Source organism: Diadema antillarum, unplaced genomic scaffold (genome assembly GCF_040938485.1).
Source record: "Diadema antillarum isolate AM-2024a unplaced genomic scaffold, OU_Dant_1.0 seq00000015_RagTag, whole genome shotgun sequence".
Classification (NCBI taxonomy): domain Eukaryota; kingdom Metazoa; phylum Echinodermata; class Echinoidea; order Diadematoida; family Diadematidae; genus Diadema; species Diadema antillarum.
The window spans coordinates 619,151-680,098 of NW_027271135.1; the positions used below are offsets into that span (position 1 = coordinate 619,151).

Consider the following 60,948-nt stretch of genomic DNA (forward strand, 5'->3'; position numbering starts at 1 on the left):
AAAAATGACACCACATGGTGTTGATTTGATATTTGTTGGTGTTAGTATCAATGGTTTAACACCCGTCCAGCTTCAATAAGGGACCACACCATCTGGTGTTACTTTGGTGTAAATTCATTTTCACATTTTTTCAAAAATCTAGTATTTTAATGTAAAATTCTTGATCGTCTTGTTTAAATAAAAAATCAACAAGAAGTGCAGTTACTAAGAAACTCTTCAAAAAACAGTTTAAAATTTGGAAATGACACCCGGAGGTGTTAATTAATTTAACACCATAAATGAGCACCGAAAATTTAACACCAGCTCGGTGTTCACTATTTAACACCGGACTTTTTGCAGTGTACATTCACTGAATCCACATATTTGAGTTTCATTCATTTTTATTCAGTTTGCTTTTGAGAGTAGTTCCAATCATATCTTATGTTCTATGTTAGTAATATTGTATTTAGTATGCATCCAAGTTCGGTATTAGATACCATTCCTTTCTGTAATCTTGTATGTTTTTTAAGAGAAATATAAGAGAAAGAGAAAGATTGAATTCAACTGCATTAGAAACAGTTGATCAAGTGCAAGTTGGGACAAGGAAATCTATAATGTGGTGGGAATACGTAGGCCCCTAGTATTAACATGAACTTGTGGGGGGGGGGGGGGTAAATGACGTCTTCAATGCCTACAACGTGTTTGCCTTGTGGGAAGCAACTTGATAATTAATCAGGTTTATTCTTTTCTCCTCAGATGAAGCCCCGTCCCCGAAATATAGTGGTGCTTGGACCGAACCAAGACACGCCATCAAGATTTCCGCCAGCATGGCAAGGGTATTATTTACTTCCTTTCCTATGCGTATAGCTTTTGTGTGTGGTTCGGATACATTCGCGACATCTTCTTTTCTTACCGAGTGGTTGATTGACACAGTGCGGTACCCATCACTCGTTTGCGCGGAGAATAACGGTCGAAAGAGCCAACGGCGGCCGCTTCAAAGATGCGATTTCACCATCGCCATAGAGCACTAAGTAACTTTTCAAACGTAATTTGGATATCAAAACGTCTACATGCCCGAATGATATCATCTATTCATATTTTTGGCCATTTCTGAGCCATTTTGCCCCCCAAAAACGTCAGCCATGTATAAAATCAATCATTCAACACCAATATGCAGAGCGTATCAAAAAATTTAATCCAACTTTGGAGGGCTACCATTTCATGATTGTAAGACATGGAGAGTGCAATGTTAGTTGTGAGGAAAGAGGCACTCTTCCTCTTTCCATTGATACCTAATCATGCTGAAAAATGTAATGCACGACAGAGCACATGAACTTTAAAGACAACAATGACAAATTACACTTTTTCCAAGTTTGAGTGTCACATGAAGGAACAATGCATGTCTCAGTGAATGGATGGTATCTCTCAATGAAAGTGGTAACATTAACAGGCCAGCCTGGACGACTGCAGGTATGTGTTTAGGGTTAGTGTTTAGAGTTTCTTTTAACATTTTATGGTTCATAACCTTTAACATGGCCACCTGTCTGATAACTTGGTCACTCCTACTGAGGCTAACCCACACAGTCCATTTTCCCTGTCCATATCAACACAGTGTTGAATGTGAAGAGAGAAAATGAATAATGGTTCAGCCTTTGTGGGAGTGCCCAAGTTATCAACAACGGTGGCCATATTGAAGATTACGGACCATAAAAGGTTAGAAGAAGCCCTAAACACAAACCGACAGTCATCCAGGCTGGCCTGTTAATGTTACCACTTTCACTGAGAGATCCCATCCATTTAGTGAGACAAGCATTGTTCCTTTTAATACGATAACACTCACACTTGGAAAAAGTGTAATTTGTCATTGTTGTATTCAAAGTTCATGTGCTCGGTCATGCATAACATTTGTCAACATAATTAGGTACCAATGGAAAGAGCAAGAATTCCTCTTTCCTCACAACCAAAATTGCACTCTCCAAAGCTGACAATCATGAAATGGTAGCCCTTCAAGGTTGGATTACCATTTTTTGATACGCCCTGTATATCGTTATTTTCATTCTAGCTCGCAAACTAGTGAAATGTCCTGCCATATCTCCCCCACTACTGTACACCCGCTTTAATTGTGCCATGGCTCACGGAGTTGCTGCTGGAGCCCAAGAAAGTCCACCGGCGAGCAGCGGTCGTACGATGGCTCGCTGCCCAAGTGTCCTCATGAATAAATCTATTATGTTTATACAATCAGAGCCGAATTTGAACATTTCCTTTACCATACATGTTTTTTTTTGTGTGTGTGTGTCCATCTTTGCTCGATTCTGGGACGGTGTTAATTGACTACAGTGTTATTTTCTCAGCTGTCGTAGAGATAGATAAAGTAAAATTGAAAAAAAAAAAACATAATTGTGGAACCTTGGGGTAACAAATAATGTTGTAATGAAAATAGACTTAAGTGATATAGACGATATAACATTACACAAAATATCGAAAAATGGATAAGGCAATGCTTGTAGAATGTGGGCCCGTCAGGTACAGAATGTCAATAGAAAATGAACGATGCAAAAAGGGGGGATTGGGAATAAAGTCAGATAAAAAAAAGATCTAGAAGCCCAATAAGAAAACAGAGTAACAGACAGACACACATACACAGGCGAATGAACATTAAACGAGACTGGGACGACAAAACTTATGAAAGGGGACTTAAATACCAGACAGAACGAGACAAGACTGTCATAATAGGAAGACAATACAACGGACAGAAAGGAAAAACAGATCCAGCGATCCTCGACAGAACTATATCGAAAAATGATGGGATGCGTGGATGGTAAAATAGAGAGAAATAGATGCCAGGGGCGTCACCAGCTTTTTTTCAAGGGGGGTGCGTTTTGACACTAAAATGTAACGAGATTTTTTGGACAGACATTTGGAATATGATAGGAAGCTCTCAATCCCTAGACTTTTACTGTTTTTTGAGGGAAACCAAGCGGGGAAAGGGCACCGGCGTAACTAGGATTTTATCCTTTTTTTTGGGGGGGGGGGGGGGGAGGAGGATGTAGAAGTACCTGTTGTCCCCCCCCCCCCTCCTCCCACTCTTAGAACTGAAATTGCATTTTGATGTTGTAAATGGTGCAATTTGATGCATGTTTTGCTTGTTTTATCGACTTGAAACAGTCCCACTTGTTTAAGGTAGCAGTAAATTTTGATGTAGATTATTAATGAACAATTTGCCCGTAAAATAGTATCATCCAAATAAACTTCCTGTTTTAATATTTACACTGAATATCATGAACGCGGCCAAGCAAGAGCGATAAGAGTGAGCGAGTGGGAGGATGTGGGTGTCCCCCTCCCACGGTGAGCACTTTTTGCATTTTGATGTCGTAAATAGTAAATAATTTGATGCAAGTTTTTTGCATGTTTTATCGACTTGAAACAGTCATTTTTTTTTTTTTTTTTTTTTGCTTTGGAAATTAAGGGGGGGGGGGGGCGCACCGGGTGCAACTGCTGGTAATTACTGGCAGCAACATCGGGTGAATGGCATAACAATAAGCGAGCGAGCGAAGAGAGCGAGCTTGAAAAGTTTGACATTTTAGAGTCCCAAAACTGCCATTTGGAGACATATTTTTTTCGCTTTGGAAATAAAGGGGGGCGCACCGGGCGCAACTGCCGGCAATAACTGGCAGCAACATCAGGAGAATGGCATAACAATTAAATGCGAGCGAGCGTAGCGAGCGAGCTGGAAAATTTTGACACATCACAGTAAAAAAAAACTGCCGTTTTTAGCTATATATTTTCGCTTTGGAATTTAAGGGGGGGGGGGGGGGCGCATCGACCGCAACTGCTGGCAATTACTGGCAGCAATATCAGGAGAGCATAACGATTATTATTAATGCGAGCGAGCGAGCTTGAAAATCTTACATTTCACAGTCCAAAAACTGCCGTTCTTAGCCATATCTTTTCGCTTTGGAAATTAAGGGGGGGGGGGGGCGCACCGGGCGGAACTGCTGGCAATTACTGGCAGCTACATCAGGTGAATTGCATAACGATTAAATGCGAGCGAGCGAAGAGAGCGAGCTTGAAAATTTTGACATTTTACAGTTTAAAAAAAAATGCCGTTTGTAGCTATATTTTTTCGCTTTGGAAATTAAGGGGGGGGGGGGGCGCACCGGGCGCAACTGCTGACATTTACTGCCAGTAACATCAGAAGAATTGCATAAAGATTTTAAATGCGAGCGAGCTCGAAAATTTTGACATTTTACAGTCCAAAAACTGCCGTTTGAAGCTATGTCTTTTTTTGCTTTCGAAATTAAGGGGGGGGGGGCGCACCGGGCGCAACTGCTGGCAATTATACTGGCAGCAATATCAGGAGAATTTAAATGCGAGAGCGGTAGCGAGCGAGCTTGAAAATTGTGTTATTTTACAGTCCCCAAACTGCCGTTTGTAGTTATATTTTTTTGCTTTGGAAATTGAGGGGGGGGGGGGGGCGCACCGGGTGCAACTGCCGGCAATTACTGGCAGCAACTTCAATGGCATTATACGACTAAATGCGAGCGAGCGGACAAAAACTGCCATTTGAAGCTATATTTTTTCGCTTTGGAAATTGTGAGGGAGGGGGGGGGGGGGACGCCCGGTGCACCCCCCCCCCCCCTGGATCCGCCACTGGTAGTCAAGGGTGTCGGTTTATGTTCATGACTGGGGGAGGTATAACCAGCGAGGTGGCGTCGAAGTGACCAAGCGGGGGAAGGATGTCCAAAATCTGCACTTTAGAGCATCCCCTAATTGTGATGTGTTTGTTTGTGTGTGTGTATTATATACATGGAAAAGTTAGGAATTAGCCCATAATAGTCCGGGAGCCAGCGGGGGTCAGCCTAGCTGAAAAGGTTACCAATTTTTATGTGTATAGCAATTTAGTACATATGCCCCTGAGTATGGAAATGCACGTCTGGCTGGTCATCGGTGGTGGGTGTGGCCAGGAGGGCCACAAAAAGGACCCCCCAAAATTAGGCTAGCCTAGCTGGAAAAGTAACCCCATGAAAACAACTGGAACTTGTTCGTTACACTTACAGGATAAATGAATAACCATTGCCAGACGTTTTAAGTGGTGGGGGGTAGCCGCCAGACGCTCTTAAAGGCCCAACTCCAGCTAGGCTAGCCTAGCTGAAAAAGTAACCTCATGAAAACCACTGGAACTTGTTCGTTACACTTACAGGATAAATGAATGACCATTGCCAGACGTTTTAAGTGGTGGGGGGTAGCCGCCAGACGCCCTAAAAGACCCAAAAATTTCCAGCTAGGCTAGCCTAGCTGAAAAAGTAACCTCATGAAACCTACTGGAACTTGTTCGTTACACTTACAGGATAAATGAATGACCATTGCCAGACGTTTTAAGTGGTGGGGGGTAGCCGCCAGACGCCCTTAAAGACCCAAATTTTTCCAGCTAGGCTAGCCTAGCTGAAAAAGTAACCTAATGTAACCCACTGGAACTTGTTCGTTACACTTACAGGATAAATGAATGACCATTGCCAGACGTTTGAAGTGGTGGGGGGTAGCCGCCAGACGCCCTTAAAGACCCAAAAATTTCCAGCTAGGCTAGCCTAGCTGAAAAAGTAACCTCATGAAACCTACTGGAACTTGTTCGTTACACTTACAGGATAAATGAATGACCATTGCCAGACGTTTTAAGTGGTGGGGGGTAGCCGCCAGACGCTCTTAAAGGCCCAACTCCAGCTAGGCTAGCCTAGCTGAAAAAGTAACCTCATGAAAACCACTGGAACTTGTTCGTTACACTTACAGGATAAATGAATGACCATTGCCAGACGTTTTAAGTGGTGGGGGGTAGCCGCCAGACGCCCTAAAAGACCCAAAAATTTCCAGCTAGGCTAGCCTAGCTGAAAAAGTAACCTAATGTAACCCACTGGAACTTGTTCGTTACACTTACAGGATAAATGAATGACCATTGCCAGACGTTTGAAGTGGTGGGGGGTAGCCGCCAGACGCCCTTAAAGACCCAACTTTTTCCAGCTAGGCTTGCCTAGCTGAACAAGTAACCTTGTGAAACCCATTGGAACTTGTTCTTTACACTTGTAAACAGGATATATGCATGACCGTTGCCAGACGTTTTAAATGGTGGTGGTGGGGGGGGGGGGGCAGATGCCCTCAAAGACCCAATTTTTCCAGCTAGACTAGCCTATATAATTATAGCTGGAAAAATAACCTCCTGAAACCCACTGGAACTTGTTCTTATGATACACTCAAAGGATAATTGAATGATTGTTGCCAGACAATAGCCGCCAGACGCCCCAAATTTTACCAGCTATAAGGTTCACATATTTCAGAAATGATAGCAGTGTAATTCCATAACAATACCGCTTGCTTGCGAGTTCACCTGTCTAGAATCTATGCATGCCTTATTCTTTTGTTCTGCTTCCTTGAGCCCCAACTCATGCATTCTTATGGTGACTCTCCCATGTCATCATCCTTGTTCATTGCAATTTGTTCTATTTTTTGAAAATATTCTTATTCTTCATCCCAATTATCACAAATTCTGAAACTCTGTCCTGAGTATAACTAATTCATAGTTGTACAACTAATGTAAAAATCTGAGAATCACCCGGAGGTCTCCTTTAATGGGGGAGTTTCTTGAGCGCACAGGGAAACATGCTTTGAAATATCAATAGGGCAAGTGTTGAGACGAAATACTGTAGAAATATGAGAACATACAGTGCTGTGGTTTTGGTAGAAGAAATAGGGTATCTGTATTTGTCCTCAGTGATAACCAAAAAACTTATTAGGAAAAAATAATAGACATCAAAAAAGAATTGCCCAATCAAACATGTCGGGATTTTTCTCAAACATCAGTGTTCTCATTTTCTTTGCAGTGTAAAACAAAAAAAACAAAAAACAAAAAAAACAAAAAAAAAAAACAGGGCCGGGTACAGTATCCGGATGGAAATTGGTGGGATGGGCGTAAACCCGCGGGTATTACAACATACTGACGTGAAAAAAAAAAGACCAAAAACTACTTTCTTTCTGTGCCCTGGGGAGAAATATTCATCAATTGCATTTTGGAAATGTTGAAAATCACAACTTTTGATGAAATTGTCAGTATCTCTTCTTATATGAAGGCTTTTTTATAATTAAGTTTCTTTCCTCTATGACCATGATAAAACAAATCCCTGATGATTAAAACAAAAGACCATCAAAACTTGGAAAATGAACTCTTTGAACATTAGCAAAAGGGAATACATTAACAGTTTTTGCAAACACTTTATACAATTGTCTAATACTCCATCAAGCTCATAAAAAATACAATTCTACTGCAACAAGAAATCCATTCTGTAAGACTCGTCCTCGGTGTACATAGCTTAAAATGCGAACTTTTTAAAAATAATTCCCCACCTCTTAAATTTACTTTAAAAAGGGGAAGTAAAGCTCAACACCTTTGACCTATGACTTTTTAGGTACCGTATCACCTTACGGTTGAGGAGATGGGTAAAGAAAAATTATTAACGAAACAAAACTTATAGGAACATGCTTCACATGACCTCACCGTTTTCTTCTCTTAAGAAAGAAACGAAATCTGAAAATTGTTCAAGAGTGTTTTTGAACATAGTACATTGCAAAAGCAGAAAAAATCAGTGTTTTTAAGAAACATAACTCACAACAACAAGGAATTCCTGTCGTGTCTAGTATTGCACGTTTTTGGTTTGGAGGGTTTTGGATGCTAATATTTCAAGACAAGTTTATGCTCCGGCACTTCAATGAACTTAAATGTAAAGTAATGATCAACCTCTCTTGCCAATAAACTAAACATTTGCTGTTCTTCAGTAAAGCATATGACAGAAACATATGAGAAACATGTCTAAAATTCATATGAATAAGCTCACAGCAACAACAAAAATATTATGTTATCTATAAACTTATACTGCATGTTTTAGTTTCGAGGGATTAAGATGCAAAATGTTATGACAAAAGCCCCTACGTGGCTACCAGCAATTAAACATCCTTCAACGTCTTTAGCAAATGAGCTCATGTGTATCATCTTCTTGTTGAGAAGACGAAGATGAGTAATGATAAAATAACCAAACTATCAACTTTCCTTAACATGTTTTACATGAAATCATTATTGCCTTCTCGTAACGAAATTGAAAAAACCAGAACATCTGAAATTGTTCAAAATCGCTTCTTGATAACGGTGAAAGCAAAGGAAACTTAGTGTTTGTAACCACTATGACACGTGTCTACAGATCTGTCATGCTCATAAGAAACGTAACTCTCAGGAATATAATTTTATACAGTAAGTACTTGGTTTGGAGGACATTTAGATGCCAACTTTTCAAGAATAATACACCAGCACTGACATTAACTGATGAAAAAAAGGAATGCTCAGCTTCTTTATCCAATTAGCTCATAGGTAATTCCTTGTAGTTGAAAAAAAAAAACGAGTACACATAAAAATATAGACTTTCCGTAACATATTGTATCACAGGTCATGATCTCCACATTTGCTCCTCTTAACTTAAAAGAAATAAATATATATTTAAATTTGTTTTAAATGACCTTTAAACAATATGAAGAAAAAAATTCTGTGTCTGCAAAGGCTTGACACGTGTCTAATGCTGGGTCACGCTCATATTAACCGTAGCTCACAGGAACAAGGAATTCACGTGTGTATAAAATAATACTGCAGAGAGGGTGCAAAGTTGAACCCTTTATTGAGGGTGCGAAAATGTTCCCTTGGGTACATCTTTCCACCCACACTAAGTGGTGCTAGATTGCACCTCTTCTTGAGGGTGCATCTTTCCACCCACACTAAGTGGTGCTAAGTTGCACCTTTCTTGAGGGTGCGATCTTGCACCCTTTACCTTTCGGCGCACCTTTGCACCCCGTGTAGCCTTTACATCTTGGTGCAACTTTACATCTTTTCGTGAGGGTGCAAGGAAACACCCAAAGTTCCAAGATTGTGCCTTGTTTTGAGGGTGCAATCTTGGAACTTTGGGTGCTACTTTGTACCCGTAAGAAAGGGTGAAAGTTACACCCTCGGGAGCAACTTTGCCCCCTTGAAAAAGGCGCAACCTCGTACCTTTAGGTGCAACTTTACGCCCGAAGGATGCAAGAATGTACCCTCTCTTGAGGGTGCATTCTTGTGCCTTATTGGTATGATGTTGCACCTATGTGGTGCTTATTTGCTCCATGACTGCTGCAAAATTGCTCCTTTAAAGGAGCAAGTCAGTGTCACTGCCTGCTCCTTTATAGGGACAATATTGCCCATCATCTCAAGGTGCAACTTAGCATCACATAATCGGGTACGATTTAGTTCCTTAACTACTCTAAACCTTGAATAGTGCGAACTGATGTAAGCCTCTTTGCTCAGTATATAACTTATGTTGTTGTTGCACTCTGCAAAGTAAATAGGATTAGTGTAACCTGAATCTTGAGAATCATGAAATGTGTGTGTGTGTGGAATTTGTGAGTTGTGAAAATGTTAATGTAAAAGTTAACTTAGTTGTGTTTGAATATTATACTGAAACCAAAAATTTACCCAATTACCTTTTCAATAAGGTGAGCACTATATCTATCAAACAGTTAACCTTCTCGGCAAGAGTATACATCTGCATGAAGGAAGAGGTGAAAATATGATATGCAGTAGTCTGGATACGTTTTATTCAAAACGTTCTTGAATGCGTACTTATTCACATAATATATTAGAATAACATATGCTTCTTACCAGTAGTCAAAGCCTCTAAAACAAGAGCATGCTTCTTACACTTCTAAAGTATACACCATTATCTTAAAAACAAAATGTAAGAGGATTTAAGAAGCTGTTTGTATACATTCAAACGAATCCATATTTCTATCTAAAATCTAAAACGTGTCTTGTAAAATGGGAATTCGTTTTATAATGACGATGCCAACTGTCTTAAAGTCCTCATCACGACATGTCTTGGAGTTCACGCTTATTGAAAACATGAGATTCTTGGCACGTAGATTACAACTATGGTTTAAAGAGTTAACTGAGATACGCATACCGTATACGGGCATTTCGATGAAAACATTTAAATACAAGGTACTGTAAATAATATGAAAATCAAACTTGATACCAGCCCTTATCGGCAACCAATACAGACTATGGAGGACTGCAGTTATAATTGTGTTATTGTTTTGGGTGATACACGCATGCCGACTGATTTGGGATCAATTCGAGTCCCTCGAGCTGAGATTCCGGAACTGCAATGAGCAAACCATCATTATGCATAACAAAGTGACTGAGAATAATGCATGCACCAGTTTCTGTTTCGTTGTTCTATACACAGAAAGTTGTTTCGTTTTCCAATCCTGTGCAGGCACACAGAGATTTACAGAATTCAATCATCTTTGGCTATAACGCCATGGTCGCGTGCAAAATGAATGCAGCTTATCTCCTGTAGTTACTGAATAGGGGACTACTGTATATTCAATTTATACACTATTAATCGGATGATATAACCTGTCAAAGAGTAAATTGCGGATATCATATACCATTGTCAAATTCACTTTCTGTTCTATACATAGTATCAATGGAATGTTATGAACCACTTTAGCATTACCAATCATCATAATTATTTCCCTGAAACGGCTGCATTTGTATGAGCGGGAAGAGTTTGGCATCATACATAGCAAGAGTCGTGACTACAAAACTAAATAGGGCCTACATGTATTATACAAGGTTTTAGGACACTTTGAATCATGCCCCCCCCCCCAAAAAAAAAAAACAACAACAACAACAACAAACAAACAAACAAACAAACAACTTAGTGAAATGTTGTACAATGTATGCCCTACTTCCATTAACCTATGATCTTTGACCTTTGAATACATGGCCCGCATTTTTTCAACGAATAGGCATTTGGATGCAACGTAGGTATTATATAAAAGAAAACATGTTTTAGGAAAATACATTTAACCACTTCAGAAATAATTATGGAACAAACAGCAAAATATTGACACGTTCACTTCTTCCGTAATGACATGACAAAAAAGTTTCCTCACCGAATCGTTCTGCCGTAATTCATGAGCAAGTCATGGATATAATTATACTTAGTTCGATTAAAAGTATACATTGAGTCATTGCAAAAGCATTTAATGAAAAGTATGCTTCAGAACTACATCATTGTCATTTATTCTATAACACTAATAATATAGAGCTATTGGTCCGCCATATTGCCTAACAGGTCGTTGTCCTCCTACCACATTTGTTTAGCAAATAAGGCACAGAATTTAATTTTGCACTTGTTGCCAAAGACTCTAATCTTCTTTACCGCTATTCTCAGACATGTATGCTGGTGCTGTATGAATTAGAAACGGAAGCTTACAAATATTCACCATCTAACTAGGCAAAAGCGAAGTGATGTCTCGTCCACGTATATCGACTTTGTGATTACAGAGATTTTCAAATGGAATAGGCCTAGTTCATTGACTTTTTGACTGATGTCGTAGTCGGACTTCACCAATATTAACACTTGACAGCAATCATTAGATGATCTGAGGAGTGAATTTGGTGGTCTAGCTCAAAAGTGTGGAAGTTATTGAAAGGACACCAGAATACTATGTCGACAGTGTTTATCAGGTGAGATACAAACATAGAACAAGTTCCAGTGGGTTTCAGGAGGTTACTTTTCCAGCTAGGGCTATATAGTCTATATAGCTGGTAAAATTGGGTCTTTGAGGGCATCTGGTGGCTACCCCCCCCCCCCCCCCACTTCTTAAAACGTCTGGCAACGGCCATGCATAATATCCTGTAAGTGTATAAATAACAAGTTCCAGTGGGTTTCATTACACTGTAAAAACATCGGTGTTAGATTTAACACCACGGGTGTTAAATCTAACACCGATCAAACTTCAATAAAGGACCACACCCACAGGTGTTAAAAATGCACTGTGATGGTGTTGAAAAGTGTTCGCCTGACACTTCGTGGTGTTAATTTGACACTGTACCTGGTGTTATTTTGACACTGTACTGGTGTTAATTCAAAAATGACACCACATGGTGTTGATTTGATATTTGCTGGTGTTAATATCAATGGTTTAACACCCGTCCAGCTTCAATAAGGGACCACACCAGCTGGTGTTACTTTGGTGTAAATTTATTTTCAAATTTTTTCAAAAATTTAGTATTTTAATGTAAAATTCTTGATCGTCTTGTTTAAATTAAAAATCAACAAGAACTGCAGTTACTAAGAAACTCTTCAAAAAACAGTTTAAAATTTGGAAATGACACCCGTAGGTGTTAATTTAACACCATAAATGAGCACCGAAAATTTAACACCAGCTCGGTGTTCACTATTTAACACCGGACTTTTTGCAGTGTAGGTTATATTTTCATCTATATAGGCTAGCCTAGCTGGAAAAAGTTGGGTCTTTAAGGGCGTCTGGCGGCTACCCCCCACCACTTAAAACGTCTGGCAATGGTCATTCATTTATCCTGTAAGTGTAACGAACAAGTTCCAGTGGGTTTCATTAGGTTACTTTTTCAGCTAGGCTAGCCTAGCTGGAAAAAGTTGGGTCTTTGGGGGCGTCTGGCGGCTACCCCCCACCACTTAAAACGTCTGGCAATGGTCATTCATTTATCCTGTAAGTGTAACGAACAAGTTCCAGTTGGTTTCATGAGGTTACTTTTTCAGCTAGGCTAGCCTAGCTGGAAAAATTTGGGTCTTTAAGGGCGTCTGGCGGCTACCCCCCACCACTTAAAACGTCTGGCAATGGTCATTCATTTATCCTGTAAGTGTAACGAACAAGTTCCAGTGGTTTTCATGAGGTTACTTTTTCAGCTAGGCTAGCCTAGCTGGAGTTGGGCCTTTAAGAGCGTCTGGCGGCTACCCCCCACCACTTAAAACGTCTGGCAATGGTCATTCATTTATCCTGTAAGTGTAACGAACAAGTTCCAGTTGTTTTCATGGGGTTACTTTTCCAGCTAGGCTAGCCTAATTTTGAGGGGTCCTTTTTTGGCCCTCCTGGCCACACCCACCACCGATGACCAGCCAGACGTGCATTTCCATACTTAGGGGCATATGTACTAAATTGCTATATACATAAAAATTGGTAACCTTTTCAGCTAGGCTGACCCCCGCTGGCTCCCGGACTATAAAGGTCAAGTCTTTTTATTGGCAATGCAAGACATTTTTATATAGACTATAAATATGTAAAGCAACACTGCAAAATCAATGATCTAGCTTTGATATAACGAAGCGTAAGGTACAAAGGTGTAAATTCTACATCACCTTGTGCAACATTGTAGCGACTCTTTTTGCCGTTCGGATATTCTGAGTACACACTGCGCACATACTGCTTTCATGCAGGATGCCAACCAGGGTCCCATTGCATAAAACTTTTTTAGCAACCTTAGAAAATTCAGGTTGGGATTTGCCCAACCTGAATTTTTTAAGGTTGCTAACCTAAGAATGAAAATCCGTTGCATAAAAACTCTGGTTGGGAGCTTCCAACCGGAATTTTGTGATTTCAACCGGAAAAAAAAATCTGGTTGGAGTTTTATGCAACGGGCCCCAGGAATCACGCTGAATCACAATCTTTTGTCGGCTCCGGGCTTTTTGAACAATGTTTCACACTATACACCTATTTCATGGTTAAAAGAAATCATAGAAGATTTTCTTACCTTATATGATTTTCTTACCCCCCCCCTCCCCCCTCCCCCTCCCCCTCCCCCCTCCCCTCCCCCCCCCCCCCCGAAGTTACGCCACTGCATTTGGGTGAAATAATTGGACAGATTTCTAACAAAAAAGCAAGAAAATCTTTTCATCGCGGGAATTATGAGCATGTGGGGTGGGGCAAATGGTGCAATTGCCTTCCAATATTTCTAATGGGGGCAACATTTTTTTTCTTTCAAAAGCAAGAAAATCTTCTCATTTCGGGAATTATTAATTATGGGGGGGGCGAAATTATAATAATTATGCTTGCCCCTCCAATATTTTTATGGGGGCAACTTTTTTTTTCTGTCAAATTAAAGGTAAGAAAATCTTCTCGTCTCTGGAATTATGGAGGGGGGGGGGGGGGGCAAAATGATATGCTTGCCCCTCCATTCTTTTTTTTTATGAGGCTAATTTAGGGCTCGCTCTTGGGCTGGCAATATGGATTGGTCAGAAGTAACCTACATAGACCCTACATACTTGTAAGTAGCACACGTACATGCAAACGTGTACGTGTTCCGTACCGTACGGATGTACAGTACGGTCGATACATAGTAAACACTGTATAGAATACTAGTAGATAATTATGTATGAAATCAGTGCTGCCAGAACTAGGGGTGCGAATTGTTTTTGCCCACGATTTTTTTTTTTAATGTCCCTGGTGCAAAATTAAAAACAAAATAGAAAAGAATAATCATTTAGCGTCCGGCGTTGAGGTCGCTTGCAGACTGAAGCTTTTTTTTTTTTTTTTTTTTTTTTTTTAAGGATCTGAAGGGGGGTGCGTTCGCACCCAACGCACCCCCCCTGGTGACGCCCATGGATGCGGAGGTAATACAAGTAGAATCGAATCTACTCTGTAAGTGTCTCAGGACAACAGGGACGAGAAAATGTGTGACAGTATATTATTGGTAATCAAAATTCTTCGAAAAGAAATTAAAATGAGCCAACAGGCTGATTCAATTCTGTAGGAGCATAACATTGTAATAAAAAAAACTTTAATCTCCTTTTAAATGAAAATATAGAGGGTGCATTTTTTATGTCATTATTCAGAAAATTCCAATAAGTTGGGCCAGTATAGATAAGTGTGTTCTTAGCAAGAATTGTTCGTAAAAGAGGTAAGTGACATTAATTGGAACGTCGAGTGGGATAGTCACGAAATGATTGATTTCTTTGAAACATAGAATCGAAAATAGAGGCGAGTGAGTTGTTGCTGTACGTATACATAAATTGCCCCAAATTGAATAAATACAAATCTTTAATTTTTAGCAGCTTATTAGCGGCAAATAACATATTTGAGTGTGAAGGAATGAAAGGATAACTGATGACACGGAGAGCTTTCTTTTGTAGAAGGAACACTCTATCCAGTAGGTTCTGATGAGTGTTGCCCCAAACTAAAACACCATAATTAAGATATGGCAATATCAATGACGAATATAACATAAGTAATGATTTTTGTGGGATATACAATTTCGTTCTATTTATAACACCTATATTACGTGAGATTATGTTGGACATATAATCATTATGTAACTTTCAGGAAAGTTTGTCGTCAACAATAATTCCAAGGAATTTAAAATGTGAAACTCGTTCTAAGTGAAAATCATTCAAAACTATAGCTGTACTCAAAGTGTCAACAGTATGACTAAAAATCATTTATTTCGTTTTTTTGTGGGTATTCAATGATAATTTATCGGCTCTTACCCAATTATTCACTTTTTGTAATTCAGTATTGACTTTTTGAACAAGAAAATTAACATCATTGTGGGCAAAAAATACACTGGTATCGTCAGCAAAATGGATAAAGGACAGTACATCGGATGCCTGACAAAAATCATTGATATAAACAATAAATAATAGTGGCCCTAATAAACTTCCTTGTGGAACGCCAAAATTCACTTCTCTTATTACTGAAAGACTGTCTTTAATTGTAACAATTTTTCTTCTATTTTCTAAATAACTCTTGAACCACTCCAAGGCCTTCCCACATGTTCCGTAATGTGATAACTTGTGGAGTAGAATATTATGATCAACTGTGTCGAAGGCCTCGGAGAAGTCCAAGAAAATAATAATTAAATGAGAGTGATTATCAATTGCGTGAGCCACTTGATCAACAAAATATAAAAGAGCATGAGTTGTATTATGCTTCTCTCGAAAACCAAATTGAGAATTAGTCAAAATATTATGCAACTTCAAAAAATTAATAATTCTCTGATAAATGAGTTTCTCTAAAACTTTGGACAACGATGATGATAATGTAATTGGACGATAATTACTGACTTCAGATTTGTCACCCTTCTTAAATAATGGAATTACTTCGACCCTATTCAAGCTTCCAAAAGATGTATAGACTTTCTGTCACCTGCTTACCAACCTGCTAAGTTTACGTTCAATTAGAAGGCTTGCCTGCAAGAGCTTCTCTTAACACTGATGTGTCTAATTTTTTTCTCCCATTTGTGCTTTGTCTCTGTGTTATAATCTTATTTTTGTTATGCTGAATCAAATGTGTTTTGTGTTTATCCATATACATGTGCAATGTCTGAAATGCCGAATGAAATAATAATAATAGTAATAATGATAATAATAATAATAATACTGATAATAATAATAATGTGCAAACTGCTACATCTCACATTTTGCATTTTTCAGCCTCGTGTATTTTGTGTTGAAGTGAAATACATTTCCATGTCGCTTTGATAATTTTCTTTTACCTGTTTTATAGAACCTTCCCGTTCGCCCCATATTTGTATAATGTTGATATTTTTTATCTATATTTTATGCAAGTTCACTGTACAATAACATAACGCAATTCTGATGTACACAATTATGAAAGCAGTACTCCGTAGGATCTCGTGCATTTTCATGCAAGAAAGACGACACTTTAAACTTCAAATGTACCATTGTCAGGGGATATAATGTAGCCTGCTAGAGATAACCTACGACACTCATCCTCACATTGAGATTAAGCTATTTCATTCCTGCAGTATACTTAAACAATTAGTTTCATGAGAAGGTAGTACTGTTGTTTTCTTATCAGTTCAGGTCGATGACATTGTTCACTTCCTACACTTTTTCAAAATAACGGAATGATGTTCCACTTCTGTCCGGCAAAATCATATCTTTCAGGAAACCTCACCCACGATGAGTGGTAGAGACACACAGGCAGCTCGTCAGGAGACCTTGCGGCGTGAGTGTCAGCGGAAAAACATCACGGCTTCTTCGCGCCTGGCCAAGACCTGCAAGACCTTTAAGGTCCTCCCGAATCAGCGAACGCTACTTCTCACCGTCCCCAAGAGTGGCGGCGTGGCCTGGGCTAGACTTTACCTCAGCATTAACGGCTATATACCCATCGACGCCAATGTGAGCGCGATGGAATGTGTCGCGTTACGAAAAAAACATATTCAGTTTTTGTCTCATATTAGAAACGATAGCAAAAAGGAATTCTACGTTTCCAACTTTCTGAAGGTTATATTCGTGCGTAATCCTTTCACTCGTCTTTTGTCTGCGTTTAGGGAGCGACTGGAGACTTTTCCAAATATAAATCTTCATCAGCGCCGTGCTCACAGTAAGAAAATCTACATGAAATACGGAAATCACTCTAAAGACGAAATGCCCAATAAGTCGGTAAAAAGTGAAATGTTCAATGTGACATTTAAGGAGTTTATCGACTATATCTTGGACGGGAATGACGATATTCACTGGCGGAACGCGTACAAGATTTGTAATCCTTGTCTCGGTCACGATTTCATTGGAAAAACTGAGACGTATAATGAAGATGTCACGGAGGTGTTGAAGCTCATGGGTGTGGATTCTAGATTCCACCCATATCATAAGAAACTTCACGCTTTGAATAGCAGCGATGACGCCGTAATGAAGAAATATTATGACACGCTTTCTGATGAGCAGTTTGAAAAAGTCAGAGAGAGGCTTTCAACCGACATGGCGTATTTTGGCTACAATATTCCCGAAAGCATACGAAGGCATCATGCCTGAGAATTTATCTGTTTCCATCATATAAAGTCAGCTCTCATTCACTTTTATTCGTTGCTTTCATAATATCTTTTTAAGTAAAAAGTTTCTTTCAACATGGTGATAAGAGTAGGCCAATTCAACGCTAACATGCACAAATAGGGTCTGTACTCTTACTCCCGCAGCCTGCCCTTATGACCCTTTTTCGCCTTAATATGGGGTTTGATTGACGCTAATGACAGAAAGACATATTCTAAAGGTTGTCGGTTACAAACCATTAAGAGCATTGATAAACCATCCATGCGAGTGTAATTTTTTGGTTTTTTTTAAGGATAAATGAGAAGATGTATGTTTTTGTTTTGTTTGTTTGTTTTTATTGTTCCATATTCCTATATAAAGATAACAATACAAAAGCATGGATGTCGATTGTCAAGTACATACGATTGTCAAGTACAAATAACATTGATATAAAAGTCAGGCATGACTTACATATCGAGGGTACGGAAGATATTTTTGTTGAAATTGTGAACAGTAAAGCAACAAATATAATAATAGGTAATATATATAGGTCCCCAAGAAATAAAATTGATTGTTTTTTAGAAAGTTTTGATCAAGGTTAATTCTGAGTATTATTTCTCAGGAAAAGAAAGACACTTTTATAATGGGAGATTTTGATATTGATCTTTTAAATAATTCTGATAATCATACAATGCAGTTGCTAAGTTTATTGGCAACTTACTTATTTCAACCACATATCAACAACCCAACAAGAATTTCTAGTACATCAAAAACTCTTATTGATAACATATTTTCAACTGTAATAAACAAAGAATTCACAAATGGAATATTTTATTATGATATATCCGATCATTTACCTGTTTTTACCATCAACAATAGTTCTTTGCAAACAAAACAATATTTTGAAAATAAAAAATCTCAAATGTATTATAAGGAAACAGAAAGTAACATAAATTCTTTGATATTTGATTTAGCGCAGGAAGAATGGGGCGATGTATTTGATGAAAGCAATGCTGATACTGCTTATTAAAAAATTATCAGCAGATTATTGTATTATTGTCAGAAAAATATTCCTTTGGTTAAACGGAAACCTTTAAAGAAAAATAGACAACCCTGGATTACCAAAGGTATTATGCGGTCTATATCAAATAATTTTTTACATTGCAAGCCCCCTAACTCACGTATTTAATATGTTTCTTTCAACAGGCATTTTTCCGAACTCATTCAAACTTGCAAAAGTTATTCCCATTCATAAAAGAGATGACTTCAAATTAATGAATAATTATAGACCAATTTCATTATTACCAAGTATATCCAAAGTTCCTGAAAAAATTGTGTATAAAAGGTTATATCAGTTTTTACAAACCAATAATTTATTGATACCCAATCAATTTGGATTTAGAAGTGGATATTCTACTGACTATGCAATCGCTCACATGTGTGATAAAATAATTGAAGCTTTTACCGATAAGAAGCATGTTATAGGTATATACATGGATTTGTCGGAAGCATTCGATACCATCGACCATGAAGTATTGATACATAAACTTAATACGTATGGAGTACGAGGTCACGCTCTGCTCTGGTTTATAAATTATTTGCAAAACCGTCGACAGTGTGTTAGTTTTCAGTCTTATGAATCACACAAACTTGATATTAAATGTGGGGTACCTCAAGGCTCCATTTTAGGGAGTCTGTTGTTTAACATTTATATAAATGATATCATAAGTTCTTCTCCATCTTCGAATTTTATACTTTTTGCTGATGATACATCCATTATTACATCAGATTATGATATAGGGACCCTTGTTAATCGTTTGAATACTGAATTATTGAATATATTGAATTGGTTTAAATCAAACAAGTTATCTTTGAATGTTAATAAGACAATCTTTTTTTATTTTAGAAAACCCTACTCACAGGATCTTAATGTCAACATATCAGTTGATGGGTTTTCTCTTTGCGAGAAACAGGTTATTAGATTTTTAGGCATTACAATAGATTCTCATTTGACATGGAACGAACATATATCCTGTTTACAAAGGACCCTATCAAGAAATATTGGTGTACTCTGGAAGTTGAAAGATCTCTTATCAGAACGATCCCTGATTATTTTATATAATTCTTTAATTTTGCCTCATATATTGTATTCAAATATTGTATGGGGAAATTGTAGTATTACTAAACTGAATTCATTGTATTTACTCCAAAAGCGTGCTATTCGTATTATTACTAATTCCACATATTTATCTCATACAGATCCTTTATTTCATCGTTTGCATACTTTGAAGCTTCAGGACATCCACATTTTACAAACAGGTATATTTATGTACAAGTATGCAGCGAATCAACTTCCCTCTTTATTTCATAATATTTTTCACTTAAATTCGAATGTACACACATATCCAACTCGCCGTTCGACAGATTTTCACCTTGTAAACCCCAAAACTGTTTTAGCTCAGAAATCAATTAGACATTACGGTCCCGATGTCTGGAATAACCTACCTGATCAATTAAAGCAGTGTACTTCACTTTTTTTCCTTTAAAGCTCATTTAAAAAAGTATTTATTATTGAAATGTGTTTCCAGTTAGTAGTCTTTGATCAATGTACGTTTTCTTTCTTTTTTTTCTGTAGTCTCAGTAAGCCCTGATCCATGCAAATTGGTTTTTTTTTAATATTTTTTTTCATTCCCTCCCGTTTCTTTCTTTGATAATGATATTGCATACATTCAGTAAAGCGTATACCTTACCCCCAAAATAGGCATGCTACAGCCTTTATTCTCTCTTGCACTGTCGCCTGCACACACGACCCACTGTCACTCGCACACACCTACACTTTTATTGTCTACTATACCATGCAGTAGTCAATGGTGCTGCGTGCTGTTTTTTTCCTTGTTTTAAAGCGCCAAGTCACTATTTTTTTCTGTTTTTTTTTCTGTAGCAAAATGTGTTTTGTGTATTAAGATTAAGAGTTTTATGAGTACATATATAATTGGTGTTGTATTACATTGGTATCACATATTTAGATAGGGCCTCATCCACGTCAAGCTCTGCTTATGATGACGGTCTCCTGTATTGATTTCTCCTTTGTTAATAGATACAGTATGCCTTAATATGTTATTTTGATTCATAATTATGCCACTTCAGACTGAATGTTGTTACGCAAATGATTTTTCTTTTTATTGATTTGTATGTATCTGTATCATTTTGTTTTCATTTGCAATTGTATTCGGAGAAAGAAAATACATAAATAAACCAAACAAACAAACAAACAAACAAACAATTTTAAATGTGAAATATGAGGAATCTATATAGAAACATTGCTTGTAGGGTGTAGATTCCCAAATGCGGATGTGAGAATAATTCTTACTTATAGGGATCATGCTTGAGATTTCACCTGTTAGCATCATATAAAGTCAGCTCTCATTCCATTCTATTCATTCCATATTATCTTTATAATGTCTTTCAAAACGTTGGTAAGTGTAAGCCGGTTCGACGCCAACATGCACCGCTGAGCTCCGCCAACTGTCACAGCAACTAACCGACCATTAGAGTCGCGCCATCTAACTGGCAGCCAAAGAATTAGATGTGGCTATACCGAGTGTCCCCAAAAAAGCGGAACGGTGGATTTTCAGTACCTTGCGTTCCAAAAGTGATATATACTTTGACATCATTAGAAAGAACATTTTCCGCAGAAGACCATGATACCAAAATCATTAAATTTTGTTCAGTACATGTACTTTTTATGCTACGGCAATTTCTGTAATTTCGTAGTCATTTTCAAATTTTTGCGACTTATGAGATAATAATTTGGGTGCGACACGCGTTCCATACGGTGAATTGTGTGAGCTCGTTGATCCATGTCAACAAAAGATACAGCGGAAACACACACACACACACACAAACACACACACACACACACACACACACTTTTTTTTCCATGTGCGCGACCAATGTGAAAGCTGTATCTTTTGTTGACATGGATCACCGAGCTTACACAATATTCACCGTATGGATCGCGTGTCGCACTCAAATTATTATCTCATAAGTCGCAAAAATTTGGCGAAATTTGAAAATGACTGCATTTACAGAAATTGGCGTAGAATAAAAAGCACTGAACTAATTTTAATGATTTTGGTATCATTGCATTTTGCGGAAAATGCTCTATCTAATGACGTCAAAAGATATATCACTTTTAGAACGAAAGGTACTGAAAATCCACCGTTCCTCTTTTTTGGGGGACACCCGGTATAGTATCCGTCGAATGCCAGACTAGCCCACATGGTGCAACCGTAGAACAGACGGTTGCAGTTTCTTATTCCGAAGGTTTGTAATTCCAAAAATGAAATTCCGTTCATTATTCCGAATTTTCGTTAATCCGAAAATGCAGTAAGAGTCTTTATTTCGAAGGCTTATTAATCCGAAAAGGAATAAAGACTCATCATAACGAATGTTGCTAATCTAAACATTAAATAAGGTTCGTTATCTCGAAGGTCTTTTAACCCGAAAATGAAATAATGTTTGTAATTCCGAAATTCCGTAATTCTTTTGGTGACAAGATACAGTGTTGTCATTAAAAAATTGTAGGATATTACGCACTGAAAACCGAATGAAAACACGTACACAGAGAGAGAGAAAAAATCATAAACACACGCAAATATACAAAGCCACAAAGGATAAACACATTTAATTGCGAACTGCATGGAATACAATCGTATATGTAATTGTATGGTATTGGAACTGGCAATAGAAATCTCCGGTAAAACGAGAAAAACGAACCTTTTCTTTCATTTTCGGATTAACTAACCTTCAAAATAACAAACAATCGAAATAACGCCACAATCAATGTTCGGAACGAACATTTGTTCCCTTTTTGTTTCACATTTTGCTCACTGATTATCAGTGAGCAAAATATATATTCATTTAAAAATTTATTTTAAAAGCATATAAAATAATTGCTGGTTGAGCTAACTCCTTCCGTGTTAGGTAGGGGTATTAATCACATTGAGTGATAGTTTTAGTTTTTGATGAAATTTATGGTTAATTTTTTGGTTAAACAGATACGTAGGCCCACCATGGTATCATCGTTTGTTTGATTAGTATATGTGTATAAATGTCAGTGTATAGTTATTGTGATGTATGGGACTCAGTGGAAGAACAGTACCTGTCCACGTACAGTATGTTGTATTTAGTGTAAATGTCATTGTTTTGTCATCTGTTATGCTTGCATGTGCTGGCCCCCAGGGAGAACAGTACCTGCCTACTGATGGGGCTACCCTGTTGAAATAAGACTGAATAAATAGATAAATAAAATAAACTAGAGATTGTAATTTGTCATCACTGACAAATTAAGGTGATCCGATTTTTAAAAAAAATCAATGATTCAAGTCCTGATCGCAATAGGCATGACCATGACAGGTTTCATCTGTGTTCAGAGACATTGGCCGTGTGATGTTTGGATTCTCATTTAGAAAAGGGAGTCATATCTGCCATCTTTGGTACCAAATCTGTATACACTATAACGAAGATACAGCAACAAGTACATATGACCTTTGACCCCACTTTGCACAACCTAGATGGCATCTGAGCAAAAAATGGTTATTTTGTGAAATGATTCTTGTAACATGATCTTTGCGTGTGCAACATATGGGAAAGATAAGACATGTATTCACCAAGATACAGGATGAAACATTTGTGACCTTTGACCCTAATTTACATACCCAAGATGTTGTCCGATCAAGTAGTTGTTATTTTATGAAATAATGTACGTGACATGAGCTAAACATGTGCAAAATATGGGGGTGATAGGGGCTGTTTTTCTTGAGTTATTGCAAAGAAAGTTGCAGAAACATAGAAATATCTCAATACATCGAAGATAAGCTTAATTTCAACCAAGTATTTTAGCATGATCCCGACATCATATGAAAAAACAAAGGGCACGTAACGATAGCGCAAAGTCTAAGTTACAACATATTAAAATCTGAGAAAAATTCACCAAAGGGTAATTGAGCTAGTGATCGATAAAGACAATCATGTCAATTTTCACATCTAGAAAAATTCCCTCCCATAGAGATAACACGTCATAACGAAGAAACAGAAAGAAGTACATATGACCTTTTGACCCCACTTTGCACAGACAAGATGACATCTGAGCAAAGAGTGGTTATTTTGTGAAATGATTTTTGTAACATGATCTTTGCGTGTGCAAAATATGGGAGAGATAGGACATGTATTCACTTAGATACAGGATGAACCATTTATGACCTTTGACCCTAATTTACATACCGAAGATTGCGACCGATCAAGTAATTGTTATTTTATGAAATGATGTACGTAACATGAACTAAACATGTGCGAAATATTGGGTAGATAGGGCTTGTTTTTCTTGAGTTATTGCAAAGAAAGTTGCAAAAGGAAATTAATATGAAAATACATCGAAGATAAGCTTTAATTTCAACCAAGTTTTTGGACGTGATCCCGACACCGTATGAAAAAATGAAGGGCACATAAATGATAGCCCAAAGTCTCAGCTACAACATATCAAAATCTGGGAGAAATTCACCGAAGCATAAGTGAGCTAGTGCTCGAAAAAGATAGTCATGTCAATTTTCACTTCCAGAAAAACTGCTCTCCCATAGAGATAACACGTAAACTGGTCAAATTTTACAATGATGCTTTCAATCCATTTTACGAGGTGATGACGTCATCCAATCAAATTTTTGTAATAATAAATATGAAAGTACATTTAATAAGCTACAACATACTGGAAACTGGGTGAAAATTGGCAAAGGATAAGTGAGATACGCTCGAGTGAACTTGAAATTTGATGACGTCATTTTGAAAATTTACTTTTTTTACTTTATTAAGAAATTTGATATCTTTTAATCATTTTTTCAGTATCGCCAACCCATGAAATGATATGTACAACTCATCAGCTTTCAAAATATGTAAAGAAAAGGGGGGGGGGGGGTCACCGTCCATCCTGACGAGTAAAATCGGATTTAAAATTGGCGGTTTTTTGGCATTGTTGCACTGTATATCGCCATTGACGCGCGCGCGGAATTTCAACTTTGACGGGCCCGTATGACGTCATATTGAGTCGGATTGACTTGAAACTTGGAAGAAATATTCCTTGACATTTCAGGCATCTGATAAATGTGAAAAAACGGGAAATTTCTATTCCATATGACCTGTGCGTGCGTATATGAGCGCGCGCGTACGCGTCCGTCCAATTTTTTCAATTTTTCAAAAAATGCTCTAAATGGTCTGAAACGTGTGCAAAAAGATTTTGAGCTCGATTGGAGCATACAAATATTTCAACGCGCGCGTACGCGCACGTTTCAATAATAAATATGAATTTTGATAATATGAGTAGAATGCGCTTGAATTGAAATATATGTCACGTGAATTTCATTGAAAATGTCCATTCCATTAATGAGTTATGAATGAAAATGTGTTTTCATATAATGACGTCATAGTGACGTCACGGTCGACTGATCACTATGATTTTACTTGCGCTGTCGTCTTTGCGACATGATACATATATGGCATAAGTTTGACATTGAGAGGCAATGCACTTTCTGAGCTAACCTCTGCACAACTTTTGAGGAGAAATAAAGAAAGAAACAAAGAAAGAAGAAAGATTCAGTACAGATACAGGTGATCCGAGAGGATACTCGGATCACCTAATAAACGGAGAACCTCTTTTTCGGATAAACGAACCTTGGGAATAAGATTAAACAATTACATATTGATTTTTTTTTTAAATTAGAGACGAATAATCTGTCAAACACAAGTCCTCCTCAGATGTTCCAGTCATTGTATCGTATATACCATTGTGTCTATTATCGCCTTTTATGTCCGCTCTTCTGCATTCTGTATATGTACAAAATGTTTTTGCAATATATTCAATGCAGGTTGTATTTCAGCATTACTCTAACATCATGATATCCAGTCTGCTTTTGTCCACGATGGCGCGTGTTGTAGTTTCATTTTTTTAAATTTTTTCCCTCCTAATTTGATTTCATGTCAGTTGACATTGGTTCCTTAGATTTTGTCTTAGATCGGAAGGTAGTTTCGCTTATTCATTATTCGTTTTGTTATGTGTTCTCTGAGGTTCCCATATCGTACAAAGTTTGCTTTTTATCGGGACCCTCCATTTCCATTCCCATCCTTATTCAATTTGTACTATGCATATGTATATATTTAAAAGGAAATACAATTATGTTTTCTCTATTTTGTTACTCATTTTCACATGTATTTTGTTAATTTACGTTTTTGCAGTTATTACAAATATGTTCTGCTTATACATAGTATGTAATTTCTCTGTTTATTGGATAGAAATGAAAAATAAAATTGAAATAAATTTGAACTAGTACACCTGAATAACGAGCATCACTCGAACAGAGTACACATCTCATTATCCACGAGTGCCACACGCTTTCGCTATACCATTATACCTCGAAACCCAAACCCCGACGGACTGGGCGTTCTGGAGGCATAGGCAACCAATGCCTGGCCGTCTCATACCAGAAGAAGAGAATTGCCATTCAGTGGAAAGTACTTTTATCTATAGATAAATGTGTAACCATTTTATAATGCGGAAATACAAGTGATTTCAAAGACCTAAATTGGCCTGTTAAAGGTCCTGTTTACCTTTGGGAACAGTGATTTAAATGCTCAAGATACCACTTTTAATGCATATGTGTAGGTCACTTGTATCACAAAACATCCTACCATATAAGTCTTTTTTTTTTTTGCAATAAAGCCTAAAATATATAAGGAAATATCACTATTTTTCTCATTAAACTATGGGTGCGTTTATCAACTCCTTTTCTCGGCAGAAACAGGTTATCCAAACAGCTTTCAAGGAATTTTTACCTTTAGGAAAGCCTTTTCGAAAGCCCCAAATGTGGCTATCCAAACAGGTTTCCTAAACAGGTTTTCAGAAACCTGTATGTAAAAGCCTTTTGGAAGTTGATAAACGCAAAGCTGTTTTGAAACGGCTTTGTTGTCTTGTACTTCAGTACTTGTACTTCTCCTCGGATCGAATAGCGCAATGCAGCTGTGCAGTGACAGGCCAGTTAAAAAATCGTGTTCGCGAAGAGAGTTGATAAACGCAACTATTTTGAAAGCCGTTTCTAAAGGGCTTTGGAAAGGGCTACCGAAAGCCGTTTAAACAGGGGAAAGTTGATAAACGCAGCCAAAGTCTCATGCCGCCACTCAGAAATATTTTGAAGTATGTGCTAAATTGGAGCTGCCTCACAGATAGGAAGACAATTGATTCATGTGGCATTGCATCATGACTCGTCACTCTCAAAGGAAGATATGTCTTTATGATGGTAATTGCTTTTCGCCGTCCCTTCCTAGAAAACAAGCGGCACATTAATAGTACAGGCTATCGAAAGCCATTTAAAGAGGGGGAAAGTTGATAAACGCAGCCCATGACTGTAGACGGTTTAGTCTGGAAACATTTTTATTATTAACTATTGTTCACATTTTGTATATTTAACAATGCTTAACATCGATTACAGTGGTTCAAATTTATACATTGGTTATTCTATCATTACCTCACATTTTAGAACTATTTTGGAGCACTAATGCTGGGATTTTGTTTCATCTGCAAATTCCTAATCATGCCTTTAACGTAGGAAAACAAAAAACGAATTATATAACTCTATGAGAGATGAGAAATTTGACATGTAGGCCTATACTGTGAAAATAGGTATTCTTCGAACGTTACGTCTGCCACAGCTGTTCTAGCGAGGTAAAATTAAAGCCATATAAAAAGTGTATCAAGCAGATCAATGCAATGATTCATTCGTTCTTTTTATATTTCAGCCTAGTCTGGTTTATATTTCGTCGAGTCTTATCATACCAATTACTAGACCTGCTAAGGGGGTAAACGCTGCATTCTTTAGTACAATAATGTCCTACTTGGCACAGATGTTCCCTAGGGCAATTGAAAATTTTTCATTTAAAGAGACACTCTGTATCTTTGCAAATAAGCCTTAATTTGCATAATTCATGCAAAATACATATACAAATTATAAAAAAATATATGTGCATCCAGCAGAAATACCTAATTTGGTAGAAGTATTCTATAGAGTATGTGGAAACAATTCCTGCAAAAAAAAATTTCATACCTATGCAAATAAATATAAAATTTGCATAATTATGCAAGTTATTGAGCAAAAATCTGCATTTTGGAAAGAATTTCTGATCTATTAAGCACTGGATCTTGTAGTTTAAAGTTTGAACCTGAGATGGATGTTCCTTGGGTCAAAAGCAAATGATTCATCAAAAGAGACAAAATGTCTCTATGCAAACAACCTGTTATTTGCATACTATGCATATCAATACCTATACATAGATAATCAGAACAAACAACAACACATCATGTGACAATGTCTTAATTCGCTTTGAACTTGATATCCAAAAAGCTAATAGAATAAATCAATATTCTCGCAACAACACTCTTCAGTTGCTTGAATTGTTTCCATAATATTTGATTAACCTAGGCATTTCATGCATAAATTATGTAAATAAGTATAAAAGATATGACATTTCGAAACATATTGATCTTTCAAATCATTTTTACTATCAATTTTCCCTCATTGCATAAACGCTTTGCAGAGTGGGAAACATAGCAATCGATAGTGATACTCTTTAGATATGATTATGCAAATACACAGTAGGGTCTACATAGGAATATCACTGATATCGTCCAAATCGGAACAATATTGCTTACAAAAGGAACGCAATTGAGGTCACGGTTTGAAAATCATTACTAAAAACACTACCATAGTGTAAGTGTGAATTCTGATTTTCATTGTATTTTGTAGGCAACCAAGCGAAAAAGAGGCTTTTTGCATCAAACTGATTATAAACTTGTGCAAACTATGTGGATACCAGGGGAAACAAAGTCTGTTTCTGAAAAAAAAAAGGTCCCTCATAACCCCTCAGTATACTACGAGTTCCTATGGCATGGAATCTGTGCTAGGAAATGTATATACAATAACATTGTGATAAGGCAATAATGAAAGCAAAAATTGTCATGTGAACAATATAGGAGATGTTATACTTTAAGTCAAATAGTCTTAGTATCTGACTTAAAATCAGTCAATTTCAACAATAAATCAAAGCAGAAATAACATGTTCATAGCCATAAATAGTATATTAGATGGCGTCTACAATTACTTTATAGGATGTGATTTGTCAACAGATCATCACATGCTACTGTTTGCGATGATCGTGATGGTTGTGATTGTTTTCCCTTGGGATAATGTAACTCCCTGGCGGTCCAAAGAATGTTATATTCCGCCACATATCAGCTAATACCTGTATGGATGATCGTGACCTACATGATCTTGAAGCATTTTCCAAAAATAATTATGTTAACTGGTTTTGTGTAAAGATGTCAGAGGTTAAATCAAAAAAAAAAATACACAGGTAAAAATTAAATGTAAAAGGTAAGAATGTCAGAGGTTATACATGTGTGCATCAAGATTAACTTTCATGCGACCCATATATCAAATGCAATGACAGTGAGGACAATACTATGTCACTGAATTCCATGTCCTTTCCTACTTATCAAGAGGAAACAAAAACACAATTATATGAGAGGGGAGGACTTAACATTTTTTCGATAACCAACAAGGGAATCACTGTCAGGTAGAACATGCACAAATATGTACTAAGTTTCATGATATCTTGATTCACAAGAAAAAGTGAAATAGTGTACTTTCATTAGAGCTTTGACCTCTTGACAGGAAATTTCCCTGAGAATCTCCATTACGTAATACATGTATTTATTACATTTCATGACAATCCTACAAGCATTGCATAAATATGAGGGAAATAGTGAAAGTGAAATTTTGAGGGCTCAATTGACCTTGATCTTAACCCCTGACCTTTGACAAATGACCCCTAAATTCCCTGGAAAATTCTTGCCAGTACCAAGTTCCATGAAGATACCTTGAACCATTTGCGAGATACGGAGAAAAAAGTAAAATTTTAACACTTTCACCTGAACTTTGACCTTTGATCTCTTGACCTAAAACTCTCTGGAGAATCTTATTTTGGTATTACATGTATGCAGTCACTAAGTTTCAAGAAATTACCTTCAGGCATTGCATAGATATGGGGGAAATCAAATTTTGAGCATTGACCTTGAAATTTTTGACCTTTGACCTCTTGCCAATTTTACTTAAAAACTGCATGCTTAAATTATTGCCCCATCATACGTCATCCTTGGACCAAGTTTGGTGAAATTTGCTTCATCCAGTCTTGAGTTATCGCGTAAACTGATACAATTTCTTAAGTCGACCTTGACCATTAACTTCTGGTACATTCGGTTATTAATATGCACAATATGCTAATTAGGTGGTATTTGCATAGAGAAATAGTATTTTGAGAATACAAACCATTTCCTTTCGACTAAAGGATATGCGTACTACTTTGGTAGTTTTTATCATAAAATGCAGTTTTAAGACTGAGAAAAACTTTAAAAATAATGTTTTTACTTTACTTTCTTTAGTAATTATGTAAATTAGCTGGTAATGATGGTTCAATTATACAAATTCTTTACTCATTTTGTTTCATAGAGTGTTTCTAACTGGTTAAATCTATCTATAGGATGAGATTTAAGGGGGTTTTAATTGTTTACAAATCAATTTGCATAACTTGCATAATTATACATTTTTTTGTCTATGTACATAGGTATGAAATCAATTTTTGCAGGAATTGTTTCCACATACTCTATAGAATACTTCTACCAAATTAGGTATTCCTGCTGGATGCACATATATATTTTGATAAATTTTATATGTATTTTTGCATAAATTATGCAAATTAATGCTTATTTGGATAGATACAGATTGTCTCTTGAGATGAAAAATTCCAATTGTACCGAGGAACATGAGTGCCAAATAGGACATTTGTACTATAAAATGCAGCGATCGGCCCTTTTTTCGCCCTTAATAGCAAGCCTACTACTGTATATTGATTTCTGTGATTTGAATAATTCTTCTTTCTAGTTTGCATAAAATGTCAAGATGTTTAATGAATTTTACCCTCTTGTGTTTGTTTCAACAATGTCAGTATGTCTCTCATTGCTTTGCTGTACGTCTTGCGACTTAGCAAGTAAAGGCCACAGTATACTACACGACTTTTGGTCGCACGATTGACAGACTTTGGATCTGAACTAAATCACAAAGGCCTCAAAATAAAAAGACTTGTTTATTTCAGACCCAAAGTCGGTCAGTCGTCAGTCCTGCGACCGCAAATCGTGTAGTGTGCGGTGGCATTTACATACTGTACCTGCAATTTCAATTATCAAAGGATTTTTTTTTTGTTCCTCTCTCTCCCTCTCTCTCCCCTATTTCTCTCTATATATATATTACACACACATACACACACAAACGCGCGCGCACACACGCATATATATATATATATATATATATATATATATACACACTTTTCTCTTCATTGATTTTTACGGAAATAAAGTACAATCCCATGCCAGGCCATCCATATAAGATGCAAACGTATGAAGTAGATCGGCCATGTTACTAGCAATCATGAATGGGAAACATCAGAAATTGGTTAACATTTGTTTACATAACCCGTAATAATAATGATGATGATGATGATGATAATGATAATGATCCACAACATAATTTAAGCGCCATTATATATCTGTTGTAGAAAAATTCAAATAATAAACATTAATGTCTACATGTCTACATGGCGAGGAAGTATGAGAAGGTGAAGAGAGTGTGGACTACCGATGGACGAATCTCAGTACTGACAAGGGATGACAAGAAGGTAAAAATCAGATCGATCAAAGATCTAGAAAAGCTCTAGAACTGGTGACAGTAAAATAGCATCTTATCACATGCATGATTTTTTCCAACGGGCCGGATATTTCCATGCATTTCATGTAATAGATCTGTAAAGTATGATCAAAATGCTCTTATGTGTGTTAGATGTAACGAATGGATTCATTTGATGTGTTCGTCTGTTACTTACAACTTTTTTCAGTCAAATTCTGATTATATGTGTACTAAATGTTTAATGTTTGAACTTCCTTATAATGTTCCGGATGTAGATTTTGAACACAATGTTCTAGATGACAGTCATACAGAAATAGAAATAAGTGATCATGAACAGATTGTTAATGAGTTCAAAACAATTGGTGGAATAAGTATTGCACACTTGAATATTTGCTCTCTTCTGAAAAATATGGATGAAATTCGATTACTTCTGAGTAAAGCTAGTATTGATATAATAACCTTTTGTGAAACTCGTCTTGATGAGTCGGTATCTGACTATGAAATATGTATTGATGGGTACAAGACAGTTCGTAATGACCGGAATCGAAATGGTGGGGGCGTTATTATCTACGTGCGCAGTTCTTTAGATTACGTGGCCCTTGAAGAGTATCATAATCGAGGCTTAGAGTTAGCGTGTATACAGGTAACTCTTAATAAACAAAAGCCTTTTATCCTAATGTCGTGGTATAGACCGCCAGATTCGTCTATCAATATATTTCATGGTCTTGAAAATATACTTCAGAGTGTTGAAGCTCGTTATTGTGATTATGTTCTGGTAGGAGATGTGAATTGTGATCTGTTAAACAAGAAACCCTCGTATCATACTTCTCGTATGCAAAGTATAGCAGAAGAATACTCATTAACTCAATGTGTTTCCATGGCAACGAGAGTAACAAAGCACTCTAAAACACTCATTGATCATGTTTATACATCAAAGAGTGAAAATATTTCACAATGCAAAGTCTTGCCTTTCAGCCTAAGTGACCATGAAATGGTTCTTTTCTCATGGCGTAAGTGTAAACCGAAATCAGGTGGTAACCACTGTTATATTTCATCACGCAACATGAGAAAGCTTGATATTGAAAAATTTGTAAATGAATTAAATGACTCTTCAGTGGATGAAATATTACAAGAAACATCAACAGAGAAAGCATATCACATCTGGGTTCATAAACTAAGATCTCTGTTGGATAGGCATGCCCCAGTCAAAAAGAAAAGGCTTCGACAAAAGAGGTCACCTTGGATGACTAGTGGTGTCATGGCTTTGATAAGAGAAAGAGATGAGGCAAAACAGGCCGCTAAACGCATGAATAATGATTATGAGTGGCAGAAATATAGAAGTCTACGTAATTTGGTAACATCATCTGTGAGAAAAGCTAAAAGGAAATATGTTATTGATAATATTAGGGAAAATGTGGGAAACTCCACCCTCATGTGGAAAGTCTTAAGAGAGCTTATACCGAGCGCTAAATCCTCTACGAAAGTTCATAAAATTACATATGATGGAAACGAGTATACAGGGTACAAAGATGTTGCAAATGCACTGAACAACCACTTTTCTAATTTGGTTTTGCGAAACAGAGAAAATGTACATTTTAAAAATGATCCTATGCAATATGTACCGAGAGCACGTACAACTTTTGAATTCACTTCAGTGTCAGCTGATGAGGTAAAGAAGTGTATTGATAAAACGCCCCGAAATAAGGCTACTGGGCTTGACACCATACCAGCTTGTATCCTACGGGACACTGTGTCAGTTATCCTTAAATCTTTTACCCACATAGTAAATTTGTCATTGAAAGATGGTGTTATCCCGAACGAGTGGAAGTGTGCTAAAATAACACCTCTATTCAAGGGTGGTGATACAACTGATCCCTCAAATTATAGGCCAATATCTGTTTTGCCTGTAGCTTCAAAGATTTTAGAAAAGTTGGTGTTTAAACAAGTATATGCTTATCTTAATGAAAATGATTTATTGACAAAAAAACAATATGGCTTTCGCCCAAAATTTTCTTCAGAAATGGCATTATTAAACCTCACTGAAAATGTAAATAAAGTTATAGATGTTGGACAAGTTGTTGTTGTGGTTACCCTCGATCTTTTAAAGGCTTTTGATATGGTATCCTATGATATTTTGATTGAAAAATTACGATTTTTCGGATTTTGTGAGGATACTATACGCTGGTTTGTAAATTATTTCAGCCAAAGAAAACAACAAACTGTAATCAATGGTAATGTTTCAAAGGAGGGTGAGGTGCTCTGTGGGGTCCCTCAGGGAAGTATTTTGGGACCTTTGTTGTTCATCATGTATATGAATGATTTGCCTCGGGTAGTTAGAAATTGTCAAGTGTCGCTTTATGCGGATGATACCTGTATTTATTATGCATCCACTGATCCTATTGAACTTGAAAGAATTGTTAATGATGATTTACGTACCGTGCATGAATGGTTACTTCATAATAAGCTTATGTTGAATGTTAAAAAATGTAAATGTATGTTTATAGGTACTAAGCGTAATCGTAAAAAATTTGAAAATGTTAGTATAAGAATTAATGGTACTCAGTTAGAAAAGGTAAAAAGTTGTAAATATCTAGGTGTTATCATTGACTCAGAATTCTCTTGGAAACCACAGGTTGACAGCGTAAAAAGTAAAGTGTTACGTAATTTGTACGCCTTAAGAAGGGCAAGACCATACATTGACCAAGACACCGCATTAACCCTGTATAATACAATGATTCGTCCTCACTTTGAGTACTGTAACACCATCTGGATGAAACCAAATTCTGGTCACATAAAAAGACTGCAAATACTTCAGAACAGAGCCTTGCGAACTGTTCTGAAAGTGGATCATCGTCACAATAGACGAGATTTGTATGGGAGGCTGCCTATTGACTGCCTCAGTGCAAAAGTGAAAAAAGATCTTGTTGTTTTTATTTACAAGGTTCTGAATAACCTCTTGCCTGATTTTCTGACTTATCAAGTGAACGTAAAAGTATCTAATTACAATCTGAGGAACTCGGCATTTAAAGTATTGTTACCAAAACCAAAGACCAATTTTTGCAAAAGTAGTACTGTTTACATAGCAGCTCAATTATTCAATCAATTACCGGAAGCCACGAGAACATGTACAAGGTTAGCACAATTTCTGAAGGATATCGATTCTGTTTTCTTACTTGATTTATGAGTTTTTCTATTTCTGAGTAATATCTTCTTCTTTTTTTTAATCACTTCCTTTCCGAGATTTTTTTCTTCTACTTACTGCATTCTACTGTCTGACTGTTTTGTAAAGAGTGTTGTGTATATATGTATTTTTTTTTCATCTTTTTGTTTCGTTATACCGATTATTGTCTATGTATTATTCTATACGTTGATTGTACCACATTATGTTTTTTGTACAGTGTATATCATACGGACTTGCTGAAAAACAGCCTAACGGCTGAGTGCAAGTATTTTTTACCCGTGTTTAAATAAAACAAAATAAAATAAAAATAAATAATAAACATGCGACCACTGACTTCTTAAAGGGTAATCATCACATACACCACAAAGCAAATGACCATTACATTCATCAGTCATACACAATATGAAGATATTATGTAATACACTTGTATCCTTTATTGTACAAATGTTCACTTTTTTCTGATTAAAAATGTATTAGATTTTATATGTCTATAATGTACTACATACATGAACATCGTAACGTATACTGCTTAAGGCTCTACTGAACAAAGAATTTTTCCCTGAAAGACTTTTGGACAGTAATTATTTTATCATTGACAGAAAAAGTAACATTAGTAATATCAGTCTTAGACCCAAGTATTTATCCGCTATTCCATGGAAAGAAAAAGCAAAAAAAAAAAAAAAAAAACACACACACAAAACAAACAAACACCAAAAAAAAAAAACTATTAATGCCAGCAAAACTGTCTTTCTTCTGTCTTTCTTCTCAGTTTTAGGTTCAGTTCGTACAGGTCTATCATTTCTGTAATTATAGTCAAGTCAAACATAAATCCCCATATTGACAAAAGCTCTTCATTCTCGAGAACATATATACCGTATGTCCCCCCCCCCCCAAAAAAAAAAAAAAAAAAATCAACGGGACCCTCCACATTGATAAATATAAAAACAGTGAATCAATCCATATACAATTTTAGGGTATAAACTATAACTTATTACCCACATCTTACAGAAAACCCCATCCGATTTGCTTCAGTGGTCAAAGAGAAATGAGGAGTTTGTAGAGCATGTCAGGAATCCCTTCCCTCCAAGTTCTGTCCATTGTATTCACACATTATGCAGTTCCAAGAGCATCCAAGTGCCTAACTTCGAAGAATCAGACCCGTGACATGCGTTACAATGATCCACATATCTCTGTGACCACTCAACCAAACTGAATGGGGGTGTTCTGCATCATTTAGCTAAGATGCTATATTTTAAGACCCTGAAGTAGCATTTAGACGGCTAAATCGTATTGGAAGTTATCAATGCGAAAATCCGATTATATATATATATATTTTGTCAGTTTCAAGGGGAATGAAGCCCAAAATATTCATGTGGATTGAGTGAACGCAGGAAATATTGATAGAATACGGAGTTTGATAGATGTCGGACAATATCCGTCAAAAAGTTATGAATTATTAAAGTTTCGGTGTCGCTATTGCTCGATGAGAAGACTATTAAAATTTTTGACGCTACGTACTGACAACGATAATAAGAAAGAACAAAGAGAACTCCATAAAAATTCATTCTTTAACGAAAAGTAGAATTTTCATCGACTTGCTACTTAAACGTGTTAAGGGTAATATTGTTCCCCCTGTTTTCTGACAGAGGTAAGCCAAGTACAAGTATCTTTCAGTATGCTGTAGAAAAGTGTTCAATTTTCTCTCTATTTTCTTTACGTCATTGTCCGTGCGTGGCTGTACGAAATGAAATTATTTCCAGATACCTCACAAGCTCAACGTATTAACCCGTTCGATACTGAATTCTGAAATCCCCATAGACTTAATACACATGCCACCAGGTACCCGTATGGAACGGGTTAAGTTACTAAAGAAACACAGTGGTCATACATTAGATTTGTAATATAGCAAGTACATATCCATTAAATCAGTTATTTTGAAATCTACAAAATTGTACAAGGCACGATTCCTATTCGACTCTTCATTCTTTTTAATGATCTACAGATAGAAAAACATTTCCATTCCATTAGTGTAAAAGGAAAAAGGAATCCAGAAATGAAATGAGATTAAATGAAACCAAAAGAAAAAGAGTTAAAAAATCGATAATACGCAGCTAGTATACAATGCACTTGTCTCCTCAAAAGGCATATTGCAAACCGAATCGTTGATACAAAAAGCACAGCGCGCTTATACAGCCAGTGTGAAAGACATTTGGATATTTGAAGGTCAGAGTTTTCGACGAATCTGTTGATACTCTAGCACAGAACAAACTAAAGTATTCTTGAGTACCTGAAACCAAAATATGTCTCCCCAATATCTACTAGACATATCTTTGGTTGTCTAAGTGGTTGGAAAGAAAGAGATTTCTTTCAGTTTGTTTTATTTCTTAATTCCCTATTTGTATCCGAAATGCCGGTTTAACTTGTGTAAGCGATACAGACCTCAGCCAAGTTCCATAGCTGTGAGGGGATGAAGATATTCGTTTGAGACGGGACAAATTGGGCAAGAAAATGACTAGTTAATGCCAGGGTGAAAAGGCCTGCTTAATCGTGGTTTACGAGGGTGAATTCCTGCAAGTACTGTTTTTCATTTGGGGGCTCGACTAGCTTATCATTTCTAGGCCATCGCGCCGACAATCGAAGGTGAAGCGATCCAAAACCAAGCGTCAACGTGAGACCATTTCAAACCCTGTATGACTGTTCATGAGCCTGCAGTCACTGGCTTCACTCTGCTTCGTGTGACGACCCACTGCGTGCCTCTATTTCAAATAATACATTCCGTCCCCCCCCCCCCCACAAAAAAAATCCAGAAACTTGTAGCTTTAACAAAGGCTTATAGTGTCGAAGCAATGGGGCGTGGGATTTAAAAAAAAATGCTCTTTCAAATGAAACGTTAAGGAAACATATGTATTCATGCATGTCTTAGTAATATGACTTTGAAAATTAAAAGTCAAAAACCATTGCTAGTTTTGGCATGTTTGGCGAAGATAATTCCGCACACCAGGAAAATAAAAAGATGGAAAAAACACACACAAAACACATAGAACCCCCAAACAGAAGCGTATATTGACTTTTCACTTAGACTCTGAGCACATGTGAAAAAGAAAGAGACAGAAACTATTTAGCTTATCTATTCTTCAAAGCATTGTTTTTAAAAAAATGTTACATAGTGAATTATGAGTTATTCCCCGAACACCTTGAACATGATCGCCTGCCCTGTTATTACAAAGTCCAAATCCGCTTGACGTGCCAGCGAAAGTATACGCCTCACCATCAATGCATGGATCTCATTTGTGTATCATTCAATATAATATTTGTTATTTTGAACTTTTGTTTTTAGTCACACACTCCAGTGATTTGTTTAAAAAAAATGTTCTGTTGATAGGTTTCTGATTTTTAAACACTATACAAGATACAAGATGTGTGTCTTTTTCTTTCCCTGATGTGCTCAGTGTCAAATCCAACAAGAGTATAAAATAATGTTTATACTAAATATTCAAGTTTGTGCATGTAATGTATCATTTATTTATTTTGATTTTTTTTTCCAATCAGACGCCCCGTTTCTTCCGCACAAGAAGCCTTTGTTTTAGGACTCTTTTTTTATTTCTTGGACGCATGTACAAAGAGATGGTCTTTGACAAAGGCCTTGTATTTTGCAAACAGTCGACACGTCCTCATGGAAAACACATATACCTTAAATGGTGGGAATTAAGCCTATAGACAGAAGTGGATTGAGTCATTGCAAGAACATTCGTAGAACACATCAATAAAGTTTCAGGAAAATCGGACAATCTCTTCAAATGTTAAGGAATTTTTAAAGTTCGGTGCCGCCATGGCTGGATGATTACCAGAGGATAACATGAGAAGACTACAACAGCTGGTGGCGTCACTATTCATATAATGTGGATGGGCGGGGGTTGGTGGGTTGAATAGCGGGGGGGGGGGGGGGGGGCGGGAGAGGACGTATCCGCTCTGGACTTTTTCCGGGGGAGAACTGTTTCTCATATGCACCCGTCTTGACTTTTTATTCCCGAGTCTGCTAAAACTTATTGCAAATTGTCCACATATTCCACCAAAGAGCGCACTATAGATGATTGAATTTCAGTTCTAAAAGAATCCCTCGTGTGGCAGAGGAATACCTCGCCCTCGCTTGTCTTTCCCCCTCCCCCCCCCCACCTTACAGCTATTTACACGTATCTTCAACTGAGCGCCGTTACGAGGGTACGATAATGTCGCCTTCTGTGTTTCTGTCCCCCCCCCCCCCCGTCGCTACATGAGATTGCTGAAATCCCTGCCACTTGTTGCAAACGTATTTCCACCGTGTCCACAGTACTTTTATTAATTCAACTTTCCAAAAGAAGTGAGTCAACTGCTCTTTCATTATGCTAGAATAAACAAAGTGAAAACACGTTGAATGCTCTTCATATTTTCTATTTTATCGAATTATACTGTGGTGACATCGCGAACTGTAAAGTGTTGTGTTTTGCTCATCCACAAGAACTTCAACAGTTCATAACTTTTCAAAGAGAAATGCGGATGCCAGGAATTCCCTCCCTCCAAGTTCTGTCCAATGTGTTCACACATTAGTATGAAGTTCCAAGAGCATCCACAGGCACTAAACTTGGAAGAAACAAACCCATGTATGCTTTCCAAGGATCCACATTTCTCTGTGACCACTTAACCGAATTGATTTAGAGTTTCTGCAAAATAGCTAGGATGTTATATTTTCAAACCCCGCAATATAGTATTCAGACAGTTTAATCACATTGAATTTTTTTTTTGTTACCAATGCGGAAGTCCAATTGTAATTTTTTTTTGGAGGTGGGCCCTACATACTGTATAGGATTATACCTAATGGTTTTTATATATTTTTTTTTTTCACCAGTAAAGCTCCCTCCCTCGTAAATCTTTTTTGCCTTTGTTTGTGGTGTCACCAAAAGTTCAGGCACCTTAGATAAACATAACAATATCCAATGATTTTATGTGCGTGCCAAAGTCAGGGACCGTATACACCAGGTCACAATAGCCAGACTGGGCTTCATACAATAATGACTCCCCATCTTTTCTTGCTATACTCACAATCCTGGAAAATTTCCCACACAGCTATGGTTGCCATGCTATTATACTATCTGACGCGTAGTTCTGTGGCTTCCGTCTTTCTATCGCTTTTGTGCATTAGTCAAGGTATAGGTGCATACCATTGGGCATTGTGATGAAAAAAGTGAGTTTAATGTCCTCTTGATGACGTCACAAAAAGGCAAGAGACTTGTTTGTTCGGGATGAAGTTCAGTGATGGGTACAGAAAAAGAAAAAAAAAACTATTAAAAAGCGAAACATTGGTTTTTTTTTTTTTGGATGAGATTCTAGAACGTGCCATTTGCAGACGTTTCGCATCAGAAGAAGTCAACATGTACTGAATTTCAACATGGTGTTCAAGGGACCTCAGTGAACCAACTCCTTTTTGTTTCTTGCCACTGGTTTTTCATCTCAGAATTTCTGTCTACTAGTACTTGCGACAGAAATTGACGCTGAACAGCCAGAACGGGTATTACCGTTTATCAAACTGCTCTCTCTGTCTAAACATGTTTAGTATAGACTTTACATGTAGATACGCATGCCCCATCCGTCAGTTATAAAGAACACTAACGATATTCGATACAACTCTGGGCTTGAATTAGAACTGGGACCTGATTGCTCACTCCTACTGGTCCATAAATTTATTTTGTTTTGAATCATCACATTATTATATTGTTCATCACGATTTTGCTTATGAGGACAACCTGATCAGTTTTGATATCTGCCCTTCTCAATTCATTCCTAGCACGTTTCTAGAAAACCTTGTCATGCATTTCAGAGGATCAAGGTACACGTGTTCATCAAAGGACTATGCAAACGTATCATCTTCTACAATTAAATTGTTTCCTATGGTTAATATGCACTAATTTGAATAATAAATGCTAAAAAGGAGTTTTGCATGTAGATGAAGTTGGACGCTGCTGTGCAAATGCTGGTTTCAATTTCTTCCAAGCATTATTACCTAAATATCACACTATTTTGGTGTCATCTAGATTGAAAATACATAAGAATCTACATAAATATCTTTATTTCCAACTCTAATTTGCGGTGTCTATCTTCACAAAAGCAGACTCCATTGTTGATTTAATTTCCTCGTGGGCGAGGCAACACTTGCTGCATATTTGATGAGGCAGAAGATTGGCAAAATGTCAGAAATTGCGGAACATTGCTTTCTGAACCACGTGGTGCATGAAAAACAACAACGACGACAACAACAGCCCTCAAGCACTTGTATAAAAGACAAAACAAAACAGCGACAAGAACAACAACAAAAACCCGCTCCAGTAAAACAAATTTTTGAACATTGTGTTACTATATAATATGCTCTTCTGTTACTATATCAAACTGTATAGTAAGATTATTATCCTAAAAAATACGGAATTATTCATTATACTGTTATAACATACATGTCTATCTCAGATTGATAGTGGCAAATCCTGTTAATCACAAAGTAACTGATTTACTCCGATAAACTGAACATTGTTTAACACTTCGTTAAATCTATATTTCTTTCCCAAAATTTTCCCTCACGATGAACGGCAAATTTTTTCCAGCACAGAAAAAAAAAATCAGTCAGACCCCCTGCCCATATATTCATTTATTTATTTATTTATTATTTTTTTTTTTACCATTGATTGTTCAGAGAATGAACAAAAGCCTTTTTAAACGTAATCATTGTGCTACTTCTTCGAGAGCTTTGAGGAGAGCCGAAATCGGTGTCGAAGCCGAGTTCGAGAGCATTGTGAGATCACGGCGGCGTGGCATGAAACTTGCCGTCACTGACAACTGTTTTTAGCCACTGAAATCCTTGCATCTGATTGGCTGAGAGCAAATTAACTGACCAAACACTTGATGAAATGCCTCCCCGATGCCATTTTTGATTATCATTAAAGGGATGGTACAGTATTGGTGGAGGTGAAAATTGGGCTTTTTACTTTTTGCGAGATACTAAGAAAACACTTATGATATAGTGCAGAGCATCTATACCATTTTAAGAGAAATTCAAAGTTTATTTGATGAAAATCGGATTTGGAATGACTGAAACATCAAAAAAAAAAGTAAAACAAAGCGATCGTAATAAAGTATGGGTCCCACACTTTATTAGAGTCGCTCTTTTTTGGATATCTCAGCCATTTCAAAACCAATTTTCATCAAATAAACGTCGGATTCCTCATAAAATTACATGCTCTTTCATATTTCATAAGAGGTTTCTCATTATCTCACCAAAAAATGTTAGAAACCTGAAATTAGGTCTCAACCAAAACTGTACGATCCCTTTAAAGAAAGAGGAATGGCAAGTAATATAAGATTTGCTGATAAGAAAGAGTACAATCTTCCGAGTACAACGGTGAAAATTTGATCAAAATCGGATAAAAATCAGGGAAGTTATGAAATTGTGAACAACGCTAATTTCTGCATAACAGTTCTTTTACAGTTGATGTGAATATGCAAATGAGCAAGCTTACATTATGATGTCATCACCTCACAATTTTTCATTGGTCGGGTACGAAAAAAAAGAGTCTTCAATGTTTTTATCATCAAAGAAAGATGACTATCAGTGGTTGAATAAGTCTAGAATAATGGTCAAATGGCTTGATACACCAAGATTTGTTATAAAATGGGTTCAAGAATATATCCAATTGGAAGCGCTGAAATGAGTCAAGTGTGCGTATATTAATTTCTCACTAACGTTACATGCACGGCCTGTCGTCACAATGTTTACGCTAGCAGTGCACACTCAATCAGTTGTTACAAGTGCGTCGCGCGCTTATGGCAAGCCATATTACTTTTAAAAAAAGATTTTCTGATATCACGAATTCCCTTTCGTGATATCAAAAATTCGAATTTCTGATATCACAAATTCAATTTTTGATATCACAAATACCCATTGGTTTATCACGTAAAACCAATTTTTGATATCACGAAATCGAATTAGTGATATCACAAATTCAATTCGTGATATCATGAATTCAATTCGAGATATCACGAATTCACATTCTTGATATCAAGAAATACATTTTGTGATATCACTAATTCCAATTTGTGACATCATTAATTTACATGGAATTTCAGCACATATCTTTCGCAAAGAAATAATCTGATTTTGAGCATTAGTTTTGCGCTGAAATTCAACCGTAAATTCTAGCGTTAGTTGAGGGCAGAAATACACAGGGAATTCGAGCTTTAGTTCAGTGCAGAAAACCAACTTGAATTTGAGCGTTAGTTGAGCGCAGAAATACAAAGTGAATTCGAGCATTAGTTTTGCGCTGAAATTCAACTGTGAATTCGAGCGTTAGTTGAGCGCAGAAATACAAAGTGAATTCGAGCATTAGTTTTGCGCTGTCTAAATTCAGCTGTGAATTCGAGCGTTAATTGAGCGCAGAAACACACAGCGAATTCGAGCATTAGTTTTGCGCTGAAATTCAACTGTGAATTCGAGCGTTAGTTGAGCGCAGAAATACACAGCGAATTCGAGCATTAGTTTTGCGCTGAAATCCAACTGTGAATTCGAGCGTTAGTTGAGCGCAGAAATACACGAGGAATTCGAGCATTAGTTTTGCGCTGAAATTCAACTGTGAATTCGAGCGTTAGTTGAGCGCAGAAATACACTGTGAATTCGAGCATTAGTTTAGCGCAGATATTCCTATGGAATTTCAGGTGTTATCTTTACATAGTATATAACGATAGTTACAAAAAACCCTAAATGAAGAGTTTTGGCAACTCGTCTTCATTTAAAGTGATTAGGAATTGGTTTTAAAAGAATCAATGAAAATAAATCGTTTAGCAACATATCTAAATGCCATTATTGAACTGTTGTCAATTACTTCAAAGTCATTATTATATTCTTATTTTTCTCCATTTCTCGCCACTGATTTGGCAGAGACTGGTTGACTTACAACTTTTGTTTGCGTTTCTCTTTACTCTGTCATGTGAAAGATACTCTCTCCCGACCTCCCCCTGTTACTCCTCCGAGTTAATAAGAGAGATTTCTCATTGCGCAGATTAACAAAATTGAAGTCCTTCGTACTAGGTGTTTCAAAAAACATTTCCCACTTTTGATCATTAATAGCTCAAAAACTATTCATCCGATAAAACTGTCATTGATGTAAATAATAGCTGAATAGTGTACAATTTGGTTGGAGGTAATTTGAATGTGAAAGCATACATCAGTTTCATTAAATCTAAGATTGATTTTGAAGTAAGGTTTCAGATTTTGATCAAATTCTAACCCTCTGTACAAAAATGAACTTTGCACAGGAACCAATGATGTGTATGTGAGTGTGTGCTGACAATGGCCCTGAACAATAGACATGCCTGAACCACCTGTTGACTAGGCGTCAGTCTCGTGCTCCCAGGCACATGAATGCTTAATCAATAATTCATGTGGATTGCCCTGGGCACTGCTAGTCTGGATTCATGCACGGTAAAGGGTAAACTGCATGCACATGGAAAAAGGAAGCACACGTTTCCATGTGCTTGCAAACACCACATTCCGTTCCAGCTGGCAATCATTTTCAGTTTTTGCTTCACATATCACTAAATTTTGGATATAAATAAGCATAAATGATCTAAAGTTCCTCATTTTAATACAACTGTCTACTAATTAAATAGTCTGACAAATTTTTCGCTTTTTGATAAGAAGAAATCATTTTTGGTAAAGAGTTCAGCAGCATTTATCATTGGGGCGATATGTTTCACAGTAGATTTATTTAAGGCTCCATTTACACAAGTGTATACTCTAATTGATTTTCTTTGCTTCCTGTCACCATGTTTACGATAGAACAGAAGGTATTCATTGTAATTTCGTTTTTCAGAAGTAGGGAGAGCACTGTCGAGACCCAACGACAGTATCGGCAGGCGTTTGACTTTACACAGATACTGCCAGAGGCTGAATAAAGACTAGTTGTTATAGTGGAATTTCTCATGAATAAATAATGAAGCATTCAAACCCTAACCATTGTTTAGGACCATTGCCAGGGTGTTAACCACACACTCCCATACACACCCATTGACCCCTGTGCAAAGTGAAATTTTGTACAGAGGGTTGAAAATAGAGCAAAATCTGGAACCTAACTGTGAAATTAATCATGGATTTCATGAAACTGATTGATGTTTTCATATTCAAACCACCTTCAACCAAATTGTACACTATTCAGCTATTACTCATATCAATGACAGTGTTATCTGATATATAGTTTATGAATTATTAAGAATCAAAAGTGGGAAATGTTTTTTGAAACACCTAGTACCACTGCTTTTTTCTTACTACAAATTCTAACTGTTTGTTTGCCATGCATACTGCTGCATAAAATCCTCATAAGATTTGGATATCTGCACTCTTCTTGATCTGGTCTGAAGACTTTTGGGCTTGTGCATTCCAGTTTTGTTCTCCCCGGTTTTGGTTCTTGAATAAACTTGCCTACTGTATATAATTACACTTTAAATTATATTACAAAATCATAAACATATTGGGGCAGGCAAACTGTACACCCAACACTATTGGTCTTAATGGATACACCCCTTTGTTCTGGAGGACTGATTTTGAGGAGTGAGAAAATGTCTTTAGGAGAAACACGTTGCTTTATGTGACCACCAGCCGACACCAGTGGTGGACATTTGACAAGTTTACGACTCCCTCTCGCACCCTGCATGACTCACAGTCTCTCTATCTTATTCTCCGCTGCTGACATACACAGACCAGAGGGGTGATTGCCCTCGGTCGGTCCTCCGCAATACAAATACATGGTATGCTTTTATAACACACATACACATACAACCACACATAATTATCATCGATTTGGTGGAAGAGTCTTACTGTATATAAAGGGGATTACCACATGAAAAATGGGGGGGGGGGGGATGTATAATGATTAACAATAATGTAGTAATAGATGACAATTTGAGGACCAAAACGATGAATTAAATGTAGGCCCTAAGTGAAGAACATAGTATCATTGAATTCATGATAACATGTTGCAAAACAATAATTGATTTGTATCAATAATTCAGCGAATATACCTTGATGATCATTTAGGGAATGATGGATGTGTAAATCTATCATATATAGTTTGTATTTTGAACATTGTTCTAAAAAAAAGTTAGCAGTATAATATACCTTCCATCTGAATATCAGCTCAAAAGTAATGTTCCAATTCCCTGTGTATTCTGCGCTAAAAAAGAAAAAAAAAAACACGCTCGAATTCACAGTTGAATTCCAGGGCAAAACTAACTATCGAATTCCCTTTGTATTTCTGCGCTAAACGAATGCTCGAATTCACAGCGATTTTCTGCACTGAACTGACGCTCGAACTCCCTGTGTATTTCAGCGCTCAACTAACGCTCGAATTAACAGTTGAATTTCAGCGCAAAACTAACGCTCGAATTCACTTTGTATTTCTGCGCTTAACTAATGCTCGAATTCACAGCGATTTTCTGCACTGAACTAACGCTCGAAATCCCTGTGTATTTCTGCGCTCAACTAACGCTCGAATTCACAGTTGAATTTCAGCGCAAAACTAACGCTCGAATTCACTTTGTATTTCTGCGCTCAACTAACGCTCGAATTCACAGGGATTTACTGCACTGAACTAACGCTCGAATTCCCCGTGTATTTCTGCGCTCAACTAACGCTCGAATTCACAGTTGAATTTCAGCGCAAAACTAACGCTCGAATTCCCTGTGAATTACTGATATCACAAATTCGATTTTGTGATATCAATAATTCAATTCGTGATATCACAAAATAGAATTTGTGATATCACAAATAAGAATTGTTGATATCACAAATTCAAATTAGTGATATCACAAATTTATTTCGTGATATCACAAATTCGAATTTGTGATATCAAAAAATAATTTTGTGATATCACGAATCACCATTGGTTTTTCACGTGAAACCCATTTTTGATATCAAGAATTCGAATTTCTGATATCACAAATTCATTTAGTGATATCTCAAATTGAATTTTAGATATCACTAATTCGAATTTCTGATATCACAAATTGAATTTGTGATATCAAGAATGGATTTTGTGATATCACAAATTCGATTTCTTGATATCACAAATTAAGTTCATGTGCTACACTTACGGGAATTTGTGATATCACAAATTTGATTCTTGATATCATAAATTGAATTCTTGATATCAAAAATTTGATTTTATGATATCACAAAATGGAATTTGTGATATCAGAAATTAACTTTAAATGTAAAAAAGGCTTGCCATACGCGCTACTATACGCGCTGGCAATCCTGTAAACAACTTCTAGTTCGGGCTGCCCGCCGGGCTTTCTTGTGTGCATGCATAACATGTGTGGCGTACGTACTCTTATACGTACAGTACTTATATGTGCGGGATTTCCGAGTGCGACGTGCGTAAATGTTTGGGCCCACAAAGGTACGTGAAAAATGCTGTTAACAGTGTTAGTTTTCGACCCATTTTATAAAACAAATGATGGACAGGATTATTTCGTGGCGTTAGTGGAGATGCAGCTTACTCTCGGGTATTTACAATGTAGTGCATGTTTCACAATTGTAAATACCCTCGAGTGCGCTACATCTCCACTAACGCACTCTATCCTGTGCATCCTTTGTATAATAACGTAATTGCGTTTGAATGACAAACTGGGAATTTCAATTTATGTACAAACTATACGCGGCAAGTTCTGAGGGGATAACATCATCACTTTACTATTTGCAATATATAATGGCTGCGCACGAAATGTTTTCTGAATAATTATCGGAACTTCAAAATGTCATAACTTCCTTCATTTCTGTCAGATTTTGATTAAATTTTCGCTTATGTGCTACGAAAATTGTACTCCTTTTCCAACTGCACTGGAATTTCCCTATTAAGACGGCGAGAAAGCCTAACCCACATCACACCAAAATCACAATTTGTTCAATGGGTATCTTAACCATCCTTTTTTTTTGGGGGGGGGGGGCAGGGAGGGGGATTGGAGGGGGAGGGGATGGACCTAAACCACTACACTAACATGACTAATCATTATTTTTTTATATGAAATCCTTTTCTGTAGAACCAGAAGAGATAAATTTCACGACGTCGTGTTTGCACATTTGCTGTTGAGGATACAATAATTGAGATTTGCAAATATCTTCACCGCAATACCGTTGCACATTATCCGTTGTTTGCACATTTTCCGGTGAGATGTTTGCACGTTTCCAGTCGTTAGCACATTTTCTCGGCTCTCCAGTCACAGTGGGTGACCTCTCAGTTCAGGAGCGGATCCAGGAATTCCGTAGCCTTTTGCAAAGTCAGCTCGCATATGGACTCGCGCACAGCGAACAGTTTACTCGCAGGCACACAGCGATCGGGTCGGAGCGCGCCTCTCGTGCACTGTGTGTGTGAGTCCACTGCTCCCTATGTGCGTGTGCTCACATTGCGAGCTGCCTTTGCAAGGACTATAGGAATTCCGTAAAGGGGAGGCGTCTTTACAAAATTAAAGGGGGGGCGCACGCACCCCTCCCCATTTTTTTAAAATTTCTTTATTCGTCTCCCACCTGGATCCGCCACTGCTGTTTCAAGGGCAGGGGCGGATCCAGGAATTCCATGAAGAGGGGGCGCCTTTACAAAATTAAAGGGGGGGGGGGCGCACGCAACTCTCCCCCATTTTTTTCTGTTTATTTCTCTTGATTTAACAAAACATAAAATGGAGAGGGTGCGTGCCCAGTGCGATTCCCCTGGATCCGCCACTGAAGGGTCTTTGTTTTCACTGGTGGCTTGACTAGTCTCTTGAAACCACTCTTCTCATGCAATATTTACTAAAGCGGGCGGGGTTTTGACAAAGACGTATCAACACCCAGAACAAAGAAGGTTTTTTTTTTGTTTGTTTTTTTGTTTGTTTGTTTTCTTTCTTTTTTTGGTGGTGGTGGTGGTAGTGCAGCGAGTATAAAGGAGTAGTTTGTCTGACAGAAAATGACAATAAATCGGCCTTGCCCTTTCCAGGGTTGGAAGTCGGTCTCCTGGAACAATAATCTATGGGTGTATAGTTATCTACTGAACGCTCAACCCGATCGCGCACATAGAAAGTCCACCCCGTTGTCTGCCGTCTCAATCTGAATCGTGGAGTGGATTAGATTGAACTTGGTCTCAAGAATGTGCCGGGCGTCGGGTAAAATTTTGGATACTTGCACGGGTTGTCCGTCGTAAAGCCGAGCTGTACATATCGACAAGGAAACAAACAAGCAAAAAACAAGAACAATAAGAAACTGTCCAGGAAGAACGGAAACGTAAGAACCAGATACTGAATGGAAAGGCAAGCTGACGACATCGATACTACATAAAATCCAACCTAATTATCTTGTTACAAGGGCAAAAATATAGAGAGTTTATTTGAGTCGAAACTATCAGCTATTATATTTGTTGTTGTTCTCTATCTGTCAAAGTCCACTTACTTGAAAAACAAATTGAACAAAAAGTCGCAACTCTTGATTTTACGTGAGGACTCAAAAAGGTGAAAAGGGTCGGCCAAATTAATCTCGACTTTTTCATATTTTCTGAAAGAGTTATTCTTACTATATATTATTCCTATCATGTTTAGGATGATAAAACACATGGAAAAGTTTGTAAGGTTGTTGTCAGCAGTTTTTTAAAAACTTTTTTTTTTGTAGATAAAATAGTGAGATCAGGTAGGTTTTAGAGGCAACTTTTGATTTCTTAAAAACCCTTTAGAAATTCTTCCCTTTCGACTCTAGTAACTTTTGAAAGGATAAAGCTACTGCTTTGAAAGTTGGTACTATAATCATTGAAAGAATGTGCTAATAGAGGATGAGGAATTTCAGATTAATTTGATAATAACACGTTATTGTTGTTGCTGCGGAGATTTACAGCCTGTTTTTTGTCCCATCCATTACACATCTAGCACAGCTTGGTAAGATTAATCGCTGGAATAGATCTCTTACTTTAGAGTCTCTTTTCTTAATAACCTTTTTGTTTTCCCCAGAGTAAATGTTTTCTTTTCAATGTTTAGATAGGTTAGGAGAATCCATTAGAATTGAGTTTAACATAATTTTAAAGCTTAGAGTCTGCCCTTGAATAAAAAATCATATCCGGCGACCTTATGTTGGTTTTGTGATGCAGGATCACATTAAAACCAACTGTGTTCTTTCCACTTGTGTTGCTAAATCACATTTTTACTTTTAACGTACAGTGTAATATATTTTGTTGTTTTTTGTTTATATTATGTTTAAATTATACTATATACACAATTGACAAAATTTTGCATGAATCTCAGAAAAAATCTATCTTGATCAACTTCATCAAGCCAGTCTATCTGTTTCATTACACAAACACTTGTGCTGCTGAATCATCTTCTTTTTTAACATATGCCATACTTTTCATTTTTTCATTAACATGATATATATATATATATATATATATATATATATATACACACACACACAAATCAAGAAAGAAAGGACTATGTTGCCAACGTACCAAGTACAAGGTGAACGGTGACCAACTGAATGTCGGATGTCATGGACCAGATGCGAAGAGAGTGTACGCCCTCTACGCCATCGATCTCAACCAACCTGCGTCTGACGTCATCAAAGTCTATATGTCGTGGTTTCCCTTTAATAGAAAACATGTAATATTCATGCATACGTGCATGGAGCTACTACAATAAGTGTATATACCAAGTCTCTTGAGCTAATTCAGAGTCAAAGAACCTGCAATTTATAGTTATCCTACAAGTTTTCTACCACAGAGAGCTTACATGATATGACCTTTCGTTGTGGTTAGACATCACTACCATTATTTGCAATTTGTTGAATACACAAAATTCAGAAAAACAGTATTTTTCTTTTTACACAAAGAGCCACAAGAAGTCACAAAGGCAGTTTGAATCAGTGCTTTACCAAGACCTATACTGATTTCATGCAACATAATTTGAATGAAAAAGAATCGAAACCGAATACAACGCATTGTAAAGCGTACAAAAACATGATAAAGCCCAAGTGCACTTTTTAAAAGTAAACGTAAGTATTCTCTCTGATCTCTGAAATACTGCAATAATCTGACCACTGTAAACAGTTATCTGACACTATCAGAACGATTTTTTTTTTGTAAATTTTTGCTTTCATCTCGGTTGATTTTGCTTTCTTTATAATGAGGTATCCACATATATATATCGTCTATCGACGTTATTCAATTCAGCGGCCTTGGCTTGCAGAAAACAAAGAGATCTTGCGAATTATAGGAAAGAGTGAGAAGGAATAAAGAGAGAAAAGGAGTAAGCTGGAGGATTTTAGTGCTATATTTTCTTACCTTCCATTAAAATGTTCGTACTATCTCTGACAATGCCGATGAGTGTAAACAGTACGATGACGCCGAATATAATTGTAAGTATCGGATCCACAATCTTCAAAGTTGGCTATTTGGGGATGAGAGAATAATCATTAAGAAATCACATCGTTTTTAAAACAACGAAATCACCCTTCGAGGTAAAACTTTACTATCTGAAGTTGGTTCATGTTGCATCAAAAGAAAATCATTTGCAGTTTATCGCTGGTATTCATCGAGTTTTCGGGCTCATTAGAAGATGAAAATTATCAACATGTTTGGACACAGGATATGCCAAAATCAGCGGTTAATGAAAGCACTTTGTAAATAATATTAATGAGACGCGTAAAACTACGCAGTACATGAAATATCGCACAAATTATAGGACTACTGATCATCTGTGGCACGACTTTCTGTTCTGGTATTTCAGATAAAGGCAACATAAAAGGTGTGCCAAACAGTTCAGACTGTTGCAGTCACTAAAAAAAGATATTGAAGCCGTATGTCATTGTCTTTGGAACAGTTTGCCTTCTGAATTTATCACTAATGTTACAGTGAAAGAACATTGGTCGCGGGGGTGGCAAGATCTTGTATCTCATTTTTTTTACTTTTTTTTTTGTTTAAGTTGCCGGATTATCAGTTAAAGGGATGGTACAGTATTGGTGGAGATGAGAATTGGGCTTTTAAGTTTTGTTTGTGAGATACCTAGAAAACACTTATGAAATAGTACAGAGTATACCATTTTAAGAGGAGTTTATTTGATAAAATTCGGGATTGGAATGGCTGAAACATCCAAAAACAAAGTGAAACAAAGCGATCGTAATAAAAGGTGGGTCTCACACTTTATTAGGATCGCTCTGATTTGAATATCTTAGCCATTTCGAAACCAATTTTCATCAAATAAACGTTTAATTCCTCATGGAATTACATGCTCTTTCATATTTCATAAGAGATTTCTCATTATCTCACCAAAAATGTTAGAAACCTGAAGTTAGGTCTCAACCAAAACCATACGATACCTTAAAGTAATGTCATGTCCAAAATCCCAGAGGTCTTTAAGGTTCATTTACCTTTGGGAACATTGATTTTGAAATGTTCAAGATATCACAAGAAATTAGACGAATATACAGAGAAAGAGAACGACATTTAGTCATTGTTGAAAGAGCTATGAAATGAATGAACAACATCCCCGCTCATGGACTCGATCACACAAATTAATAAAATCTTCAACTTGTTCAGCGAATGATTAAAAAAAAATACACATGAAAGCAAAGAGTCAAGCAGAACAAAACAATTCAAATAAAAACAGTGGGAGGTTTTTTTCTCCAAGGACGGACCTGTAAGTAGATGATAAGTGAGCCAATGAGGAGACCAAACCCGAAGAGGGAATCACCCAAGATGTGAAGGCAGGCGGCTCGGACGTTCATGTGGTCTTCAGCTCCCTCGGCCGTTAGCGGGCCGTGACTATGGCCGTGACCGTTGGCGTGGTGGAGGCCGCTACGCCCTTCTCCTTCCATAGATTCAAAGCAACATAGACCGCACTGTAGCTGAAGAATCTGACTGTCATTGACAGCCAGACGGATTGACAGACAAACAGACAGACATAGATCAGATTGATAGATAGAAGCAAAGGAAAATGAGAAGAAAGATGAAACAGTCAATCAATCTAGTTGACAGTCTTTAAGTTTCAAAGGAGCATGTCCAGAAGATAAGGAGATAGAATTCGGGTAATTATAGACTGTTTGGACTTCGTCAATAAAACCAGAAAAAAAAAATCTTGAATATTTTTTTCTTGCGGTGACTCCCTATTGAAACTTGTGTTTTACTGAAAGAATACTTGAATCATCTCTGAAAATCCCATACCAAAAATGTGAAAATATTGCTGTTTTGTGTACGGTGCATAGTTTGTTCGTGTTTGGACAGTTTGTCGATATTTTATGATTTTCTTATGTGGTTATATTGGCGGCTTAATTTGAAAGATCCCTCAAGGATATCATATTATTATAGACCCTATTTATATGAAACGAATATCTGAGGAAAGGAGAGACCCAGGATAGAACTTGGAATAATAATAAAAGTGAAGGATCCTCATTGTTGTCATTACAATCACAAGATACTGTAACCTTTCCTGAAACTCATCCCGAAGCTTGTTTACTACCGTATCCATGGAAACGCCCTTCCTATCGCGGAGATATCGTCATTGTGAAATATGACTGCGCATGCGCGATATGAATAAGTTCTCACTTCCCGTTCTACACGAGTTGAGTACGCGAGCTGCACGGGAACTGAAGGGGATTCTCTTTTTACCTAATTACCATTAATGGCTGTATCTACTGAATTATCCATAGTGCTGTAAATAAGACGCGCGTCATAAAGGCTACTTTGCCATATCTCCTCCATGATTCACACGTCAACTGAGGACATCGTGTCGTTCTGATCGCTTTAATCAGCACGCAGGTTTGTGTAGTGGCATGGCTAATGGATAATGTACAGTCGACGTACGTCCCCTCCACCCCACCCCTCCCATTTCCCTGCACGTTGTAAGCCCAAGCAGGAAACGTCAAGTTTCGCCTCAGTTGTTATAATGGCACTGACGGTGTGTCAGAATGGGGTCTTAAAGGACAAGTTCACCTTCATAAACATAAGGATTGAGAGAATGCAGCAATATTAGTAGACCACATCATTGAAAGTTTGAGGAAAATCAGACAATCCGTTAAAAAGTTATGAATTGTCGAAGTTTTTGTGCAGTAACCGCTGGATGAGAAGACTACTGCAGTGTATGAATAACTTGGATGTCACATGCGTACAACAATATAAGGAAAATATAAAGAGAATTTCACAAAATTCCATCTTTTGAAAAAAGTACACATTCCCGTGACTCGTTACCGACAAATGTTATGGGTAATATTATTCCCCCTGCCTTTAGAAAGAGTCAAGTCAAGTGCTCTTTTATTATGCGAAAAAAGTGAAAATATGTCGAATTTTCTTTTACATTTTCTTTATACTGTTGTACGCATATGACTCACAAGCTGTAGTAGTCTCCTCATCCAGCGGTTCCAACACAAAAACTTTAAAAATTCATAACTTTTGCATCGATTGTCCAATTTTCCTCAAACTTTCACTGATGTGTTCTACTAATATTGTTGCATTCTCTCAATCCTTATGTTTATGAGGGTGAACTTGTCCTTTAAATTTCAAACGCATTGTAAATACGCAAACAAACACAACACAATCATGCTCACACGAAAATCTGCACATACTAAACACACACCCAGACGTACAAACAGTAACCATGGTAACAGACCCTTAAGATAAGTCTTTTCTCATAGGAGAATTTGGGCAGGGGCTAATCACTTGGAATATCAAAATAACAAAGTCGTTAAAATAAAGTGACACTGATTGAATAAGTTCGCAGCATGAACATGATTTCGATCAATTCATAATTTTAGCGTTAATGCTCTGTTTTGGGAGCAGATATACACTGTTCCTCATGGCAAATGATTGTAAATTGTCATATCTGTCAAAATACCAAAGACGTGATATATCTGGCGATTCGTTGGAATATCCGTTTCGTTTCGTTTATTTCACTTTCAACAAAGATTGCCAATGTGCAAACATAGCACGAGAAAAAAAGATGTGAAAATAAAAACAAATATTCCCAGTAAGTCTATAAACACAATGAATTGAGGAAGAAATAAACTAACGTATTTATATGCTATTTACGGTGTAATGTTGAAAATAGAGGGGAAGCTAAAAAGCAGAGCTTGCAATATGCTTTCCCCTAAAAACCCAAACGAAAATGTAATCATGTATGGGTAGACAGAAGTATAAATACAAAGTGACTGAAAAACACATTGAGTTTACACCAGATAAATAAACGATTAGGACGAAAACAGAAAACACAAAGATACTCATTCATTTCATATTTCGTGGTGATAGGAAGGAACCGACATACTTACATAATATTTCCCACAAAGTTAATGACGCTGATAATGAGCATCACCTCCCCGTCGATATCATAATCCTTTTCTATGATCCTCTTCACAGCAAAGTATGTGAGAACTACAGCTAGTCCAAGCGAAAGAATGACTGAAAACAGGGCGCCTAGAACCTCTGCGGAGAAAAAATGAAAATATTCATCAAAGTGAATTGAAATTATATTTCGATATAAAAATGAAGCAAATCTACATAATGGCTAATCATACATTTGTACCAAAAGTACCGAAATTTGTCACGCTGCTTGACTTGCTTTGATGAGTGATCGATTCAAATAGCAATCAAGTGTTGTATTAAAAACTCCATAGACTGCGAAAAAGATGCGTAATAATGCAGGTCTATATTTCAACTCAAAACAACGAGGGACTATAACTGTTATTAAACCTGTTATCAAAACTGCTATCAAAGTCTGCGTTTTCGTTTTTTTCTTCCGATCACCCTCCGGGTGACCGAATACATTATTTATCTTAGCGTTTGAACATGCTATAATATAAAGTATCAAGGAAATGTTAAAGCTAGTACATATACAAAAAAGTGTATACACATTATTATAAACACCACTATATATAAACAAAACAACAACAACAACAAAAAAAAAACATCCCCAAATCGGATGAAAAAGAGATGAACGGAGGCTGTAGTGGGGGAAAGTGGCTCACACATTTTTAATGGAGCTGTATTTTCTTTGTGAAAAGTTGTTTTCTCAAAATTTTTTGGAAACCTTCCTAGTCCTTTGTTCACTTAAGTGAGTGACTAATCAGGCATAGTTTAGACATACTTGGTTTAATCATGATAATGGAGTTATTAAGTGTCTGTATGTCTCTTTCAAAGCCATACATTGTCATTACAATAATAATATCAGATATAATTTTCGATTGAAATAAATAAGTTTCATGCTTGTTTCATGTTAATGATAAATGTTTTGCAATGATATGAAATTGAAGTACCATATATACAAATGAAATAGTCCTGACTTGGTCACTAAGACTACGAGGGCCACGTACAAACATATTTAGCAACATAATTGTACATAATGTCAAGAGAAAATGAGATACTGTGAAATGTACATCCACACATTCCGCAAGTGGAGAAAAGCATAGCATTGTTCCATCTACCAGGTCTATTATACGTTCAACCGCTTTTTTATAGAATCAACTGAGTTCATTTCATTTCATTTCATTTCATTTCATTTCATTTCATTTCATTTCATCTATTTCATTCTCATTTTTCTTGCAACAAAACATAACACAAAGCAAATCAAAAATTCAATCATAAGCATATATACATTATAAAGTATGACAATCAATGTTTAAGGGAAACCAACTATACAATTGTTAACACCTTTAAGGACCTCTTTGCAATTCATCTATACGTATGCAAATTTTCCGAATTGAACATTCAATTCAAATTCAAATTCAATTCAAACTTTATTTTCACTTTTTCTTTCCAACAGAATGTACAAGAAACAATATTATGAGTTTGACATGGGAGTAACAATATATACATAACCAGACAGGATTAACAACATGTTCATATCTACATAATCAGTACAAAAAAGATACATACATTCTATACACACTCTACGAAAAAAAAAGAAAAAAGAAAAAAAAAACATTGACCCTAAGAGGTTAGATTAGTACAGGCTCTAGAGACATAAATTTCACTGTAATGTTTGTATTGTTACATTATGTCATCAGTATTCATGGCATTAGAGGACTGGTGGTAGCTATGTCCAATGTGATAGTAAAACGCCTATTTCAATTCCATCAAATACCATCGATGTTGCATTTGTTCGAAATAGCGATGCTTTTCCCCCGGCGCAGCGCCGCACGCCGCCGACAGAAAATAAGCAGGCAACACCTTCTTACCCGCCCGTAACCAGCCGTAGGTGAATTTTTCAGAGGTAGGTCTCTTGGCCAGCCAAATCGAGATCAGGCTGATGGCGTATGTAGCAACATCCGTCAAGAGATGCCCCGCGTCGGCCAGCACGGCTAGGCTACCGGACAGTATACTCCCTAGGGAAGAGACGGCGCGAAGATGATTAGGAGGCTCGATGATTGAATACGTGAGTTGATTGATACAAAATACGTACAGTTAGGTAGTCAAATGAATTTAGATAGAAAAATAGATGGGTACAGAGACAGATAGACATCATATACCTTCAAAGACAAAGATAAATAAAAGGAGAGAGAAAGAAAGTGGTAGAGTTATTGACAAAAGAATATGCAGATTTGAGTTGAAAGTAGTAGTAGTAGTATAAGAAGTTGAAGTAGCAGATAACATAGCAGCAGTAGTAGAACTAGACGTAGAAGTAGTAGTGGAAGTAGTAGTAGGAACAGTAGTAGAAGTAGTAGTATTAGTAACAGCAGTAGTAGAAGTAAAAGTAGTTGTGGCATTAGTAGTAGTGGTAGTAGCAGTAGAAGTAGTAGCAGTAGTAGTAAGAGCAGCTGAAGTAGTAGTAGTGGTAGTAGTAGTAATAATAGTAGTAGTAGTAGTAGTAGTAGTAGCAGTAGCAATAGTATTATGTTCCCGATAAGACAATGAATACAACTAATGAATTGCTTATATTTAGCTTTATCAACTTGACAATGCTGATCTTCCATCATATTCATGGGGTCCATTTGTTTGGACAAACCACTACCACCAGTAAAAACAAATAAGGCTTTTAATATTTAGGCAGATCTACGCATCACACGTCACCACACAAGTCATCAGATACACTTTTTTTAATGCAGAGTTAGAATTAACTTCATACTATTTCAAAATGAATGGCTATACAGACAAAGTAAAAAGCAGAAGAATGTACATACTATTGTATTTTCTTTTGCAAATTTATCACTTAACTTAGAAAATGAAATCCCCAACGAAGGACATGTAAAATAAAAGCAGATCCAGATTTGTTTTTTTTTTTACTTTAACTTCATTTTTGATACCTAAAAACAACAACCAAATGAAGAAGCCGCTTAAAAACACATTGATACAGAAAGAAGGTAAACACAGATTTAGTTTGATAACCTTATTCCTGATTCGGAAAGAAAGGATGAGATTGATTCAGCCTAAAACTTGTGAAGTGGAACAAGAGCATTGCTTTTTTTTTCACCAGAAATCAAGGAGATACACTGTCTATATTAGCTTACAATATGGATGATTATTCACGTTTAAACAAACAACTGTGCAAGATGATTTTCAGAATAACAAAAAAAAAAAAAAAAAAACACGAAACCCAAACAAAACTTTAACAGCTGAAAGTCCAATTTTAGAAAGATGGTCCCACTGACTTTTTTTAAACATTCTAGTATGTACTAAAGAGTGTACTTTTAAAGATTACATATTATTCTTCGTTTTGTGACAATTTGCTATAAAGGTTCAAATGCAAGTTCAATTTTCATGATTGATTCACTTTTTGTTCACTTTTTTCATGTTCACGAATACATTTGTGTTTTTTTTTTTCGAGGGAATACACTCCGGAAAGTACTTATATCCACGTATACGAAGAGTTCCTTTCCCAAGATGCTTAATCCATGTGCCATCAGTTTGGACTTTTCAACAGAAATGTATTCATCTTTAATAGCGGTCCCACACAGTAACCTCTTCAAAAAGTAGACATTCTTGTGAGAATATGGCGAAATCAGGCAATGAAAAATGAGTTTGGTTCCAAAAGGTGCTAAATCCATATCTGTTTTGTTCCAAAACTTTAAGACATCTTTTCTTCATCGTATGATGGGATACTATGGACCATAATCATTGCATGGAAACTCTCAGAAACACTTGAAGGAAAAAAAAAGCTTTTTTTCCCCTTACCATCAAAAGTTGATTTAGCACCTTTGGAAAGGAACTCTTCAATGTTACATGCACATGGGATGCATGGTTAGTATGATAATGCAACTTTAAAGCCAGTCTCACAAAACAATCCTGATTAATAAAACAAAAACAACTACAAAAACTGGAGGAACCAACTGAAAAGCAACGTGGGTGAAATATGGATATATCCACTAGACCAACACCGACGAGTCATACATCCCACGAGTTCGACATTGAAAACAGGTCCATGAGTCATACAGCCCATGAGTTCGACACTACGCAAATAAAGCCCATGACATCGACACTAGGTGAAAACAGCCTACGAGTTCGACAGATAAAACGCGGGGCTTAAAGGAGACCTCCGGATGATTTTCAGATTTTGTACATTTCAACAACTATAAATTAGTTATACTGAGGACAGAGTTTCAGAATTTGTGATAATTGGGGTGAAGAATGAAAACAATTTCAAAGTTTAGACCAAATTGCAATGAACAAGGATGATGACGTGGCAGAGTCACCATAAGAATGCATGAGTTGGGGCTCAAGGAAGCAGAACAAAAGAAGAACGCATGCATAGATTATACACAGGTGAACTCGCAAGCAAGCGGTATTGTATTGGAATTACACTGCTACATTTTTGAAATATGTGAACCTCCTATGTCATCATCCTTGTTCAGTGTAATTTGTTTAAGGTTTTTCAAAGTATTGTTTCTCTGCGCAAGAGACACAATACATTCCACAAATCTATACATGGAGCTGTTGATTTATATACTACATAATGTGAAATTATAAAAATCGTCTGGAATGTCCCTTTTATGTATCGGTCTCGTGGGCCTTGTTAGCTTAGTGTCGAACTGATGAGCTGTATGACTCGTGAGCTGTGTAACTCATGGGCTGTATGACTCGTGAGCTGTATGACTCGAAGGCTGTATGACTCATGGGTGTCGGTCTCGTGACGTGCACCCGTAGAAATTATACCAGAAATATATTTGAGGGCAAGATAGATAATACTATGATGAAAATGGACTCGAATCTTCTAACTTTGAAATGAATCTCGGGTCTTCCATTGATTTTGTAATGTATGTAAAATAAGACCATCAAAATAATTAAGTCTTGCGAAGAGAGGGGTATAAAAACCAAAAAAAAAAGTATTTTCAAAGCATCTTGGAAGTACACGGTAAACAAAACTTGATATTAACCATTCAGACAATCCCTTCTCATATCATTTGACTAGAAGGAAAGGACATTTCAAAATATTATCATTTCCCGTAAAATCTGTCTTTTATAGGAAAGGACATTTCAAAATATTATCATTTCCCGTAAAATCTGTCTTTTATAGAGCCTGCCCGAGTCACAGAATAAAGCGATTTTCTCGTATTTCTATAATAATCTGTATGAATGCACTAAATTATAGGCCTACACTGCATTTTTGTTTCCCGAAACTCACCTCAAAGACTGCTAGAAAGCAAGTAAACAAACAAGGTTTTGAGATTTTTTTGTTTGTTTGTCTTTTTAGGTGCAAACAATTAAATTCAATTGCAGGCAAAAGCAAGAGAAACTGACAATTAAGAACTATCCATGATCAGTGAAAGGGTCGTTAAAAATGCGTCGTAAAAAGCGAAATGTTTCAATTAACTTTTAAAATGTATTTTGACCAAGTTAAAAGAGTCAAACGGACATCCCGACGAACCTACCGACGACTTCAGCCAACAGTAGTAAAATGCAGAGAGTCATAGCGAAGAGGAGTCTGTTGCGCGCACCGCGCAGTCTGCTTTGGCGCTCCATGTTCAACGGATTCTCCGGACTCTCTCTTGGAGACTCATCCTCGACGAGGGCGCCATAATTCGACTCTCTTCCACTGCGCAGCTTTTTCAAATCCGCCATCTTTATTCCTCTGGAACAGGAAGAGAACACAAGGAATGTGATTCTGATTAGTTCAGATTTGCTAAAGAAGATTCTTTAATGAGTGTCGTAACTGTGAAATCTCGTCTTGATGAAATCGAGATTTTCCATGGCATAGAAAAAACCGAAAAAAACAAACAAACAAACAAACAAACAAAAAACAACTCTCACATGTTTCTTACGTATGTCATCCAGATATTCACTACATTCAAATATACATAATT

At 36.9% G+C, this 60,948-nt stretch overlaps 1 protein-coding gene across 1 annotated transcript; it reads right to left on the reverse strand.

The window, feature by feature from the left end:
- Nucleotides 1–48,747: 48,747 nt before the first annotated feature.
- LOC139725114 (proton-coupled zinc antiporter SLC30A2-like) lies at nucleotides 48,748–60,706 on the reverse strand. Its single transcript, XM_071636200.1, has 7 exons — nucleotides 60,517–60,706; nucleotides 56,890–57,036; nucleotides 54,985–55,138; nucleotides 52,363–52,585; nucleotides 51,011–51,116; nucleotides 50,180–50,314; nucleotides 48,748–48,899 (listed from the first exon to the last, which is right to left on the reverse strand). The coding sequence occupies exons 1-7, from the start codon at nucleotides 60,704–60,706 to the stop codon at nucleotides 48,748–48,750; spliced, it is 1,107 nt and encodes a 368-aa protein (XP_071492301.1).
- Between the last annotated feature and the right edge of the window lie 242 nt (nucleotides 60,707–60,948).

Coding starts and splice junctions, on each gene's coding strand:
- LOC139725114 (XM_071636200.1), bottom strand. CDS start 60,706: ATGGCGGATTTGAAAAAGCTGCGCAGTGGAAGAGAGTCGAATTATGGC. Junction 55,139..56,889: donor CTACGGCTGGTTACGGGCGG/GTAAGAAGGTGT, acceptor TTTTCTCCGCAG/AGGTTCTAGGCGCCCTGTTT. Junction 50,315..51,010: donor TACGAACATTTTAATGGAAG/GTAAGAAAATAT, acceptor TTTCTATTAAAG/GGAAACCACGACATATAGAC.